The sequence below is a fragment of the Psammomys obesus genome, unplaced genomic scaffold, assembly GCF_907164565.1.
Source record: "Psammomys obesus unplaced genomic scaffold, mPsaObe1.curated_primary_1811, whole genome shotgun sequence".
Classification (NCBI taxonomy): domain Eukaryota; kingdom Metazoa; phylum Chordata; class Mammalia; order Rodentia; family Muridae; genus Psammomys; species Psammomys obesus.
The window spans coordinates 3,016,122-3,087,039 of record NW_026590062.1 but is presented as its reverse complement, the minus strand read 5'-3'; the positions used below and the strand labels follow the sequence as shown (position 1 = coordinate 3,087,039).

General features: G+C 51.9%; 1 protein-coding gene across 1 annotated transcript; it reads right to left on the bottom strand.

The window, feature by feature from the left end:
• Nucleotides 1-14,118: 14,118 nt before the first annotated feature.
• Wscd2 (WSC domain containing 2) lies at nt 14,119-52,222 on the bottom strand. The gene is made up of 8 exons (XM_055606067.1): nt 51,645-52,222; nt 44,778-44,892; nt 42,584-42,768; nt 33,779-33,900; nt 32,404-32,578; nt 28,244-28,408; nt 24,821-25,021; nt 14,119-15,994 (listed from the first exon to the last, which is right to left on the bottom strand). Exons 1-8 carry the CDS (start codon nt 52,039-52,041, stop codon nt 15,642-15,644), a joined length of 1,713 nt encoding a protein of 570 aa, XP_055462042.1. The 5' UTR covers nt 52,042-52,222; the 3' UTR covers nt 14,119-15,641.
• Between the last annotated feature and the right edge of the window lie 18,696 nt (nt 52,223-70,918).

Genomic DNA, 70,918 nt, shown 5'->3' with positions numbered 1-70,918 from the left:
TTCTAGGCACCATGACTTCCCCACCACGATGGACTGTGCACCCTCAAACTGTGGGCCAGAAAAATCCTTCCTTTTCTCTTTCTTCCTTCCTTCCTTCCTTCCTTCCTTCCTTCCTTCCTTCCTTCCTTCCTTCCTTTCTTTCTTTCTTTCTTTCTTTCTTTCTTTCTTTCTTTCTTCACAAGGTTTCTCTGTGTAGCCTTGGCTACCCTACTCACTTTGTAGACCAGGCTGGCCTTGAACTCACAGAGATCCGCCTGCCTCTGCCTGTAATGCTGACATTACAGGCTTGCACCACCACACCCAGCCTGAAACCCTTCCTTTCTTAAGGTGCTTTCGTTGGTTATGTTGTCATAGCAACAACAACAACAAAAACCAACACCCATCTAATACACCCCAACTAGCCTAGAGAGGCAGAGCGAAGCAGGTGTCCCTCGTCTGGAAGAATCCAGGGGTGGACTTTTCCAGGCAGCTCAGTGGTAGAGCACTTGCATAAACAGCCACGAGGCGCTGGTTTCCAAGCTCAGCACCATGAAACAGGTGAATAAAAACAGAAGTTGGGAAATTCTCCTTCAAGACAGGAGAGTGTGTCAGACTTCAGATGTGTCATGCTGGCCACACGTGTGAGCACCTGGCTTACAGCTGCCTGTGGTGTTGGATGGGTGGGGGGTACAGGGGAGGGTATCTGGATGGACTCTTGAGGGTTATTGCTTCTGGTGCCTGTCATGCCTTCTCTGCTCCCTGGCCCACTTCGATTAGAAGAACCCCTGCCATATAGCCAGTAACGGTCTCACCTCTCCTTCCCCATTTTGATGAACCGTGAGCCTGAATCTGTCTTTTTTAGTCTTCGTTGTCAGGTTAGGGGGGGTGGTCACAGGGACGCCAAAGTGACAAGTATGCCCACTACAGGGGTCCCACGTCTTCACTGTCACACTGGGGTGAAGAGTGAGCGTGAACTATGTGAGGGACTTAACCATTTCCACCGCAGCCCTAGAGGTCCTAAAAGTCAGAATGAAAAAGCCCTAATGGTGATTAGGGCTTCATCTGTCACCGTTCACACATTTCCCAGAGGACAGAACCAGCCAGAGAAAGAGACGGGTGACATCCAATTTCACTTTCTGCCAGCAACGGGTGGCAACCACAAAGAGCTGCTCCCTGGGGGGCCTCTGCGCCGCTACTCTCCTGCGATGCGGCCGCACTCAATTTTCTGCTTTTTACATGGAATGCTTCAGATTTCTAGGAACCCGGGGATGGGCCAGTGGCTGGCAGAGGTCCATGGAAAGGGTGGAGCTGTGTGGCCGCCCTGGTTCTTAATGCACGTGTAATGGGATTAGTGCTGCCTGGAATCTGGGCTCCTCATCTCCTGGATGAGGGTTGCCAGGAATTAAGAACCCATCCCCTGGGCCTTTGGCTGACATCTGCTGCAGGTGTTCTGGGCAGGGGATGGGGGCCGGTGGGGGTTGGAGTGGGCACTGGCCAGTGCCTCTCTCTCTCTCTTTCTTTGCTGCTTCTTGGATCACACCGGGGGGCCTCACCTGTCCACCTTCAGCCCACTCCAGACTTGAGTGATAAACGGAAGCAATGAGACCCAGCTTTAAGGAGAGGGCCGGCCTTGTGCGCCAGCAATGCAGAGAACGGTCCCTGCAACCTCTGTGAGGTCACTGGACCCACTCTGGCCTTGGCCTCCTGGGGTGGGAAACAGAGCAGAGGGAGGGAAGATGGTGGCTTTGACAGCCGTGAGGGTATCTGGGTGTAGCAGGAATACAGACCTACTATGTGTAGAGCACTCTTGTTGAGGCTTAAGCTGCATGTCCTCAGACCCTGGGAGGCAGGGCTTGACTGGCCCGCAGATGGGAGCCTTGCTCTTGGCCTCATATCTTTCCTACGTCCTTTTTTCCATTCCTACACTCCAAGGCTTTAGGCAGAGGGTCAAATTCACCCTCGAGGCCCAGCCCGAGCAGGCTGCTGCTCCTCAGAGCCCCAGTGCTTCCATCTGTAGAACAGGCCTTTGTCACACTGCCTGGCAGAGCCACGGACATAAAAAAAAAAAAAAAAACAAAAACCCTGTGGGGCTGGGGCTGAGAGGACCGAGTGCTGGTATGCACATGGTTCCATGTCGAGAGCACACGGATCGTTATGGCCATGCATGCCTGCGATCATAGAGCTTGGGAAATGGCTGCAGGAGGATCAGGAGTTCATCCTTGGTCATGTATCAGGCCAGGCCAGCCTGGGCTACATACATTTGTGAGCCCATATCACAAATACAAAACCAAACAGAACAAAATCCTACTCCGCCAGAGGCTGCTTGGTCAGCACATGGCAGGGTCGTTCTCTTTGGGGTCCTCTTCATATTCCTCCTGTCCTTGGAGCCCGGCCCTCCCCTCCCTCGATCTGTTCCTCTCCACCAGAGTCAGCTTCAGCAGTTGCCTTTAATTAGATTTTACAGAACGGAATTACTGTTGCCTTTTGGTTGGGGGAGGAGGGGGACATAGACCTCTGGGTAGTTTGCATGTTTTTAACAAACCAAAATAAAGAGCCGATAAGCACAAACAAGTCCATTTTAATTGGATTAAGGGGAGGCTTGGCTTGTGGACTTTAAACCACAGAGGAGCTGTAGAAGAAAGGGCCCTTGAAGGGTTCAGCCTTTCTGCATGCACCACCCGACCCTCACAGGCTCCTGCAGCACCAGCTTCCTGCAGAGTACGTTGCCTGCTGTGTTCCTTCAGGGTTGGAAGGGTGTGAGCCGCTGGATTCCCCACATCTCCTATCCCAGTTGCTCCTTCTGGTGCCACTTGATAAATGGCTCAATGAGTTGCATGGGCTTTGGTCTGTGTCCTGGTCCCACCTCCTTCGGGCTCTCAAGAATCTTGATCCAGCCCCTGCACCAAAGCGTCCTTTGTGGTGACAGGAGGTGACCGTGGCTTCGCCCTCCGTATTATAGGTTCACCAAGGTGGCCGTGGCCTTAGGACAGTGGAGGAAGGGAAGATGACAGGTGCCAGCTGGGGACCCAGTGATGTGAAGAGGCTGACCCCAGCAGACTCTCAGACATGGGGGTCACCCAGCCCAACCTCCAGCCTGGGGGACCAGAGACAAATTTTCAGAGTTGATGGTGTTAATCCCACAGATGGGAGGAGAAAGACCACTGACCCACATCATCATGGCCAAATTAATTAAAGCAAGCTTTAATGTTCACATACGAGGGCTGCCTTCGCCCAGGACAGGGTTCGAGAGGTCAGCCTTGGATGTGAGGAGGACAAGGCTTCTATAGCTCAGGAGTAGGGGGTTTCCAAATGAGAGAAAAGAGAAGAGTTCCAGGAGTGCAATATAACAGGGGGTCCAAACAAAGTACAGCAAGCAGTCATAAGGAGGCGGTTATAAGTAGGTTATAAGCAGTCATAAGTAGGTGGTCATAGTGTTGCAAGATGGTTATGAACAACTTTTGAAACAAAGACACCATTGCCATTCCAGGCAGTCCAGAACCATTTGTAGTTAAGGTGACAGGTGGGGCACAGCCCAATCCTTGAGAAACAGAGGTTTAATCAGAAACAGGAAGGAAAATAGTTTGTCTTTACTATAAAATTGCTTTTCAGCCCAAGATGGAGGCAGGCTGGTTCTTCAGTGGGCCTTGGAATCTGACTAGTTGGGGGCCACAGCTGTCCCTCCTGAAGTATAATCCAAAGGTCCTTCCCTCTCTTCCTCTTTCTCTCCCTCCTTCCCTCCCTCCCTGCCTTCCTCATCCCTTAGCCCCTCCTGTAGAGGAATTTTAATGCAGAACACTGCTGAAGAGATCACATCCAAAGACCTTTTAGATCTGGCCAGCAGATCCCTGAGTTCAAGGCCAGCCTAGTTTAGAGCAAGCATCAGGTAAAGAAAATCTTCGGTCAAGATGTGGTGGCACACACCTTTAATCCCAAACAATGAAGGTAAAGTTAGTTGGTAGAAGAAATCACCCATGTTTGAAAGTGATGTCTAATTGAGTGGCAGGAACAGTGATGAATCAGAGAAAGACCTGACAGAATAAGATATGCCCAACTCTCATGAGAAGAGAGAGGAAAGGGAAGCTACTTAAGGGGGGAATGCAGAGAGAGAGGGAAAAAGACAGAGAGAGAGGCAGAGACAGTAACTGAGAGACAGTAATAAAGAGGGAGTAAATAGAGAGACAATAATAGAAAGACAAGTTGCAGAGAGAGAACTCAGGTGAAGACTGAGTGAGCCAGAGAATGAGAATGAGCCAGGAGATTAGAGCAGGTTGCTAGAGTTAGTTTGAGGCCAAGCAGAGCAATTCAGGAGATGAGATAGAAGCCAGATTGAATAAGTTAGCTGGAAGAGGAGTTTGAGGCAGAACAGCTGAGTTGAACCGGCCAGCCCAGAGCTCAGTAAGAACAAGAAAGGGTGAGCTTATTCAGCAGTAAGTCGCAGAGGCTGAAAACATTCTAGGCCTAGGGTAGACTGTACGGAGGCTAGAAGCTTCCAGGACTAGGCCTAGGCTAGCAGACGGAGGCAGTAACACAGCAATTGAAACAAGTGAATAAAAGTCCCTTTTACACCTTTCCTTCCTTCCCTCTCTCCCTCCCTCTTTTTTTTCAACGAGACTGAGGGTTTTTATTTTAATTAATTACATTTATTTATTTGAGCATGCGGTAGACACGTACCATGGTACGTATGTGTAACTGAGCTTGAATTTATCCTTTATGTGTGTATTTATTTGAGTGTGTGGAGGGCATGTGCTAGGGTGCATACATGTGAGTGGGCTTTAATCCATCACCCTTCTTTCTCTGAGCATGTGATAGGCGTGTTGCATGGCGCACGTGTGTAAATGAGAGGATGGACAACTTGCAGGAGTCAGTTGGCTCCTCCTGCCGCGTGGTTCCTGAGACCAATCTGAGCTCAGGCTGTCAGGCTTGGTGGCAGGCACCTTTACCTGCTGAGCCATGTTGCTGGTGTGGGGCAGACTTGAGGCCAGGCTTCCGCCCTCTTCTCTGTGCTCTGTTCCCGGAAGATCCCTGCGGGAGCAGGAGCAGGCTGTCACCATGGCTGTGGAGACTGGACACCTGACAGAAACAGCATGAAGGAGGCAGCCTTTGCTCTGCCTCATGGTTTCTGAGGGTTCAGCCGAACAACAGGGCGATGACCCAAACTAGGCTGCAAGGTCAGAAGTGGGCATGCCATCCCCAAAACTGGAATTACAGATGGCCGTGAGCCACCATGGGGATGCTGGGAACTGAACCTGGGTCCTCTGCAAGCGTGGCCAGTGCTCTTAACTGAGCCGTCTCTCCAGCCTGTAACCAACTAGTCTTAAAAGAGCAGGCACAAAGGAAGAGAAAAAGGAGAGTGCCCAGGTCCTCTGGGCCACTAGATCCTGGGGATGCAGGGAGGAGGGACTTTGCTTGGAGAAAAGTTTTATTAGGAAGGGGATATTGAAAGAAATGTATAGACGTTTTACCAGGTGAGGAGAGGCATGGAATATTAGCCCTTGGCTGCTAGTGACCTCTGAAAGAAAGAAGCCGTTTCTCACACATGGGAACGTTACTGTTCAACAGTGAAGAGGAATGGAGAACACAGGCTCCTCAAACGGTTCTGTTGATGTGAACGTCCAGAAAAGGCTCTTCTAGAAAATCATGTTAGCAGGTTTCTCTTGTGCCCTCCTGCAGTGATGCCACCAGGACCTGGAGACTGGAATCCAGAGCCAAGGAAACCTTTTAACTTTATAAATTAACCAGCTCAGGTGTTTATTGTAGCAACACGAATCTGGCTGATACAATACCTTTCAAAACAGCTGGCAAAAACCCAGGGTAGAGGCGGCAGCCCCATACAGACTGCACCTGACACCACTTCAGACGGTAAGGCTCTCCGATTATGTGGGGACACATTCCTGAGACTGAACCTTGGGGAACTGACAGCTGGGCCCTGAAGATCGCAAGCAGGGTAACCGCAGAGTCCACTCTCTTCCCCCAGGACCCCGGTTCACTCCCTTTCATGCTTGCTGCCATCCTAGGACGTGAGAATCAGGTCAAAGGCTGAGGCAAAGGCTGATTACAAAGTTGTAATACCTGGGGGCCTGGCTTCTCTTTGGGAATTGGCTAATAATTACAGAATCCATGCATTTAATTAGGCAGAAAACAGCCCCTGATAACAATAATTAGCATTTAAATGTCACTCTTTAACATCAACTCGAATTAAAAGCGTGTTTATTAATTAGACACTTTCCACAGCCTAGGGGGAAGGCAAGGGGTGGGCGGGTCATTGTTCCAGGGCAGCTTAGGGAGGCCAGCAAGTGGGTGTGGCTTTCCCCTAGTCAGGCTTCACCCTCCTCAGGTCATTCTCTGCATCCTTAGGCTTGCAGAGAAAGGGGGATGATGAACGATGGTGGTTTAGGGGAACTTGGTATGGCAGGGTCCTTCCCCTCTCCGAGCCTTGGGTCCTTCCTTGCCTGGTTGGTTGGCTTGTGACTCCAGGCATACACGGGGCGCGGGGGTGGTGGTGGTGGTGGTGGTGGTGGCGGCACTCTTCTTTGTTTATAAATACACCGAATCCATAGGGGGCTCTCATCGATCAACACCCTGGATTTACAGAGACAGCAGTGCCTTGCTTAGCTGCGATGTTTCTGAAGCACAGTGCCCCCGAGTAGAGAGTGGGCAGAATGAACTAAGGCTGAAGAACAGCTGGGAAGACACAGGCTCAGCTCTCACGGGGCAGCTTGATCCGAGTAGGGGGTGTCTGGAGGTCTGAATGAGAGCTGTTCCCCGTAATTTCAGGCATTTGGGGCTCAGGTTCCCAGTTGGTGGTGCAGTCTTGCTAGAGGAAATAGTCACTGGGGGCGGGTGTGCTGGTTAGGTTTGTTGGGTTTTTTGTTTTTGTTTGTTCTTTTGTCAACTGGATACAAACCTAGGCAATCGTGGGAAGAAGGAATCTTAACTGAAAAGATGCTTATAAGACACAGCTGTATTTTTTCAGTTAAGATTCCTTCTTCCCACAATTGCCTAGATTTGTGTCCAGTTGAAAAAAAAAAAAAGCAAACAAAAAGACCCAGCTGTACAGCATTTTCATAATTAGTGATTGAGGAGGGAGGGCCCAGCCCATTGTGGGTGGAGCCATCCTTGAGCACCTGTGTTCTGTGAGAAAGCAGGCTGAGCAAGCCAGTGAGCAGCACCCCTCCATGGTCTCTGCATCAGCTCCTGCCTCCAAGTTCCTGCCTGCTTGACTGAGTTCCTGCCTTGATTTCCTTCTATGATGAACAGCGACACAGAAGTGTAAGGTGAATAAACCCTTTCCTTACCTAGTTGCTTTTGGTCATGCTGTTTCGTAACAGAAATAAGACCCCGGGCTTTGAAAGTAACAGTCTTGTGCCTTTTCCAGTTTGCTTTCTCTGCTTCATGCTTTGTGGTTGAGGAATTGTAAATTTGTAAGGTGGAGTTTTATATAAATCCACTGTAGGGTCCACATTAGGTGTCTGGCTTCTCGCTGTTCCTATCACCCATACCCATGGGGAGAAGCTCAGGCGTTGTGTGGAGAAGAGTCTCATTTCCTTTCTGGGAGTTCAGCTTGCTTGGCGCCATCATGTCTTCCATGCCTCCAGGTTGCCAGTGGCAGACATAGGCCTTTTGAGATGAATTCTCTCTCTCTCTTGTGTGTGTGTACCTGCTGTATACCATGAATACCAACTGCTCCCCCGGCCCGCCCTGCTCCTCTGCAGAGCTCACCAGCACAACAATCCCACGGCTTAAATTCCATGTTGAGGACATGGAGGCTCTGAGGTTGCTAAGCTTCTAGTCCAGGTCGCCCAGCTGAGCCCAGACACAAATGAGATTTGTGTTAGATGTGTTCTGACCAGTTTCTGACTGAGATCTGAGCTGCTCCCTTCCTCAGGTCACACCAAGACTCAACAACTTGACACCTCTACCATATTGGGTGAGGCCACCCTCTGCTTTGGGCCACCCCTAGGAACCTTGCCTTGGCCTCAACCAACTGGATGTCAGGCACACCTCCCCTCCCTCTGCTGAAACATCTCCTGGATTCACCCCAGGGTGGGGAGCTCTGCAATAGGAGTCATGGTCAACACAGAAAACAGTTTTTCAGTATTTTTTTTTTTTAACATGGAGAGTCTAATTTTTTAATTGAGGCCCAAAGGGATGGATTTATTCAGTTTTTGGTTTATTGAGACAGGGTCTCGTGGAGCTCAGGCTAGCCTTGAAGTCACACCAGCCTGGAGTGGCCTTGAACAGCTGATCCTCCTGCCCCTACTTCCTGAATGCAGGGATTACAGGTGTACCCAGCCCACACTGGTTTATGTGGTGCTGGGGGTGGAAACAGGCAGTCTGCCCTCTCAGCCACAACCTCAGCCCCTTGGATTGGAGGATGTCACAGACAGTTGTTTCCAAATTGGCTTTGGCTCAACACTTCCCTTCCCAGTCTCCTACAGAAACTAGTCTGGCATCTGTGGTTTTACAAACACACACTTTCCTTCTTTCCTTCCTTCTTTCTTTCTTTCTTTCTTTCTTTCTTTCTCTCTCCCTTTCTTTCTTTCTTTCTTTCTCTCTCTCTCCCTTTCTTTCTCTCTTTCTGTCTTTCTCTCGTCTTTCTTTCTTTCTCTCTTTCTTTTTTTCTTTCTCTCTCTTCTTTCTTTCTCTTCTTTCTTTCTTTCTTTCTTTCTTTCTTTCTTTCTTTCTTTCTTTCTTTCTTTCTTTCTTTCTTTCTTTCTTTCTTTCTTTCTTTCTTTCTTTCTTCTTTCCTTCCCACACCCCAAATTAGTTCTCTGCCTATTTATCACCAGGAAAAGGTCTCAGACCATGCCTTCCTCTCTGGTACAGTCTTCTCTATGGACTGTGGGGAGGGCTGTGGGTAGTTCCAGCAGAGGAAAGTATCACAGGAAACCAGTGAGCCACACAGAATCCAAGGTCCTTCCTTGCCTGGCCGTTGTCATGGGAACCTGTAAGCTATCCTTACAGGCGTGCATGGCCACCCCTGCCCACTGCACTCAGAAGGGCTTGTCTCCCTGTCACTTTACCCGAATGTTCTGTGCTCTGTGGGGGGGAGGAGAAGCGACATTCCTTGTGTCTATCCATTCAAATGCCAGCAACACCCCCAGCTGTGGAAAAACCCAGCCACGCCTCTGGACCCTTGCTAAACACCCCTGTTTGGGAAGTTGGGGTTCCATTGTGTGAAACTGGAAACCACAGCTTTGCGTGGTTGGTTTCTTGTTTCCCAATTTAAATCCCAGAGGCCCTGACAAACCCACAAAGCCCAACCGGGGGCTTCACGTCTCTTTCCCACCTCTTTCGTTCTGCAGCAGTCTGCTACTCGGTAGACCATCATCCACAACATCCCTCCCCGCTGTCAGGTCCACAGCTCCCTTCTCCTGGCCTCATGTCTGCCCCACACCTACCAGCCAGTGCATGACTGCAAAAGTAGGTTCTCAAACCGGATGTCTTAGTCACTGTTCTATTGCTGTGACGAGACGCCACGACCAAGGCAACTCTTATAAAAGGAAGCAATTAATCAGGGGCTTACTTATAGTTTCAGAGCCTTAGTCTGTGACCAGCATGGCAGGCACAGTGCTGGAGCAGTTGCTGAGAGCTACGTCCTGGTCCACAAGTAGAGAGAGACACTGGGACCGGCTTGGGATTTTGAAACCTCAAAGCCCACCCCCAGCGACACGCTCCCTCCGGCAAGGCCACACCTCCTACTCCTTCTAACCCTTTTAAACAGTGCCATTTCCTGGGGACTAAGCATTCAAATGCATTAGCCTGTCTTAGTTATTGCTGTGAAGAGACACTATGACCGTGACAACTCTTATAAAGAGAGAACATTTAATTGGGGCTGCTCACAGCCCAGAGGGTTAGTCATGGCGGGAAGCATGGCAGCCTGCAGGCAGACATGGTGCTGGAGAAAAAGCTGAGCGTTCTACATCTTGATCCGCAGGCGGCAGAAGTGTGTCACACTGTGTGTAGCTTGAGCATAGGAGAGTCAAAGCCCGCCCCACACTGACACACTTCCTCCAACAAGGCCACACCTACTTCAGCAAGGCCACACGTCCTGATAGTCACTCTCTATGGGCCAAGCATTCAAATTCGTGAGTCTGTGGGGGCCGCTCTTGTTCAAATCACCACAGAACTTATGGAGCATTCTCATTCCAACCACTACACCAGGTTTCCTGGGTTCAAAGTCCACTCCCATCTTCAAGCTGTGCTACGTTAGCCGGACTGTACTGGTGGAGTCGTGGGAGCAGCTGGCGACAGTGAGGTAGAGGAACCTTAGCTGTAGGTCTCCAGTGCTCTCTGATGACACTCTCAGCTTCTGGGTTCGTGGAAGCTGGGGTTCTGCTAAGTTAAAACATTCCAGGGGATTTCACCTGTGAGTCACAGGGTGTTAGGCTCCTTGGGAGCCTCATCGGTAAGGAGTGGGAGGCTGGTGGTCCCCCTCCCCATATCCATCGGCTCTGTAGTACTGACTAGTTCCCATGTGACATCACTGCTTGTGACCTTGGGAGACATCACAGCTGACTCCCGGGGACCAGGATGAGGGGCTGCACTACATTGTTAGCTTTGCGCTCAGGTGGGGCTGAGAGTGGGAGCCATCTCTGGGGCACAGAGCCTAGGCTGCCAAGGGCTAGCTCCGGCCAGCCCTGGCTGCCGACTGTGCCTCCTCTCAGGCACATGAACACGACTGCTTCAGGAGCTCCTGGGCACCTATTATGTGCTGGATGCCTAGTGAGTTTGAGAGATGTAGTTACAGGTCTGGGTGGTGGCCATAGTCCTCAGCACCACTCCTCGGATGGTGCCTGAGTGATGTATCAACATACTTCTTTATCCGTGACACTGGCAAGCTCACAGGATCACGACCCCAGCCCCCCTCCCCCATTGCTGTGGTCCTTACACCAGGAGGATTTGAGACCTGGGCCCAGTGTTTTGGACAGTTGGCTTCAGAAGATGTGAGATTAGTAGTCATGCCTGGTGGCCATAATAACGGGCAGAGTGCCCACCTCAATCCTCACCACAGATTCCTCCCGCCATCCCTTGACTTTTGGACTCATGAAGGTCCTCAGCGAGTGGTTCCTCTGCCTTTGAGCTGACTGTTTGTCTCCTGTAGTCTAGTAGCCAACAGCAAGGACCACCCCAAAGCTATTTGAGTCAACAATGTTGCCTCCCTCAGGACCCTCACATTTCAGTTACAGATAGGTCTTGGGGGCCTGATGGGATGTGGCTACTCCTGAGATGAGAGGCAAGTCAGGGGTGGGGCAGAGACACCCCCCATCATTGACTCTCCTCCATGTTCTGAGGTGTGTCCTCCTTTTCAGGCATCTCCCCCGAATGCTGGCAGATTGCAGGCTGTGAATCTAAAGAAAACAGTAAGCTGGCAAAGATGATGAAAAAAAAAAAGCATTGCTGTGGGCACCTCCCTCCATGCGTCAGTGCTTTTAGAAAAGAGATGGGACATGTGTCTGTGTCACCATGAACAGCTCTCTGCCCTTCGTCCCCCATCCCCCACCGGTGCCTCCTACATCCCTCTGAATCTTGAACAGCAGCCTAGAAGGGGGACCCAATCCCACTCTCTGGAAGGGAATGAATATGCCTGGACAGATGTGCTCTTTGAAGATGGTCATTCGCAATCCCATGAGGTCCGGCATAAGACAATGCCAAAGCAATTATTTAAGGCTGTCTGTCTGTCAGTCAGTCAGTCTGTCAGTGTCTCCCCCTCTTCTCTCCCCATGCACCCTCTGCCTCTTCCACCTTCCAAATGGGCTCTGATGATCTCTGGTTCCAAGCCAAGCACTGTGCCCCTAAGTGAATTACTTAACTTCTTTGAGCCTCTCCGGCCTTGGCCATGTCCTGGGTGGTTCCCTTCTCCATGTTTTCCCTTGGCCAGTCAGAAGGGAGGGTGAGATAGGAGAGCCCTGCATCCTGCTTTATACCCTTCGCCCTCCATCCATGCCTAGGTGAACTCCTGAGGGACAGAAACTAGAGTCTACTTTGCCACCCTCATCCCACCCCCCACTGTGCTCTCATTCAGTCCCAGGATCCTCCTGGGGTGGCACACTGCTGAGGCTGGGAGCTCCAGGTCCTGCTAGCGGTCTCTCCTAACTGTGGCCTAGTCCTGTGCTCCAACACCCTCCACTTTGCCTCTCTCTGCCCTCACTCCCTCCACGCCTCTAATTAGGAGTGTTCCCAAAGCATCAGGCAGTGAGCTGGTGCTGGAGTACTGTCCCTTCCTGTCAGGGGGACCATTAGCAGCCATAAGTGAGGTACTGCTCGTGACATCCATTCCGTTTCTTTCCCTCTCTTTCATTTCCTGCCTCCCTTTCTCTTCCTCTATCCTATTACTGTAATAGCAGTGCTAAGGACAGGGCAGTGCAGCCCCTGTTCTACAGATTCTGTTGCTAAGGAAACCACTTCCTTGGTTACCAGCCTGGGTACATTTGTCTCACTATGCCTGGATCCCACAGAGCCACCCCCACTCTGCAGGATGGAGAGATGGGGGTGGGAGAGAGGGAGGAAGGGAAGGACAGAGGAGTTGAGAACTCTGAGATAAAGGGGTAGGGATAGAGAGACACCTGTAACAGCAGTGCAGAGACCAAGATGAGCTGATGGTGAGGGAGACAGAGCAAAACGGAGAGACAGGAAGAGGAAAGAGGCACCTGGGGCAGCTGAGGGAAATCGGACCTCAAAGAGGGAAACCATGGCTCTAAGGAAAAGTGAGGAGGAGGAGGGATGAGGAGAAAGAAAACAAAGGAGCGATAGGAGGGAAGAGGGGCTGGGTCTCTGCCAGGGGGGATAGTCCTTGGAGGACCTGCCTGCATCTCTCTTCCCTCCCACACCGATCCAGCAGCCGCCTCCAGGGCTCCTGGGAAAATCTGGAATTGTTTCCAATGATCAGCCTTGTTCTACTTGAGTCTGGGAGTCACTGTGGGAAGAACAGCAGGATCCAGACTGGATGCTCCCTCCACTTCCCCACAAGCTGGTTTTCATGTTACTTTCCACAGTGAGAGCCTTAGCTCTGAAACAAATCTCCATGTTGGTTCATATGGGTCGCCAGGGGCCTCCCTGTCCTCTTCCCCAAATGCTTTCTGATTCTGATGGTACTTGGTAAGATGTGAACTCTTCAGGAATGGGGACTTCCTAATCCTTTTTTAGTCTCGAAAACAAGGGGGCTCAGGGTCCTTGTTGCACTGAAAATGCATGCTCAGGACTTTTGTGTGAGTTAGTGAACAAAAAAAAAAAAAAAAAAAAAAAATGCTACTTTAGTTCCTAAGTCCAAAATTTAGAGATTTGATTCCAGATGGCCCCAGGAAGAGCAGGCATTGGCTTCAGCCCAGCTTCACCCTGGTGTCGAACTGGGTCCTCAGGGAGGAGGGGGAGCTGGATGTAACGGCTCCTTGTGATCCTGAGACAAGAATCCCAGCCAGTTAAATGCCACAAGGCTTCCTTTACTAGGACTGGGTGGGTGAAGGTAGCCTTGGGGATACAGATGGGACTCAGGTTCAAAGCAAGACAGTCCATTAGTTCAGGACTAGGCCACCAGGACCAGTCAAGCCTTGATGTGAGATCACATTAGGCCACATGTGACCGAGGTTAAGACTCATCCCACGCCAGACTGTGGCTTAGCACCTACAGTCAGTTAGGTGACAGAGATTAAGGTCGAGTCAAGAGACATCAATGGCACTTGTTTTGGGGCCAGTTAGGGATCAGCCTGTGAACACAGTGGTCAGATAGCTAGGAGCGGGGCTCAGTATGCATAGGAGCAGCGTTGGGACTCAGTCAACGTGGAGTTGCAATAAGGATTAGGATGAGTCTAAGACTGATCATGGTTCAGTATACATCTCTGGTGTGTAAGAGAAGCCAGGGTGGAGGTTTAGACATTGAGGGCGGCAGCCACAGGGTCCCTGGGCATCTTTGTGTTCTCGTTGGCTTGCTTAATGAAGAGACAGGGTACAGCGGCCACTCAGGGTCTCTGTCACTCACATGCACAGAAGAGACGCCTCCCAATGGACACCCCCACGTGTATGCACACACCCAGAGAATCCCTCACCCCAGCCGTCCCCTGGACCTTCTCCTCTTGTACACACACACCCAGGAAGACACTTCACCTGTGAGCTCCCCACATATAACAGGGCCATGTGGTGGAATTAGCAACAAAACTCTTTTAATGATACTGTTGACCTGAGGAATCTTTGAACAGAAAGTTCGTGACCAGAGGTGGCCACTAGCAAGGAACTACAGCCCAGGGTCTGGAACCAGAGAATCTCAGGAAGAGCCAACCTCTAAGCAGGAGGGGGAACAGGCCCCTCTACCAGCCAGTGAAAGAAAACTAGAAATTAGTCTGGGGTGGGGAAACACCGTACAAAATACATTCAGAGCCCCCTGGCTGAGCCCCGGGGTGGCCCAAACCCTCCAGGTGAGGGCATCTGAGAAGGGGAGCAGGTCCAGTGTTTTTTTGGCCCTTCTTTTTGGTGTGGCCAGTGTCCAAGGGGCAGAATGTCTTGGTCATATTCCTTTTAAAAAAATATAGATCTCTTTTCGAGAACCTTTTCCAAGGTTCCTTGGCTAGGCGGGAACGAGGGTTCGACTGTCTTCCCCCCCCCCCCCAAGACTTAAGTGGCTGCTCCGGACAGAAGAGCGAGGGGGCCGTGACTATGGCTTTTACGTTTATGCAATGGGAGTGGCGAAGGTGCGGGCTGGAGGGGGAAGCCACAGGGATCCTGGGGAGACGGGATCCTGGATGCATGCTTTTAAAAACATGATCAGTGACTCAAGTCACAAATCCTTTGGTGTCTCAGCATTGAGAGAGCAGCGGTACAATGGAGATCGAGAGCCATCCATTACCCCATTTCTAAGGAGTCCCGAGTGGGGACTGGGCCTGTTGGGCTACCAGCAAGGAAAGGGGGGGCTGATGGCTTGGAGGGTAGGCAGACTGTTTTGGGCGTGGCTCCGAGTTGGAGCTCTTTTGTTCTCTGCCCTGGCTGAGGGATCAGGAGGGCAGTGTTAAGATAGCCGTGTTGGTCCACACCCTGCAAAAGTTGGGTCGCTGGGCTTTGTATGTGGCACAGAGCCAACCTGTTGGGTTGGTTTTTTGGTACCTAAGGGCCTTTAGGAGAAGGATCAAGAACCCCAGTGTCATCCCCACCCCCAAGACACAGCACGGGCAGGCAGGACAGGGTTCTGGCGCCCAGGACAGGTGGAACGGCACCCAGGTTGGGTCTCTTATGTGCTTTAGCCTGGGGGCGGCTGCCACGGTGGTGCCAAAGCACCAGTCTCTGTACCTCAGAAGTCAGACACCCAAGGCAACGGAAACAGGTCCCAGCCGTCTGCCTGTCACACAGAGGTGGCCTGAGAGAGATCAGAGAGCCAGTGCTTGCTCAGGGAAAAGGCAGGGGCCCACATAGTCAGCTTGGGAGGGTCATCAGCTGCCTCATTCAGAACCTCCTAACCACTGTCGTCTCCATGACTACCATCTCCCTTCTCCCATCAATGGCAGGGACAGGGACACCCCACACTTCTCCAGGGGGAAGGCGTCTGGATGTCTCCTCCCCAGACCTAGGACGGGCCTCTCTGAAGGCAGGCAGAAGCCTGGAGCTGTCTTCATGCCAGAGGGAAGCCAGCTCTTTGAAGCCGTGGGGTGTGGGGGTACTGGGCCCCTCCCTGGCTGCCCATCATCTTGGGCCATAGGCATCGGGCACCCCGGTGAGGTTGCGGCTGCGCAGCGCGGCGTCCACCATCCTGATGTAGGCGGCGATGGTTCTGCGCATGTCAGCCGTGTAAGGGTCATACTCCAGTTTGCGCAGCCCGGAGCGCTTGAAGTTGCCATCCTTCTGGCTCTCCACGCACAGCAGGCGGTCCTCCCTGACCGACACGCCCAGCAGGCTGACCATGCGGCCCAGCTGCGCAAACAGGTCCTGTTTCAGGTCCTCGAAGTGCACCACCAGGACCGTCTTGCCAAACTTGAGCCAGTCCAGCGTGTGCGTGGCCCACCACGGGGCATAGTTCCTCACGAACTCGGGCCACTCTGAGGGAAGAGCAGTGTGTCAGCATGCCACCAGGTGGGCAGATGATAGACCTTCAAGATCCCTGAACCCGCCTGTGCTCTCTGGGGTAACTATACCCACCTGACTGGCGCCTGGTTCGTTCCAGGTACAGCCCAAGACACAAATAGACCACACCATATAAATATATGTTTGCCCAGCAGGCTGGAAGCTCTGGGTTTGATCCTGGGAACAAGAACTCTTGGAAGGAAGCTGTGTCTGCAGAGGCTGATAGGTTGATTAGAACCCCAGTTCTGTGCAACGGTGGGAATGTTGTCAGTCCAGCCACTAACTGTCTTACCTTGGGCTAGTTCTAGGCTCTGGTACAGCTACTCCTTGCCCTCTGCCACGCCAGAATTAACATCCCCTGACTAACAGGTATCTTTTGGAATCTATTAACAGACAGCTAGCTTCCTCTTAACCCCAAAGCAAGAACGCCATCAGATAGCATCTTGGGCCTATAAAAGTCCTGCCCACCTTGCTGTGCCCACCTCTCTGAGGTGCCTACCAATATATTTTAAACTTGTCTTGATTTATGACTATCATCTTTGTTCTAGGAAACTACAAAAACTTGGTGAAACTGCTTCCATATTGCAATATAGAGTTTGGGGTGTCCTAAATCTGTTTTTTTTTTTTTTTTTTTTTCTGGGCCACAGTCACTCAAAATTCCTCCAGAATAAACTAGCTCGTATTCCCTATAAGAGGAGAGCTATGGTTTTTATGCCATCAGATATGGCAACATGTGGAGTTTTCAATGGAGGAAACACTTGAACGGAAGCCAGGCACCTGTATGGATCCACTGGGCCCTGGCCATAGGGTGCTCTCTCCTCAAGTGAGTTCTGTCTGGGGTTCTGACCTCCTTTGCTTTTGTGGACAGTCTGTCTATTCTGAGCTGCTTAACAGGTCATTCTTTGAGAGGTATCTTCTTTTTGTCTGTTTCAAAGTTACTTGTTTTAAGGTGTGTGGTTTGTGTGCTTGTTTGAAAGCATTTCGGTCTAACGTTTGCTTGGTTTGGTCTGCTTGCACTCAGAACTCTAGAGGCATTTTAGATTCTGCTCTTTAACTCGTGTTCAGTATTTTGTTTGCTTCTGGCTTGTTTTGTCTTGGTTTTCCTTGTCTCTGAAATGCTTTATTTATTGCCATGTGGCCTGTGTTTCCTGACACTCCTCCTCAAATGCTATTCTGCATTTTTTCTGCTGCGGCTCCTGTGACCTCGTCAGACCCCTAGTTTAGGAAGTTTACGATCATCCGATGATGAAGCTGCTGAAGACAAGACACACTTGTTCCCTCACACCCCAACCCACCCCAACGTGTGGTGGTGTCAGCGGCAATGCCTCAGTATGTGCAAAGGCCTCAGTGAAACTCAACAGATACGCCCCATTCTTTTGTTTTGTTTATCGAGACAGGGTTTCTCTCTGTAGCCCAGGCTGTTCTGAAACTCGATCTGTACACCAGGCTTGGAATATTGGCTCATTGGGAAAGACACACATGAAGGTTTGTTCCCCCCACTGTCCTGAGCTCCTTCGTGTTTGTGTAAACATATAGGATAACCAGAGACCCAGTGGGAGAAGGTGCAAAAAAAAACCAGCACATACAGCTGACCCAAACCACATATTTCCTAGCTAGCACAGACAGGTGACTTTTCAGGACAAAAGAAAAAGGAGAAATAAAAAACTGAGGAAACAAGGTTTCCAAAAAGGAGGAAGTGCCTGGAGAAAAAAAAAAAAAATGGCCATCTGGTACTCTGACCTGCTCTGTGAGCGATAATTGCTGACTAACTTCCAAGTGTTTAGGAAAAAAACAAAAGAGACTAAAGACAACCCAAGCAGTTACAGCCTCCAAGCTTAACAAAGTCCTGAGCGATGAAAGTCTTAAAACTCACACATAGGCTTTAACTAAAATGTAAACTGATCTCCAAATACTGCTCATATTGGTAATTCATAATAATAAAAGAGTAGTAAAGCCACACCTGAGTTACATTTCATGTGATTAAATTAATTTAGATGCTAAAATTTAAAAAAAGGGCTCTTCTTCCTTTCTGGCCTGCTTCTTTGTCACATCCTATCTTACAGTTTCTTTGAGCAGCTTGTTTTCCTTTAACTCCCATGCTTATGTTAAAGCTAGTCTTAAAAATTCCTGCCAGTCTTAAAGCCCAGAATCCCAGCTTGGACTGAGCTAGGGGCACTCCTTAGACTATTTAAGAAAATCAAATGAAACTGTCTGTGCCCCCTCCATCCTTTTCAGCACAGGTTCTGCGTTCCTTTGCTTCCAATTGCCTAACAAGAAACTCTAGACGTTTGAGTGGCTCTGACACCAAGTAATAGCTGTTTCTCAGACCCAGCCAGCTCTGCTCCTGGGTATGTAGCAACAAGTGGCTTTTCTTGGGAACATCATCATAAAACCTGATCCCCTGAGTAAACAGCGTAGCAAAAATATATTCTCAAAAGACACGTGTGTGTCTCAGTCCGACTGTCAGACTGGTGAAGCAATGGACCCCAGGGATATGAGCCCCCCCCCCCCAGGAATTTCACACTGGGAGAGGGAAGGGTGCCAGCTGGAAGGTAACTTGTCTTCCTGAAAGAGATTTCAAATAGTTCTAGTAACTGTCAAACACCTTCAGGACACCCGAAGCCCAGACAATGACGAAGGACCAGGACTGTTTAGATTTTACTTCAGGTCCCTAAAGCCAGATCTCGCTGTCCCCCTTCCCATGTGACCACACCAACTAAATCTCCTCTGCCCGCTTTTAATGATTCTAGATCTTTCTTTGGGACAGCTGACATGTTTTTAAATTTAAAAAATGTAAGTCTGCTTTAAGAACAAGATGCAATTCTGAAGATGTCACCTTGTCCTCCTTATATCACCTTATACTCCTTATCCAGTTGAGGGTATAAAGTAACTATGAGATGATTGCTCTTACACCAGCGTACGATTTTCCTAGTGACAGCTGAGATACCCCAGACACTGAGCTCATTATCTCAGAGATTAAAAGGCCAGATCACATCTGTGCTTCAGATATGGCTTGTTTACATGTGAGTGTTTATCTGCATACCAACATTTCAAAGACAGTTCTGAGCACACTGTCTCTTTAAAAACAAATGAACGAACAAGCAGGGTTTCAAGATCTGCACCTTGGTAAGGCCAATGTAAGAGAAAGCCCTAAATGTCTGTTTTTTTGTTTTGTTTCGAGATAAGGTTTCCCTGTAGACCAGGCTGGCCTCGAACTCAGAGATCCTCCTGCCTCTGCCTCCCTAACTGCTGGGATTACAGGCCTGTGCCACGGCTCCCGACTGTATCTATTTTTAATTGTCATTTTAAAAACCGACTTCCAGGTTTGCATAGACATCTTAGAGTTTACAGATCCACTTAATGTATTACCATAATTATATATTTAAAGAATTATTCAACTCTTAATTTAAAAGAACACTAAAGTCATAATTGCTAAGCACTGTCTTACTCTGGATGCCTTATGTTCTTGATGTCTGGGGAAGACAACTATAAGAGGAAATGCTTTTTCCAACCATGACAACAAAAACCACACACCCAAAAGCAAAACACTTCACGGGACCTGTTATAGTAGCTTAAATCTTTAACAAACATTTAGTTTAAGTTTGGTTAAGAAAACAAAACTATAAATGTGCTTTACCTGTGTTTATAAGTATTGGATATTTAAGATACCATGTTTTCTGTCTTACATTATGGCCTCCTGAACTTTCTTTTAAAATTACCTCATTAAAATTGTTTTCTAAATTTTGTAATAATAATAAGATCAAAGTATGTTGCAAAAGGATTGTTTAAAAATGGATATGGTTATCCATTTTAAAAATAACATTTTAATTTTAATTTTTATTTAATTTTTAACAGGTTAAAAATAACATTTAAATTATAAAACTTAAGGTCAGTTCAATACCCTGAGATAAAATTAATGCTTAATTCTCTATAATACTTTCTTAAGTATTGATTTGTTCTTAGTAATGTTTTAAAAAATCACTTAAGACAACAGTAACAAAACGTTTTGTTTATCCTTTGACTAAATGGACATTTAATACCTGTTAAATGTTTCCCCATTGAACAAAGCCTTTGCTTTTTGAGTAGTCAGTCATTGCGTTAATCACTTAAAAGTTGTTTAGAGAGCTATCCCTATCTGGAATATTCCTACTAAATTCAATAACAGTTGTAAAAACTTTGTGATGAACAAATATTTAAATCTGTTTATACAATTTGGTGTAATTAATGAATAACTCATAGCATTGTAAAAGACTTTTAAGTGTGACAACTAAATTCAAAGGTAGTCCCTGAGTCTTCAAAGGATAAAGACCGCCGATGATTTCAGGGACTGAGAGACGTCACATCAAAGACTCCATTCTGATGAGACAATCAGGCCTGCATCCAAGTGCTTCCGACTCACCCCACACTATGCTATGCAATTCATATGAGATTTACATAAAACAGGCTTTTCCCTTTGGTTTCTCTGTGTAGTTCTGGCCTGGAGTTCACTATGTAGACCAGGCTGGCCCCAAACTCAGAGATCCACCTGCCTCTGCCTCCTGAGCGCTAGGATTAAAGGTGTGCGCCACCATGCTGGCTTTATAAAATAGTTATGTTTATGTAAATATGTTCCTATCAGAGGTCTATAATTTCCATTAGCATATTAATTATAAAGGTGTGCTGCTGGATTGTAAATGTGTTTTCGCTGTGCAGATGCATTCAGGAGTTAACTCTGCTCAGTCCTCACAGGTACCCCTCATTAGCGTGGTCATCATTTAACAGAAGAGGAAACTGAGGCAGAGTGGATGAAGGACTGTTGAAGGCAGTCTGGGATCTGGGAGGCCTGGCCAGCAGCTGGTGGGCCTTTTACTACCAAGGTATTATGAGCAATGTCAGGGTGCTAACAGGGAACTGTGTACTGTGTGGCCAGAGGACGGGGACTGTCGCCACACTGGCCCGGGCCCTGCAGTTGTTCAATAAGCATGGCTACCGTCCTTACTGCTGTCCATCTTTCTCAAACAAGAAGTCACCATCACAGGCCCCGGGGACCCACACAGGCCTCTTCTGGGCTCTGCAGGCTCCATTCTTTCTCCTGACCACACAGTGAGTCCTTCCTGTTTGGTCACTCTGCTTACACATCTGTCTCCACTGCAGAGTGAGCCCCTTGGGGTGGGGTTAAACAGGCTTGGTAAGCTTGTTCTTGGGGGTCTCCCTGCTCTATTCAAACTCTCCTCTTGAGGGCTCATTGTTAGCCCTGACACAGAAAGTCACCTGACTAGGAGGGTGCCTTTAGGGTTGCCTGAGACAGGTTACACAGAGCAGAACACTCCTTGGGGGTAGTTGTAGAGCGGATCGCCAAGGATAGCCGCTGAGGCTCAGGCTGGAGAGAAGCTGGGAGAGACTGCCGATGGTGGGCGCTGGGCTGCTGGGAACAGCATCAGCACCTACTTGCACTAAGGGCCCAACTGCTGACGCTGCAGCACTCCTCAGGCCCCTCCAGAGGGAGCACGGAGAGCATGAGTCTCTCAAGCTGGGTTGGGGACCTTAAAATTCCAGAAGCAGAAAGACACACAAGGTATATACGCACTTAAAAGTGGATATTAGACATATAATATAGGGTAATCATGCTAAAATCTGTACACCTAAAGAAGCTAATCAAGAAGGAGGACCCTGGGTAAGATGTTCAATCTTCATTCAGAAAGGCAAACGAGATGGACATAAGAAGAGGGAGAAAACAGGGAACAGGACAGGAGCCTACCACAGGGGCCTCTGAAAGACTCTACCCAGCAGGTTATCAAAACATATGCTGAGACTCATAGCCACACTTTGGGCAGAGTGCAGGGAATCTTATGAAAGAAGGGGGAGATAGAAAGACCTGGAGGGGACAGGAACTCCACAAGGAGAACAACAGAACCAAAAAATCTGGGTACAGGGGTCTTTTCTGAGACTGATTCTCCAACCAAGGACCATGCATGGAGGTAACTTAGAACCCCTGCACAGAAGTAGCCCATGGCAGCTCAGTGTCCAAGAGGGCTCCCCAGTAATAGGAACAGGGACCATCTGTGACAGGAACTCAGTGGCTGGCTCTTTGATCACCTCCACCTGAGGGGGAGCATCCTTACCAGTCCACGAAGGAAGACAATGAAGCCAGTCCTGATGAGACCTGATAGACTAGGGTCAGATGGAAGACCTCCCCTATCAGTGGACTGGGGGAGGAGCATAGGAGAAGAAGAGGAAGGGAGGGTAGGGTTAGAAGGGGGTGTTGAGAGGGGGTGGGGGAGGGGGCTACAGCTGGGATACAAAGTAAATAAACTACAATTAATATAAAAAAATAAAAAATTCTCCTGAATGGTGACCCCCTGATGGGTGACGAATCCTCACTGTCTCACTTAGTCCTCCCACCTACCCTAAGGGAAAAAGATCCTCACTGTCTCACTTAGTCCTCCCACCTACCCTAAGGGAAAAAGACTATCGGATATCATCCCCAGGAAGGACTGAGGCTCAGACAGGGAAAGTGACTTGGTCAAAATCACACCCTTCCATCCAGCCTGTCTCACTCTGGCCTAGTTCTTCTCCAGCCACTGACAGCCTCATCCCACAGCCTGGTACCCAGCAGGAACCAAATTGAAATATCCAACAGCTAAATTGCACCGTGATAAAGGACTGCTTTTTCTCGACAGAACTCATCAAAGCTGTCCTCAGATGGCCGTGTCCCGCCCCCTCCCGGAACCCCACGGCTACTTGAGAAATATTTATGCTGGTGACGGGTTATTTCTTATTCTTAAAACAGATTATGCGCAAGACAGCTGACTAATTGGGCCCGCACTGTTATAATGGGTTAGGACCAGATGTATCTGGGAGGGTAGGAAACCTACGCATACAGAGCGGCTCCTTCCCTTTCGCAGCCTCTCCCTACTTCCTGGTCACCTCCCGGCACCCTTGGTGGCTCAGGACAGCTACTACCATCCCAGGAGAAACCCAGGTGAGGCTAGCCCTTGTCACCCAGCACCCCACAGGTCTAGACCTCTGGGGTGGTCACGTGGGACCATCCTGAAGACATCTTCTTGGTGTGTCAAGCTGAGCCTGTCTTCTGAGACCATCACCTGAAGCTCTGGTTCTGGGGAAGCTGCCTCTGTCTCCCCGGTGCGTCCTTTACCTCTGGGTACTGGCTGAGACTCAGGGTTGGCCATGGATGACCCTGCATCCAGGTGGCTGGGGCCGGAACCTCTGCTCCTCTCTACCTGCACTGGGCGACCTGGCTGGCGCTATTTGCTCGCCTTGAGTTGCAGATGGGCAGCCTTGCTCTCTTAGGATAACGAGCTTTGCAAAGCTCCTGCTGAAGCACCAGGTGCAGAAGAGTACATGCTGCTCAGGAGAAGCCTGCTGGTGTTGGCCCCCAGCTTTTCCTAAGGCTCCCCACATGTCCCATCCTGCTGGCCTGAGTCTCCCCACCCTCAAAGCATAACAGCTCCCATGTTCTTCTGGCCTCCTCCATATCAGAGGTTCGCCCGCACCAACCCCCACCTCTCAAAGCTCCTGAATGACTTCATTGCAAAGAAGAATAGAAATGAAAGCAAAAATCATCCCTCTCCCCCACAGCCTCCGCTAGCTCCGGGCTCCTGGTAATTGATCAGCACCTACAAATCCAGAAATCAAGGCACCCTGACGACCCACAGGACACCTGTGTGCCTGGCTGCCCGCCACCTGGCGGTCTCTGCTCCAACTCCTTGTCGTCAGGGAGAACCAGGCCCTGATTAATGGTTTTGAGGCACCAGCTCCCCACGGAATCATTAAACACAGGATCTGTTTCATTAAACAGATCCAGGACAATTCACCTTGTGTAATCATATCACATAAAATTTCGCCTTCGTCCCGCTCCAGAGGGGTTGTAAAATTAACGTTATGGAACCGAAGCTGGGGGGGTGGGGAGGCTTATCTTGGCTCTAATCGGGAGGGAACAGGGCTCCCGTGGCTGGACACACACAGCAGCTATGTGGCCTCTGCTTCTCGCAGGTCACCCTCCCTTCTGTACGTCTAGGGTGTCCCAAGGCAGTTTTCAAACCTTGGTAGGGCATCGGAGTACCTGGGAAATCTGGTTTGGACATAGACTCTCAAATTTCCCGGCTCACACCACCACATAGGCAATGACCTGGGACTGGACACAGGCTGTGTGAAACTCAGGAGAGGACCCCAAAACACGTGGCAATCAATGCCATGTGGATTTTACCAATAGTGTCTCTGTCACCAAAACCAGAGAACCATAGCTGCTGAGGATGTACCTTCCAGCCTCTGCACCCCACAATTTTATCACACCACTAAGTCCAAAAAGCTAAGAGTTGTTCAAGAAAGTGCAATGAAGGCTGGAGAGATGGCTCAGAGGTTAAGAGCACTGTCTGCTCTTCCAGAGGTCCTGAGTTCAATTCCCAGCTCCTACAGGGTGGCTCACAACCACCTATAACCATCTATGCCCTCTTCTGGTGTGAAAGCACACATAAAGGCAGAACACTGTAGACTAAATAAATAAATAAATAGATAGATAGACATATAAATAAATAAATAAATTGGAATGATTGGGAGTCATGTTATCAAGTTTCACTGTAAATTCCAAATCCTTAGCTCCTGGTGCTTTGGGTGTGGCCTGTGAGGCCTCAGCTGCAGCCTCTTAAGAGCGCCCTGCTGGCCACCCCACACTGGCCCAGATCCTCCCTCCTGTCACCCCATGCTGGCCACCCCACACCGCTCCAGCTCTTCCCTTCTGTCACCCCATGCTGTCTGCCCCATACCCCAAACTGCCCCAGCCCCTCACCCCCCGCCTTCTGTACCTTTGCCTTTCCAGTGAGCATGGGCAGCAAATCCTATGTGGCCTCCATACTTGCGGTTGAACTCCGCCATGAGGGCCTTGTACGGGTTGCGGATGAGCAGAATGGCTGCGTCAAAGGCTTCGATCTCCTTCTGGCCGCTCTCATGGGTCTTGATGCAGATGGTCCGCCCACTACGCCAGTGGTCCCGCTCACCTTTGAACCCTGTCCACAACCCCAGCCGAGAAGTTAGAAGCTGGGGATATGGGGAGGCAGGAGGCACACCCAACCCCTCCTCAGGACTCTCTTCTTCACTCACTCACTCACTCACTCCTGGGTGTGTTCTGAGCACCCGGGCCCAGGTCTTTTAGAGACAGATCTTGATGTTCACAGTGGCACAGCACCCTAAGGGCACTGAGGATGAGGGCATAGGGCTGTAGCCCCATGCCACACATCCCTTTTCTGGGACTCTGTACAACCCGGGCAAAGACTTTGCACCCATGGCCTCCATTTTGTCTATACTGAAACCCACTTTCTTCCAGGCCCAGCAATGGGGAGATACAGGTGGCATACGAGAACCCACGCGCTCCTCAGAGACACGGCTCCAGGTTCACTGGCCCATGCCTGCGGTCCCCATGCTTGAGATGCCCTGAGTTTGAAGACATCCTGGCTATTGGGTGGGACTCCATCTCCAGAAGCCAAAGCCAACAAAACGGTCAAGAAAACTTCCCAACCCCCCACACAAGACATGGTGTCAGCGGCAGCGACCGTACGGAGGTCATTTCCCTGTCCTGGGAGACCTGCAATGCCCCAATGGCATCAACCTATCGCAGTATTTGTGGAGATTGAAAAGAAACAAAGAAAACACAGCATGGTCGTCTGGAAATACCCACTCCAGAGTCTAAGTTTTCAATTTCATGACTAGGAGGACGCTGTGGGAGGACAGTTGGATGGGCTGTCTTGAGTCACTACAGTTGTGGTTCTGAGGGGCCACCAGACAATTGTTTCAAGACATTGTCTCAGAGCTGCAAAAAAATATGTTTCCCCTTGTCTCTCTCCTCATACCTCCATACCATAGCCTGGTGTGCCTCGCGTCACAGTGTCCCCAGGTGCCCTCCTGCCACGGTCTGGTGTGTCTGGAAAACCTCTGTGTTTGGTTCCAGATAAAGAGGCCGAGGCTCAGGATGGGGAGAACCTGAGCCCAGGTCCCATTCGCAAAGCACCATGGACTTTCAGACTGATGGCTCCACTGCTTTCTGAAGCCGCGAGGGAGCTGATGGGGGCCCAGTCCCGGATGTCTAGGCAGCTGCCTCCCTTTGCCTCTTTCAAGCCACCGAGGAAAAACAGAACCTCAGAACCCTTCTCAACATGTCTCTGCAGAGCGGAGTTCACCGAACTTGACACAGGAGATGAAACCACTTTACATCCCTGACCTCAATGATCCCAGGCAACCCTTTTCTGAGGCTGAGCAGTTAGGGCAGTTAGGACAATATGTGACGTGATCCCAGCCACCACCTCATAAAGACAGCACAGCTCCAGTTCTGCTGATGGTCTGGGTTCAAATCCTGACAGGAGTCTCAAACACAGTGAGTGCTACTTCCCACATAGTAAGTGCTAAGGACATGAGTACAGAAACCCAAACCAAATGCAGAGAACTGGGCTCCAATGTGCTGGTTACTTTAGTGACACCCACGGAAAGGGAACCTCAGTTCAGGGATTTCCTCCATCAGATCGGTCTGTGAGGCATTGTCTTGATTAGTAATTGGTGTGGGAGAGTCCAGCCCACTGTGGGTGGGGCCATCTCTGGGCTGCTGGTCCTGGGTTATATAAGCAAGCAGGCTGAGCAAGCCATGAGGAGCAAGTGAGTAAGCAGCACCCTCCATGGCCTCTGTTGAGTTTTGCCCCTTTCCTATCTGAGTAGGCTTTGTTCAGAGTTTATCACAGCAACTGAAGGCACTAGGATGGCCTGCTCCTACACCCCTGCTAGCTCCATCTTCAGCCCCGCCCACCTCACCTCCTGCCACTTTCAGTCTCTCCCACCCTCCTGCTTTCTATGTTGGGAGCTGTTGCTGCCCGGCTTTTCCTTAGCTGTGCCGTAATGGCAGTGTCTGTTTCCCTCGTGCTGGACTTGTTAATGAGTCAATCCATGCATGTTTACATCAGCCTCACGAGGTCCAAACTGTTAGCTTTAGCAGGTGCGTGACCACAGGATCAGAGAGGGACAGCAGCATGCCAGCGACCACAGAGCCAGGAAGTGCACCTCCACCAAAACACAGACACAGAGCCACAGCCAAGGGCTCCCTACACACACATGTAAAACCCATGCCAAGGAGATCGCTTCCTGTCCAGTGCTACCCTGGATTTCTAACTCCCAGTAGGAAGCCCAAGGGTGATAAGGACGTGAACCTGACATCAGGACACAGCTGGGCACAGTCTCTAATCAGACACTTGAAGAAACTGTGACGGGGGGGGGGGTTGGTTACGTCCTCTTATTCAGCCTCAGTTTTCATGTCTGGGGTCACAGACAACTCGACAGGATGCCTGTGAGTGCCTCTTGAAAACCACACGAAGGAAGCACGTTTCTGATGTAACAGTGCGGGGTAAATGACAGTGTACAGCATCAAAATAAAGAACAGGGCACACAGCAAATACTACAGGCAAGATGCCTAGTAAACAGTTGATACTCAATAAATGCCCCAAAGTAAACAGTTATCATACCTCTACTGGTAGCACAGAGCTGTTGGTCAGTCTGTATCTGTGGTGAGGTGCCCAGCACACAGTAGGTGCTTAAGAAATGTTTATGGCGAGGGCCTCTGAAAGCCTCTGCCGTGCAGACTGTCAAAGCAGATGCTGAGCCTGAAGGCCAACTGACGGGCAGAGTGAATGGAATTTTATGTAAGAAGTGGGAAATAGTAAGAGCTGGAGAGGACAGGAACTCCACAAGGAGAGCAACAGAACAAGAAAATTTGAACACAGGGAACTTCCCAGAGACTCATACTCCAACCAAGGACTATCCATGGAGATAACCTAGAACCCTGACAATGCAGCCACTTCTGATGAGAACTGATAGACTAAGATCAGAAAGAAGGAGAGGAGGACCTCCCCTATCAGTGGACTTGGGGAGGGGCATGCATGCAGAAAGGGGGGGTGGGACCAGGAGGGGGATGGGCTTATGGGGGGATACAAAATGAATAAAGTGTAACTAATAAAAGTTAAAAAAAAAAAAAAGGAAAAAAATGTTTGTGGCAATCTAAGTGGAGGAAAGTGACTAAGCACATAATAGGTGTCAATTAGTCGGCAGGCTCAGGGCAGGTGCCAAGTCTGAGACAAACGAAGTGTGGGTCAGCCATGAGAAGGTGGATAGCACCACACATATGACAGGCCTTGACTGGGGAGCCCAGGCGTGCTGAGTGGTGCACCGAATTTCCCTCACCCTCCACCCCTCACCTTTGTTGTACAGAGAGCCATCGAAGTAGTAGCTGCCAGTGTAGAAGCCGGTGGCCAGCTCGATGAGGTGTCGGGCCCATGTGTTGCCGGCGCCCGGGAAGCTGGCTAGAGCAATGAGCTTCTTAGACTTGGCTGGGAGGAACCTTCTGTCCATGCAGCGATTGTCTGCGGGAGGACAAACAGGGGTGAGCACAGTGTGCCCTGGAGACAAGGTCATATCCGGAAGAAGAGAGGCTCTATGATGGGCTGAGCGCACAGGAGGGGGGACAGCATTCGTCCACAGGAGGACGAACCTCCTGTCCAGTCTCAGGCGACCCCCAGAAAGTCTCTCACAGGTGGTTGCAGTGGTTCAAACTGTCAGTTTGATGGGACTGAGAGCCCGACCTCACGGAGACCCCGCCTCATCCCACTGCAGCTCCTATCTGAGCCAGAAGGTTCTCTGCTTTCTTTTGGTGCCAGAGGAGCAGGGGCTGCCCTGTGGTCATGGACCACACTTAAAAGGTGCCTCTCCCTCTATGCAAACGCGACTAAAAAAAAAAAACAAAAAAAAAAAACCCTAGGCAAATGTTGCACTGTAATTAATGTTTCACATGGTGGATTGCACTTCTTTCAGAATGGCAGGGTACAAGAGGGCCCAGGGTACAAGGGGCCCTGTAAACACAGCAAAAGGGATGAAGGAAGCCTCTGGGTGTGTCCTGCACAACATCTCGATTTTCTGAGGTTTAACAGGTTTTGTTTTGTTTTTCATAATAAAAGCTTGGCTCTGGGTTTGGGGCACCCTTCATCTCTTCATCCCTCCCAAAGAATTCTTAACTCACACCTTCCTGGGAGGCCATGAGTCAGCTCTCTGATAACATCTATTGTTCTCAGGGTTGAGATCCACTTTGTCAGCCAGGCACGGTGGCCAGTGCTGTGATCCCAGCACTCGGGGAGGCAGAGGCAGGCAGATCTCTGAGTTTGAGGTGAGCCTGGTCTACAAAGTGAGTCCCGGACAGCCAAGGCTACACAGAGAAACCCTGTCTCGAAAAGCCAACCAATCAACCAACCAAACAACAACAGAAAACTATTTTGTCTATGGTAATGGTCAGCTGCCTCCATTATTTACCTTTTTTTTTTTTTTTAAGTTAAACAATGTTAGACTTTGATTTATTTCTATGTTGCTCCTTATGGTCCTAAAGGTCAGCTTGCTATTTCTATTTGTTCTTTCTCCATAATCGTGTGACATATAAATCGTAAATAGTTTTCACGGTTTCATGGTAAGTTCTGAGAGCTGACTGACCATAAAATGTTTCATCATATGTTTTGGTAACTGTCTGACCATAAATCCGTAACATGTACCTTTTTCCATGATCATAAAAATAACTGCAAAATTCCGCTTTTGTAATCACTTGCTATAAAGAGGTTTCCTTGCCTTTGGTCTGAGTTGTTTCCTTCTGCTACTTTGGAGGAGACTGTAGGTTTGGCCCAGCCATAAAAACAAATCTTTTACCTTGCAACCTCTCAGTGTTAGCTCCTGTGTGGTTCCGAAGCCCTGTACACCAAGGGAGAAGCTACAGGCTGCATGTTCTAGGCCATGGAACCAGCAGACCCAAGTCTCCACCCTGCCTTTCCACTGGGCATCTTTACCTCCTTGAACTGAAGTCTCCTCGCTTTGCGAACAGAAGTGAACAGGCCACTCAGAGTGAGTCTGAAGTAACACCGAGAAGTTGCACTTTGATCACCTGGCTTGGAATCCCAACTCTGCCCTGTTTAGCTGTATGGCCATACTGCTCAGCCTCCCTGTTTAGTCATCCATGTGTAAACTGGTCACACATCGTGACTAGAGGGTTAGGTGGGCAAAGCCTGGTAAGGCACATTGACAGCGCTGGGCACACAGCCTGCTAACTGTTTAGTTCCCGTCAGGAATATCAGGGCGTATTGTGTAGCTGATGTTTAATAAAGGACAGACACAGTAGACCAAGATTTGGGCAGTTTGCAGAATCTATGGCATGCAACTCTTCCCAGGGGGTAGGATCTGCTAGAGCGGCTTGGGCAGGCTTGGGATGGGCACAGAGATGCTATCGACTGTTGGGAAGACATCAGCTTCTGGCATGGCCTCAGCAACGCCACACACGAGTACAGTGCTATTAGTTTGGCAAGACTCTCTCCTCCAGGCCAGGGCCACATAGCTCGGCCCAGATGCCCGATGCATCCCAGAAAACCAGCACACACGTGTCCCTCCTCACTGCACTGTCAATGAGTAGTGTTTTTCCTACCAGGCTTCTGTACTCAATATCAGATCAAGCGGGACCACTGGTCACAGGATTTTTACGAAAATCACAACTAGGCATCTGTTGCTTCCCTCTAAGAGGGCACCGGTGTGCGAGGATGCAGACTGCCTTGCAGGTAATACTGCTGTTGACACACCCATGCCGTGTCCATCTGCCCATCTATGCACTGTTGCTAGAAGGCAGTCTGCCCAAAGACGTGCTGTTGCTCTTCAGACTCCAGATGGGCTGGGAAAGCTCTTCCTATTGAGCCAAGGATTCTAGCATGGTCTTTGCAGTCAGCTCTGAAGGCACGTTGCTCTCTTATGTAGGTAGGACTGTGGCCAGTTCCTTGTCCCTCCACCATCTGTAAAATGGGCGTAGTTCTGCCCTGTTCACAGGCTGACTGTGGCTTCACATCATGGAATGAGATGAGGCTGGTGCAATGAATGGCCAGTGTTTCCATGCTGAGATAAGGCCTGGGGTCCCCTTAGGCTCTGGTCCAGTGTGAGTGCCCAACCCCATACCAACTACTGTTTGAGAAGCCCCTCCCAGGAATAAAAGTTGATGGTTTGTCTGTAGGCAAGCCCCTCAGCTACTCTGAGTTTCACTTTCCCAGGGAAGTGGGAACAATCACCACCCCCACCTCATAGGACAGCTGAGGAGAAGGAAGTATATATGAAGGCCTCAGTACTGAGCCCAATGTGGAGTAAGACTTAAGAAACCCATTGCTGCTGTCATACCACCATTTTCATCATCATCACCACCATTACCACCACCACTGTCACCATCACCATAATCATTAACACCTCATCATCACCATCATCACAACTGTCACTACCACCATCACTGCCACCATTGCCACCACCACCTTCATTCCACCATCATGGCCACCACCATCACGGCCACCACTGTCACTGCTACCATCACCACCACCATCATCATCACCATCATCATGACCACTGTCACTACCATCACCTCCCTTCATAGTTTTAGTTTGCCCCTCTGTTGCTGTGATAAACACTGGCCAAAGGAAGGGTTTCTTTGGCTTTCATGTCCCAGGTGCAGTCAAGCACTGAGGGAAGTTAAGGCAGGCACTCAAGCAGGAGCAGAGGACCATGGAGGAACCATGGCAGGAACCATGGAGGAAGCTATTTACTGGCTTGCTTTCCATGGCTTGCCCACTCTCCTTTCCTAAACAACCCAAGGCCACCTGCCCAGGGGTGGGACCACCCACAGCGGGCGAGACCTCTCACCTCAATCATATACCTCACAGACTGGCCTATGTGCAATCTGATGGGGACAGCCCTCAGCGGAGATTCCCTCGTCCCTGCTATGCCTAGGGTTGTGTCAAGTTGACAAAAGCTAACAAGCACGACTGCAGTCATCACCATCGCTATCATGGCCACCCTCCTAGCCACTGTCATCATCTCTACCCTTGGCCTTCCCTGTAGGCGGTACAGAGATAAACAGTCAGCGTGGGCTCTATTGGCAAAGGAGGAAAGGGATGGAAAGGACGATTGACAGGGAGGGGAAGAAGTCGTAGACAGGTTGACAGAATTCCAGAACAAAAAGGACATTGGAGGCTAACCATCTACAGCTTCATTTTCCATATGGAGAAACTGAGGCCAGGACAGGGGGTATGGGCTGTCCAGGATCACACTCTGGCTCTGTGTTGGAGGAGACCGAGGGCTCTCTTTCCCCTATCAGCAAAGCATCACCTCAGGTAGACATCATCAGAACCTCCCCCCAGGTGCTTTCCTTGTCTCATACCCAGGGTGCCTAGGTCTCAGCAAATCGGCCAGCCCTCAGCCTTCTCATCAATTCACTTCCTGCCTCACACTGCAGGCTTTAGGAAACCGACTGGCCAGGACACATCTGGGAAGGAGGGTCTGTCGAGGCAGCCTGGCTTACCTTGGACCTGCGTCTGGTACACGATGAAGTAGCTGGGCGTCCCGCAGCTCTCAAACTCCTCGGCACTGCACTTCTGTGCACACAGCTGCTCATCCTCCCGGTCGTGAAGAGGGAACCGTGTGGTGGGGAACCCACAGTGGCAGGCAGTGCCGGCAAGAGCTGCCAGGGGATACTCCTGGGCATGAGAACAGAGGAGGGTCACCCAGTCCCTGTACAGCCCAACCATACCCCTCCCCGGACATCACAGCCACCCAGCCCATTCTTGTGTTGGTTAATCGTTTATCTGAAACAAGACTTCAGGAGAAACAGGCACCCACATTCCCAGGCAGCAAAGGGAGACCCACAGAATGCACCGGCCCTCTCCATCTGCTGGCTCCACGGTGAGGTCAAAAATATTCCAGAAAAGTACTATCTGGTCACTGAACAACTGGACCCTTTCGTTTCCCTTGGTGATCTCCATGGCAACGTCTTACATGGCATCAGTACCAAATTAGGGTTTAGAAGACACCTAGAGCTGGCGTACATGTACACGGCCTCGGGTGAGCTGGAGCCATGGAACACTGAGTGGCCAGTGTTGGTAAATTCTCCCTGGGCCCTTTCCCCTGCCGAGAATGAACCTGGGGTCAGCGCCATATATATATATATATATATATATATTTTTTTTTTTTTCTGGCAAAAGGGATTCATTGAGGGTTACGGCAGACAGTGTCAGCACTGTACCGAGAGAAGCACATGAGAGAACCAAGAGGGAAATGCTTGGCCCTGTCTTCCCTGTGACTGGGAAACTCTGGCCAAATCTGTGCTGTAAACTACCAATGGATTGTCCACATGCATGCGGTAGAGCACACGTGGAGATCAGAGAACAACCTGCAGAAACCAGTTCTTTCTTTTCACCGCATGGGCCTTGGGAATCAAACTCAGGTCTTCAGGCTTGGCCGCCGCAAGCCTTTCTACCTGCTGTGCCATCTTGCTGGCCCAAATCTGTGCCTTTAGACCAACTTGGGTTGTTTCCTTTGTCGCCTGGGTAGCCAGGTTATCTTTGGCCAGTTGGCTCCTAAGCCAGATACAGCTCAGAAAGATGGCGTGCAGCAGGGCCCCACTGGCCACCGCTGACATCACCCAACCATGAGTGTTTAGTATGCCTCCTCAGCACCCTCAGTCTCACACTCCTTCACCATCAGACACAAGCAGGCGGCTCCTGCCACTTAGTGCAGCTCCGTGAAGTGACGCTCACGCTGACTCATCATAGGTCACGATCTGGTGACCCCTGAAGCTCTTCTGAGTGACGGCTACTTCTCCAGCCCCACATCCTGCTCCTCAGGCTTCATGCCACCCTGTCCTTGAACCCTGAGGGCTGCGAACGGCCCCAGCTCACCTTCTCTGTGCAGAGGTCCACACACTTGTCCACAGACATGTTTGGCATGGCGACTGTCACGGGCAAGGCCAGGGAGAGGTTGTTGGGTCGACGGAAGCAGCCCCTGAACACCGCGCTCCCATCTGAAGGGCCAGATGAAACAGAGCTGTTAGACCTAGCTGAGGCTAATCTTCGTCATCAACCTGTCTGTATCAGGAACCCATTAAAGCCCAAGTAGCGGGGCAGGCTTTCCAGGGGTTTTCTTGATTGGACTCCTTGACGTGGGAAGACCCACCCTAAATCTTGGCCACGCCTTTGGTGTCAACCCCCATAAAAGGACATGGAAGAAAGCTTTTGCTTTTTGCCTACTTGCCCTTACACTCACAGCCAAGTTCATCTATCCTGCTGCTGAGGGCTTCCCTCACTGTTGTTAGATACCTACATCAGGACCCCAACGTAGAATGAAGACCAGCAGCTCCCTAAGAATTCCCTGGGACTCCAGAGCCAGACTGAGACAGTTGACATCTAGCCTCACGAACTGAAACAACTCCCATCGCCTTGGCTTTTCTGTCAGGAAACAGCCATTGTTGGACCACAGCTTGTAAGTCCCTCTAACAAATCCCCTTGTGGAAAGAAGATGTAGAACATTAAAGCCCAGAGAAGACAGAATTTGCCCGAGCAAGCCAAAGCAGGAAGGAAAAGAATGGTCCAGTTCCCAGGGAATAAGCTCAGTATTTCAGGGACACTCCTCTGCTCCAACATCCGTGTCAACTGGCATGAGAGACTGGTTCTCCGTGGGCCACCTTACCCCCTTTTCTTTTTTAGCATCCCTGTGCCTCATGTCTCAGTCTCAATGGTGGGACTGCCCCATCCATGAACTAGACACACGGTGGGCAGAGTTTCCGCATTCTCATCAGATGGACTGGTACTACAGGATAGCAGAAGGCAAAGTCCCCGGCAGCATCCAAGGGGACCGTCTTTCCTGTACCAGAGCCTGCCCCTGTGCTGGGCTTTAGGGGAAAGTTCCTGGCCCTCAGAAATTGCTGCTGACCCCAGATGGATACCTATGGGCTGAAAGAATTGACACTGTGTTAGGGTTGGGGAGGGGGCTTTCGTTAAGATCCTTAACATGAAAATAGCAAACCTGGATCCCAATGACGTTGCCGCCAAAGAAGTTGCCCCTGAAGAAAACGTTTGGAACCATGGTCTTAGGCTGGCTTTGGGGAAGCAGAGCCTGAAGCAAGTGTGTAGTTGAAAGCTCCAGATGGGAAATGTAGAACACTGGCTGGTCCAGGAAGGTGGTGAGTATACCTCTCTTTCGCTACCCCCCCCTTTTTAATCTATTTTATTTTTTAGTTTCTTGGGTTTTTGTTTGTTTGTTTTTGTTCTTTGAGACATGGTTTCTCTGTGTAGTCTTGGCTGTCATGGACTCACTTCATAGTCCAGGCTGGCCTCTAACTCAAAGAGATCCTCCTGTCTCTGCCTCCCCAAGTGTGGGGATCACAAGCGTGCACAACCACTCCTGGCTTCTTTTTCTCTCTTCTAATAAAACTTTTTCTTTAATCCTTTCCACAATGAATATGCACTTTATGTAACTAGGAAAAGTAGAAAGTGGACTCTGCGGGGGGTTTTGTTTTGTTTTGTTTTTGGCAAAGTTGATCAGATCTTTCGCTGCAGTGCTGGGAACCAAACCCAAGACCTAGCACAGCCCAGGCTTGCTGGGAACAAGGCAAGCAATCTGCCACTGAGCTACTATCCTAGCTTTTTACTGCTCAGATCTTGAGCTGAATGTTCCTTCCCAGAAGTACAGTTACAACTAAGAACCTAGGTCTGGAGCACAGGAGCAGGGACAGGTGGCACTTGCACAGCCCCGACTGTGCCAGCACTCTGCTGGACACTGTGTAAGTACCAGCAGGTTCCCTTCTCTTAAACACTCCACAAAGGGTCTAGGGATGTGGCTTGTAGGGAGCTTGCCTAGCATGCATGAAATCCTGGTTCCATCTCCAGCTCCAAATAAACCAGGCATGGGGACCAAAGACTGCAATCCAGCCCTTGGAAGGCGGAGGCAGGAAGATCAGGCATTTAGTCATCCTTGGCTACACAGTCAATTTGAGGCCAGCCTGGGCTACAGAGCAAAGCAAACCCCCAAAAGCCCACAAGAGGCAAACTCATTGAGAGAGTTAACGATGAACTAAGATGTCTTGGTAGAAAAGTCCCATTCTCTCCCAGCTGCTCTGAGACCGTCTGACCTCAGAAGAGCAATGAGAACCGCAGAGGGGACGGGCCTCCAGCTTGGCAGACCTGAGTGTAGAAGTGCGGATCCATGTTCCCTTGCACACACAGACACACGTGTTTAGATTCATGGGCTGGCAGAGAATGGAGAGTTACTTCCACGCAGCAGGTGGAGTGTTCATGAATAGCATGTGTACATCTTAGGTCTCCGAGCTGGTCACAGTGGCACTGGCCCACAGCACAGACACGCATATGGCTTCCAGGACGATTCATATCTCATGCTGGGTATATGCTGTCCTGTGCTGTCTCAGCTTTCCCTGGGGGAGGGGATGGAGGCCCCAATGTTCTCATGTCTAGACTGGGAGTAACGTGAAGGAGCTGTGGTGGCCTGCCTCCTTGCCTGCTGCCCTGAGACTGAGAACAAGGAGACAGAGGTGGGGGGTCCCGGCCTAGACACGAGGAGTCTAGACTGAAAAGGGCAGGGAGAGGATGAGGACTTTGTTGTCCAGTGCTGTGGAGGAGTCTTCTTTGATGTTTAAGCTGCTCATGAGAGGAGCCCAGGGAGGAGGGCTGGACAGGAAGCCTTGATTTCAGACAAGGCGAGGTCTGCGTGCGGAGTCTCACGGGGCCAGGGATAGCAGCTGGGGGAGCAGTGCAGCAGGCAGAGTCAGCTCTAGGAGCTGCCCGTCTTCAGGACATAGGATCTTCCTGTTCTGAGGTGCTGGGTAAGACTGCATAGCCTCAGAGCTCTTGACAGCAGGGGGAAGATATGTGAGCCTTCTAAGTGAGCCAGGAGAGAGTCCAGCCAACTCTCAGGAGTCTGGGGAGCCCGGCTCTTTCTGTCCACTACAGATTCGTCAGCTGGACACCCAGCATGCCAATGGTGGCCGAGATCCTGAGTCTTCCCACTTCCCTCCTTCCCCCATCTTTGGTATGGGTCACAAGACTGTCTGCCTAGTGTCGCTTGCATTTGAAAATGAAAGTGAAGTGGCCGGTGGCTCCCCGGCCTCCCTGTGGCATAAAAAAGATTTGGATTCCCACAGCATTAGGCTGACATTTTCTTGTTGGAAAAATTTCTGGAGCCCAGTGAAAAGGGGATCAGCCTTAAGCCAGATAGACTGGGTGACGATTGACTTATTCTCTCCCTCACTTGTGCATATAGGCTCAGTACTAGGCAGTGTTATTTGTCAGTGCCTCTTTAATGTGCACCCATCCTGCACAGAATGAGGGTGACCAGACACTATGTCTTACTGTCTAGAATGTTACTTTCCCAGGAACCACCCTCAGGCAAACATAGGTGAGAGCTGGGGAATCAATACTCCTGTGTTCTTTTCCTTGAGTAGGCCACCTCTGAAGCCTGGGTAGTATGTGCCAGAGAGTTCCAGAGGACTTCGGGGGAGTCCTCATGAGTGGCTGGGTCCACGAGGGACTCTTTACTGGCTGCTTTTAGCCTTGCCACTCCATTCCCCAGCAGAGACACAGCGGCAGCAGCCCCCAGTCACCTTGTACGCGGGGCAACAGTGTAAGCACTCATAGTGAAGAATGTCTCATGGAGGTCAGGGCTGCAGCCTCTCATGGCCACTTCCTAGTCACGCTCTACCACAGCCCTTGCCAAAGAGCAGTAACGGTGACTGTGACAGAGGCTTGCTGTGTGCATCGTGGAGCGGAACATATTTCATAGAGTATCTCACAACAGCCTGTGAGGCCAGCAGTACTGTTACCCTGTTTTACAGGGAGACAGCCCGAGACTTAGAAGGACCCTGTGTCCAGGTCCCACGGCCAGCGGGAAGCAGAGCTGGCTTTTGTCCCCAGTCTTCTTGCACATCAGAAGTGCTTTCCCACCTCTGCCTCTCCACATGAGCTGTACCCGGCTCTAACGAGGGGCTCTGGGGATCCCCCTGCTAGCAATCCCATGATTGCTCTCAGGCTCCGCAGCAGGGTCCTACAATGGCCGCAGAAGCCTGTGCCCCACATTTTGACAATGTCAGCTCTTATTGGCAGTCTAGCAGGGACATGCGTGACCCCGACAGCTTGAGCTATTTTACTAGAAAGACTTGAGCAGAGCAATGGCGCACTGACCCTCTTATTTAAGAGACCCGGAAGTCCTGTCACTTCATTGTTCTGGTGGTTCACAAAAAGATGAGGTAAGTGTCAGTGAGTGTCAGCTCAGAGGCAGACATGGAGGAGTCCTCCTTAGTCTGAAAGAGGCCATGGCCCCTGGATAATTAGGGCAAGTTCTACTGCACTAAAAATGCTGGCTAGGGGATGCTACTTGCTGGCCTCAGCCAATGAGATACCTACAGTCAGAGAGGCATTGATTACAGAAGGGGTCTCCCTGTCCAAGGGGAGGTTCAAGGCCGCTGTTTGTAGACATCACCAGAAGGTCCCCAGGATGTTGGAAATCCAAGAAGCTTGAACTGGGTAGTTCTCAGAGCAAAGTCGGGGACTCCGTCAGGAGCAGCATGCGCCATGCAGATCTGTCTGGACCCTCACTTGCTTGGTGGTCCCAGAGATGGTTCAAGTTGTCCCCAATTTACAGACCATGATCAGAGACTCAGAATGGATCTGCAGCTCGGCCAGAGTCAGTGTAGCAAAGAAACAGAAATCGGAGTGGAAAAATCCACACATCTCGCCTTGCCTGCCTGCTTTCGGGAATTGTGTGGAGAGGTGCAGGCTGAGTCCACCTGTTACGACTGGCCCTGCCTCCCAATACTGTGGCATCCACCAGTGCCATATGTTAGAGTCTGGCAGAGAAGGAGCTGGCAAGATCCATCCAAAGAGACACGAGATTCCTGGACAAGCTGGAGGTAGGGGTGGTAGGAAGAAAGTACCAATGGACAGAGAGTGCATACACCCATCCCAGAATTCTTCCAACTCTCAGAGATGGGAATCTCCAGGGTTATCAATCCCAGGCAAAATCTACTATCCAGCTGGGAGGTATTCGCTGGGTATTGGGTTCTTCAGTGTTATTGTGAATTTCATAATACCTCATCAGAGCAGGAGAGAGCGCAAGGTCAGAGTAGGAACCAGAGGCAGGGCGAAGAGATGGTAAGAAGGAGAAGGGGAGAGAGGAAGAAAAGGGCTGAGCCCAGCAACAGCGCTGGGTGGCAGTCACAGGGTTTGAAATGCACCCGATGGCTGTCAGCACCACGGACAGCGCTCTGGATCCTCTCCACCTAAATCCTGCAAGCATCCTCAGGCATACAGACTCTCTCGCAACCTCCTATAAAATCACAATGTTCTCCAATTACCAGCTGGTCTCTCCCTCAGGGGAGAAAGCTGAACTCAACGGCACATTTAGCAAACCGTTGTGACAAATGCAATCTCACCAAGAAGGTAGTCCATTTCTTGGTTCTTTTGGACCAAGAGTGAATCTGTGTGCCCTGGGGCCTTCGTCAAGGCAGAACGGCAGGGCACCAGCAGAGACTGGTCCAGCCCACCAGGAACAGCCCTATTGCAGGAACAAGCAATCCCTCCCAGCCCACCAGGGTGGCACTCAGAAAAAAAAAGCCCCTGGAGGATCTTCTGATTGGAAGTGTTCTGTGTGAGTTCTCAAGAGACTCTGCAAATGGAGTCCTGTTTCTACCTTCTCCATTTCCCAGAAAGGCTCTCTCACTTCTTCACCTGTGTCACCCACACTGAGTTGGCTGTGAGCCAGTGACCTGGACGACACACCTTTCTGAGTTGTTTATGGCGGAAGCAGATCCCAGCAATGGGAGTCAAGGGCACTCTGGAGTCAGAGCAAAGGAAGCAGAGATGTCGTAAGTCTTAGAGGCAGGAGACAGGAAAGGGGGTCAGGGGTCAGCAAAGGAGTTGGGCTGAAGCTGAGTCTTTGCAGAACTGGCAATGTTCCAATCGGGAGTCAGAAACCTGTTTCCAGCCACCCTTTAGATCCCCCAGAAGGCACCTGGGCATCAGAAAGAAGTGCCCATCGCCATTCCTGATGCGCAACCAGGCTTTTCCAGGTCCAGGTCCAGGCCATTTGCTTAGATTTCCCTGGGGTTCCTTGTCATGTGTCTCAAGTCTGGGTGTCCTTTCCTTCTCTACCAGGTGAACGAAGCTTTATCCACCGTGAGAACCCCACCAAATGTGTTCTCTTCTATGGCATCACCCAGGGTGTTCCACAGGGCTACTTCTGCTCTCTATGCCTCAGTTTCCACAAGTGTACATATAATGGAGACAGACGAGGAAGGTGCTTCCAACAAGGCATTCACTGAATATGGACCGTTGACTCAACCCAACTAGCAGCCAACTGTTACCCCAGGATTGCGGCCTCCTTGGAAGAGAGCCTGCACCTCCCACACTGAGTCTACAAGAAAATGCACAGCTCCCTGTTTCAGTTTCTCCATACACCACACTGCTGAGTGAGAGCCTAGCAGGCATCTCGGCTGGATATCTGTCAACTGCAACCGCCTGTCTTCTTACCCACACCGCCTCCATTCTAGTCTCAGGAGAAGCAGCCTTGAGGTTCATAACTAGGCTTGGGCTTTCCTTCAGTTTCCCCGTGAAAGGCTTCAGACTGTGCAGACCACACTGGAAACATCTTCTCAACCTGTGGGTCGTGACCCCTTTGGGGGTTGAATAACCCTTTCACAGGGGTCACATATCAGATAGACTGCACATCAGATATTTACACTAGGATTCATAACAATAGTAAAAGTGCAGTTATGAAGTAGCAATGAAAATAATCTTACAGTTGGGGGGGGGTCACCACAACACGAGGAACTGTATTAAAGGGTCGCAGCGTTAGGAAGGCTGGGAACCGCTGCCGAGCTCTGCTCTCAGTAGAAATGGCCCCATCTCCTTCTGGACAGGATACAACACAAGGATGCTTTTCCCAGGCAGTATGGTGCTCCGCCCAGGGGTCTTTTGCCACCACAGCATGGGCAGGCTGGGCGGGGGGGAAGGAGGGAGACGCCACCCTGGCCTCCCCTGTCCTCTCTGTATGAGTGAAGATCACCTCACACAAGAGAGCTCACCAGCTCACTCACCGTGTGTTTGTTACACCCCTCATCTAGCTGATATGCCTTTAAGTGTCACACCACAGAACCAGAGCGGGGTTGGGGCCGAGGAGGTTCCCAGGTTATCTAGTTAGCGAGACACACCACTGAAATGTTTCCCACCATCCCAGCCGCATCTGCAGTCAGCGGTAGCATCATCCCAGTGGCTGCAATACTCTGAGGTCATCTCTTCAGATGGCCAAAGTGTCACCACTATAGCCTCTTGAATATCAGTACAAATGTGGCCAGTTGTGAGGACGTGCAAGCTGCCATTGATTTAGAACCCCGCTGCACCAATGGTCAGAGACCCAAGCCCGCCCACTGCACTGGCTCTCTCCAGCTGAGGTTTCCCACCTCTGCGCTTTGCCGGCAGGGCCTTCAGACCTGAGCCAAGGTGACTAGGCACATTTGAAAAACGACGGCACACTCAACGCTGCTCGCTGAGGCGCACAGCTTGCACGAGGCTACCGAGGTCCAGGCTCTCAAGCCCTGAACATACTGCCATGTGCCAGACTATGACAGAGACGCCCTCTGAGAAGATGCCCTATCCCTACAGCCGGCCACATGTGAGGCCGCAGCCAACACACCCGTGAAAGAACTCACGTACAGAGGACAGGAGCTATGGACCAACAGCCTAGAACGGCTTGTGGGCACCGTCCGGGTATGGAACCCAACTGGGTCTGTATCTCAGGCCTGTCACCCCACCTGCTCTGGAGGCTCAGGCTTCAGGAAGGAGCTGCAGGACAATGACCACAGAAAGGATGTCCCCGCCTCTCCTACCACGTCCTCTCCTTGGTTTGCGAACTGCAGAGTTTTCCCAGCAAGACTCTGGCTGGGGACGCTAGCGAGCCTTGCAGAAGCTTTTGGAGGAGCAGAGAAGTGTGCTGAGCTGGAGAAGGTCCCCACTGCTCACTGTGGCTGTGGCACTGAGGCAGGTTTCTCACCACAAGTGGGAGTGGGTCAAAGCAGTGTCTCATGCTTTCCAACCTCCCTTTTCAAGTCCCTCCCTCCTTCTCCCTCCCTCTCCCTCTCATTCCCTGCCTCCCTCCCTCTTCCTCTCCTTCCCTGCCTCCCTCCTTCCCTCTTCCTCTTCTTCTCTTCCCTTTCCCTCCCTCCCTCTTCCTCTCCTTCCCTGCATCCCTCCCTCCCTCTTCCTCTCTTTTTATTTGCAGTCCTGAAGACTGACCCAGGGCCTTGCATATGACAGACAAGTGCTCTGTCCTAAGATACACACCCAGCACCTTCCCATCCCTTAAATGTTTTGGAGACTGGTTCTCCCTATGTTGCCCAGGCTGGCCTCAAACTTCCTCTTGTCGCCTAGGCTGTCCTCGACTTAGAATCATTCCCCCTAGCCTCCCCAGTAGCAGGGATGTCAGGCCTGCGCCGCCACCAGGTCTGGCTTTCCTCCCGCCTATTTCAAGGGTCACCGTGAGGATGACATGAGCTACTCTGTATAAAGTGCTCAGGAAAGAACAAGGGCTTTGAACTCTGCAGTCTTGGTTACACTGCTCTAGCACATTGAAGCTGAGCCCATCAGGACCCGCAGAGCGGGCAGTGGGGGACCGGCCGACACTGGTGTCCCGAACTCACGTACACCTTCGGGCAGACTCCTGGGCCAGCTGCAGCCGGTAGACGGACAGGCGGTTGACGCCGCCACACACGCTGCCGCGCTCTCCCTTGCAGTCCATGTCACACTCCGCTTCGCTCACGTTGGCAGCCTGGATCTTGTGGCCGCAGTAGCACTCGGCTCCGAACTCCAGCCCAGCATACAGGTAACCCCTGTGGGAGGCTGCTGTCAGGAGGGGCGATGCCACCAGGGGGACCCCCAGGGGACAGGGGACTGCACAGTGTCTCCAGGAGGCATGGACACCAAGGAAGGAGAGCATGGGGGGGGGGACTTCAGCAAGGGGCAGGGAGCTTGGAGGAGGAAATGGGGTCACACCCACTCCAAAGGGCAGGACAACCTTCTGGAAGTCACAGAGCGTGGGGAGTCAGCGACCCCTGGGGACACTCATCAGCCCTCATCACTGCCTGATGTGTTCTGACCCTTATACTACCCTCTCCATGCCCACATTAGTACACTCATGCATAACACACACACACACACACACACACACACACACACACACACACACACACCCCCTCACTCTGTACACACACATATTTATACCTCCACAGGTACTCACTCATATCCACACACTAACTCGTGCATACACATAAACACATCCACACACACATTCACTCATGTGCACAGAAACATTCACACATCCACACACTCACTCTTACACATTTATACATTCACAGATATACACACACAGTTACCAACACACACTCGGGACACACACACTCACAATATTCAAATATATTCACACACACACACATTACTGCCACCCTGTCCCTCCCCCACTCCTTTCACCTCTGAAGGACCCAACCTCTCCCTTCCAGGAAACAGCCCCCCAGGGTGACACCTCACTAAGCAGCAATGGGGAAGGGGAGGAGGGAGGGTGCTTGTATCCCTTTGGCAGGCTACAAAACCAAGCTTACATACCCAGCCAAGAAAAAAAAAAAAAAAATTCTTCCCTGAAAACAAAGCCAAACAAAATTCCAGGAGCTGTGAGGGTATGCTATTTTTTTCCTAGCCGTGGAATCCTTTCCTAAAAAGGCCGCTCAGTGGACACCAGTCTAAACACATGGAAGGAGGCTGCTGGCTCCGGCTGAGAATTTGGGGAGGGGGAAGCCTTGTCAGCCAGCCCCCTGGCCACCATGCTCCCAGAGTCACGGGGGCTCCTTAGACAGCAGCCTGCAAGAAACATCCCTGGAGGAGATGCCGATGACAAGGCCTATCTCCCGGATCCCCACGCAGTGCTGGGGAGACAGGCAGAGCCACCCAGACCGGGGCCCGCACATGCCCTGGAGAGCCCTGGTGACCTGGTGGCATTACTCTTGTCCCATCTACCTGCTCTTCCTGGAAGAGAAGGCAAGGGCGGCTGACATGGGCATCTTGGAACCTCATTGCAGGAACTGCCTCCATGTCCCTTCCCTCTGAGCCTGCTTCTTATGCATCCCTTGAACCCCCTCTCCTGCAAAGGAACCTGTTGGCAGCAGCAAAATTCCCCAAGGACGTATGTTATCAGGTCTGAAACAAGGGACAGCCTGGAACTCAGAGCCAGAAGGGATGAAGGCTGAGGAGGAGGGACGCTGTTCTAGAGAGGGCTCACCAGCATCCAGGAAGGGGCTTGTATGGTGGCTGGCCTCCTGGCTGGGGAGAGCTGGGAGTCCGCAACGAGTTAGCAAACTGCCTTTTTATAAGAGGTGGAGTTTAAAAGCAGGCATGATGGCACAGGCCTGCAATCCGAGTGACTCGGGGGCCCAAGGCAGGAGGGCTGCAAAGACTCTCGATGACACGACCAGCATTTCTCAGAGACAGTCGGGTGCCAGGACTAACCTCACCCACATAACCAGCTGACCACAAACACCATACCTTACAGCCTGCTCCTCGGTCCGGCCCACACAGCCGCACAGTCACGCTCCCACAGACCATGTTTGCTTGCCACGCATGTATGTGCATACCCATGCAGACACATGTGCCCAGACACATATGAATCCATGCATACATGGGTGTGCACACACACAAATCAACCACTCTTGCAGTCCTCTTTTTTTTCACACCCCCTTGTTCACCCTCTGACAAGGCAAGGCAAAGGGCACCAAGAAGGAACACCGGGTGGAAAGGGTTGGAAGGGATATGTCTGGGGGTGGGGTGGCAGCGGTGGGGCGGGGCGCACTACCGTTCAGCACAGTTGTCCTGGCAACGGAAGACTGTCATCTTTTTGTAGTCGAAAAAGGACACACCTCGCAGAGCCCGGCTCTGAGTGTCGTCCAGGTAGCAGCCGATGTACTTGGCTGTGGGGAAAGAGGAAGAGTGTGTAAGTACAGCTGAGGATGAAGCTGGAGGGATGCAGGAGGAGGGCCCCGTGCGCCCCTTGCTGTGTGGCTTTGCCAAGTGTGTGGTACCTAGGTCCATCCTCAGGGCACACACAGGAGATGGGAAATCCCGGGCCTTGGCCAATCAGGGCAATGGGGACCAACGTAAGGTTGCAGGTCCTGAAGACACAGGGCACCAGAGGGACCCCCTTCCCTGGGCACAGCCAAGGGCAGGGGTTTTCTGGTGACAGTGGGCACTGGGGCATTCCCCTAGCTCAGGAGGAGCCCCACACTACCCAGGACAAGGCCTGTCTTAGTGTCTGTGGACGGTCCGCAGGCTGCCTCAAGGGTCTCACCGCACTTGGATGACTCAAGGTTCGACCTCACTTCACTGTTACTCCCCATCTGGTCTAGATGGGGTTGGATGGCCTTGTTCCCCCTGCAGTGGGGATGAAGCCACCCACCGGTCTGCTGGAGTGGGATGAGTCACGAACACCCCCGCCCCGGTTATACTGTCCTGTGTGTGCTAGGTTCAGAGTTCTGGTTAGCAGGGTAAGAAAGTGCCCATTCAATGGGCTGGCTAAAACACTTCACAGTTTGTCTCTCTGGGGGACATGGGCAGATGCTTCTGTGCCAAGAATCACTTCAAATGGTATCTAAGAACCACACAGGCATCAACACTGACTCAGACACAAAGACAGCGCCTTACAGTTTGTGCAAAATCTTTTTTTTTCTTAACATTTCCCCAATGCTATGGTAAGTGCCTCATACACATGACTCACTGAATTTTCACTGAGACTCTGTGAGGATATTATCTGTGCTCTGTGGTTCAGAGAGGGTGCTATCTGCTCAGGGTAACACAGCTTGTGTAAACGAGGCCAGAGTTAGACACACACAGCGTGGTTCCAGCTCTCTCTTCTGTATGTTTGGGATATTCCTGTATGCTGGACAGACCTGGCGTTCTCCCGCCCTACAGAGGAGAGACCCAGCTCAAAGCTGGATGAAGACTCGAACGTAGGTCTACAGGACCCACACTGGCTCTTTCTGCCCCTTCTCTTTAAAGAGTTGGATCCAGCTAGATCCTGGGATTAAATGGCCTTCCCAGGGAGTGATCAGGAAAACCTGAATACCATCTGACACTTCCTCTGCCTAGGAGGCCCCCCAGGTTAAATGGGAGGAGGCCCTTTTCCTGTCCTTGTACTGGGGAGCAGGGCTCTGTCCACCACTTGTAGTTGTCAACTCTGCTGGACGCTGGTCTCCGTCCTGGTGACCTGGACTTCCTTCGTACAGCAGAGGTGATGGGCTCTGCTGAGAACAGTCTGGCTTCAAAGGGAGCATCGCTGCCCCCCCGTGAGCCCACCCATCACTTGTGATAGCCTTTCAGGGTCCTGGTGGTTGTTGTTCTTGCTAGACATCCCAAATGCCTCGTGCCTCAGAGAGAATCTCAGCGGAGAGGGCGCTGCAGGGCGCAGCGCAGGGCCATGCACACGTGTTTCGTTCTGGGCCTCTGCTAAAGGACTGGGCACCTAAGGATGGTGGGTCTTTGTTTATTTCTGTCTCAGGGAAAACCCAGGGCTCGACACATACTCAGACATCCCTCTACCACAGAGCCACGCTTTCGGCCTTCTCAAACTTTACAAACCTTTTCTTTTTTTTTAAGGAAGCCATTTTTAAAGTATGTCTACATGCATGTGTGTGTGTGCATTCGTGTGTGTTTGTGTGTGTGTGAGAATGTTATGTGTGTCCAGGTGCCTGCAAAGCCAGTGTGTGTGTGTGTGTGTGTGTGTGTGTGTGTGTGTGTGTGTGAATGGCATGTGTACACTGAGGTGCCAGCAAAGCCAGAAGAGGGTTTGAATCCCCTGGAGTTACAGGAGGTTGTGAGCTGCCTGATGTGGGTGCTAGGAATGTCACTCATGCCCTCCTCAAGGGCTGCCCATGCTCCTAACCACTAAGCCACTAAGTGGATCTCCAGCCCCATGGAGATCCACTTCACTGGCAGAAAGCCAATCATCAGGACACTGACATCCTTTGCCGTCCCCTCCTGAGGGCCAGTTTACACACAGATCTTACCTGCCCTCCCCACAGGGGTACCCAGCCAAGCTGGGGTCAGTAGCAATGCCCACCCACGAGCCTGCTGGACTCAAGATAGGGCATGAGGTCCATGCTCTGAACCCTTAAATATTAAAGCTGGCCATGCTGGCACCTGCCTTCCCTGCCTCATGACAATGGCATTCCATAATACCAAAGATGCCAATGGTTATAGTCCCTTGTACCAAGTTCAGTGTGTGCAGGAGAGAGAGAGAAAGACAGAGACAGAGAGACAGACAGAGACACAGATATAGAGAGGGGTGAGAGAGGAGAGAGCATTAAGAAATGTGGTTTGTTTTGTTTTGTTTTGTTTTTTTGAGGCAGGGTTTCACTGTGCAGCCTTGGCTGTCCTGGACTCATTTTGTAGACCAGGCTGTCCTTGAACTCACAGTAATCCACCTGCCTCTGCCTCCCTGAGTGCTGGGATTAAAGGTGTGTGATTAAGAAATGTTGAAGCCCAGGTTCAGAGCCTTTCTGCAGGCTGGTGGCATGGCAGGACAGACGGACATTCTCCAGGACTCTGATGCTAAAGCTCATTGACCTGGTGAATCCATCCACAAGGAGGTCCTGGAGCAAACCTGGAGGTCTGTCACCTCCAACGCGCTGTTTTAGAGGCAGGACAGTGGAGGCTTCTCCACTCTGCTCATACGCCAGGGTGGAGGACCAGAGAGGAAGGGCTCCTGCAGTGACAGTCAGTACTGGCTCATATGTCCTTCTCCCCCAAACCTGCACTTTTAGTTTGAAATGACATGCTCACTATGGCAGAGAGTGCTTTTTCAGTTTGTGTGGTGTGACACGGGGGATGGAACCCAGGGCTCTGGAAACCCAGGGGTCTATCTGGAGTACTGAAAGCTGCATGACTCCTCCCCGGGCCAGCATTAAGCTGAGATGTCCCACACAGCAGGTACACACATCTACTGAAGGAACACTTGAGTGTCTGTTTCCTTATCTGTCAACAGGAGGAGATACAAGGTCCTCTGGATGTTTTGAACATGGGCATTTCACACACCATTGCCCAATGAAGTCAACGTCAAGGGCCTGGTGGTTCCTCCCTGCCAGCTTCTCTGGTCCCTATAACCGGAACCTCATGGCACTGCCAAGCTTGAGCTCAGCCATGTGATTGCCAAACACCGGACCTTTCCCAGGGCCTGTGCTCAAATCCCACTGCAGTGGCAGAAGCTCTCAGAGGTGAGGTGTGTAAAACAGTGCCTAGTCACAGGCCACACCAAGGGGGATTAATGGCTGAGTTTACACAATCCATCAGCATCTCCAGGGCCCTAGAGACCAATGAAATAGCTACGGGATGCAGACTGGTGATTTATCTCCAGCTCAGAGTCCAGAATGTAACAACCTCCTCTTCTCACACTTTTTCTTATGCTCTTAATAATCTTTTTATGGAAGGCCCTCCTCTCTGATGGAGGCCATTTGCTAAGAGGGCGGCTGAGCCCAGGCAGGGGTACATTTTTCTTCTGTTGTGAACGGGACTCGAACACTGTGCACCTATCATTACCTCCACCCATTCATCCGTCCCATCCACAGGTGCCACACGCTCTGACCAGCGTCCTCAGTTCATCTCATTTGGTCACGTGGTCATCCTCTGACCAGGCCATCAACCTTGTTGGTTTGGGGCCGCCCTCCAACTAAAGATGCTGGCTGCACCCAGGGATCTGACTTCTTGCCGGGTGCCAGCTCCACCGGCTGCAGTTCTTTCCCTCCCCTTTACAGTCCCAGGGCTCTGAGGATCAAGTCTTGCATGCCCACGACCTGCAGGTCTCCAGTGGCTTGGAAGAGAGCCAGGCTTCAGGCTCCAGCGTCAGGCCAGAGCAGCATTCTGAGAGCTGACCTAAGATGCTGAACTCCAAGTAAGTCCCTCAACAAGGAGGACACTGCCTGTCTCCGAGGCTGCCTGCCGAGGGCCCAGAGCTTGGGGCCGCTTTTCTACATGCTCTTCCTTCTCTCTCTGCGTTTCACAAAATATGTACAAGCTCAGTGTGCTGGGCCGCGCGCAGCATCGAGAAGAAGGTTCGCATGCTCTGGAAACCAGTGGCTCTTGTTTCGGACTCCAGCTCTTCTGCAAACAACCAGTGTAGCCATCACGAGCCACGTGCAAAATGGCCTCTAACTCATGGAGCGGTGCTAGTGAGGTAAAGCAATGAGTTGCTCCAACATGGTCCAGCCCGCAGCGACCACTGAGAACACATACCAGTACCAGCCACGGGGCAGCTGTTAAGTGACATCACAAACCAGAGGGTGTGCCAGGCGTGTCGCGCATGGAGCAGGTGCTCAGCAAATGGCATCACTCCCGTCAACAGCCATAGTGGCCACATAGTGGTCTCCCAGTATCTATCCCACAGCGGTGGGGTCCAGCATCCCCCACATTTATGAAGTGCAGTATCTGCACAGGACTCAGACCCTTCCTCCCTCACATGCTCAGCAGTTCTCTCTAAATGGCTTTAGTCCCTAACGTGGTGTGAACACTGAAAATACAAGGGGGATAGCCAGGGTGTGATCCATACAAATACATTTTTTCCTTAGGTCTTTTTTTGGTCTGTGGTTGGCTGAATCTCAGGGTATGAACCCTCAGCTATGGAGCGCTGACTGCATTTGATTCTCACAAACCCACGGGGACACTGTCACGCAGATCCACTGTCACAAGGGCTACCACATGGCACAGGGCAGAAAAAGAGCCTTTGATCAGACTTGGATGGGGCGGTGTTCTGGGTGTGGACAAAGCTGAAATGGAGGTCTCCTGGCAGAGGGAGAGTCGCCCGTTCATTTACTCATCCATCCATACCGGGTAAGCTACAGAGGCGCACCTGCGCTGTCCCGGGTGCTGACGGGCTGAGCTGGCCAAGACTGGAACACCTCTGCCCTCCTGGATCAGAGGCCCAGCTGTTCAAGCAACAGGCCTCTGCCCGGTGCTGTGTGGCAACAGAGTAAATCTGGGGGGATGGGTGTGTGTGTGTGTGACTGTGACGAGGCATGAGGTGAAGATGGTTGGGACATTCCGGGACGTAGCTATGGGAGGAGGAAGGGACATGGGGAGCTATGCAGATGTAGGCTGAATGGGCTGAGATCCTGAGCAAAGACAGCAGGGCACTCAGTGGACAGCAAGAAGGGCAGTGGGCTACAGTGGAGGAGGGAATCTGAGACGTAAATGGATGGTTAAGCTGGGACTGGTACCCTAGGCCAAGCCTGTTCTGTCTCCTCCCTTCTGTGAGCTCCAGGTCTCTCACAGGGCTGGAAAGTAGGAGTCTCCTACACAGCTTCTGAGCCAGGTTCAAGGCCACCTGTCCCTGTTCCTAGGATGGGTCCCTTTGTGAATCCTGTACCTTCAGGGGGCAGAGGAGGGTGGAGAAGGGCTTCCTACAATGGCACTCTAAGGCTTGTGGAACCAATCCATCCTCTCACCCCATCCTCACAGGGTTCCCTGAACATCCTCCCATATTAATACCATGAGCTGTGGCTATGGAAGGTCTCCCAGCCTGCTGGTCACTGGTAGCTGCCAGTGCAATGGTGACGCCTTCAGAGGAAGCCAAACATCTGGGCAGATGGGGCTTAAACTCCAGGTTCCATACCTGGTGCCTGCTTGCTTTTAGTTTAACTTATTTTTGGTGGTGTGTGTGGTGGTGTGTGTGGTGGTGGCTATGTGCCAGAGACCATAAGATCCCCCTGGAGCTGGGATTACAGGTAGCCATGAACCACCTGACATGGGTGCTGGGACTGGAACTCTGGGTCTTCTACAGGTGATTTTGCTCTTAGCTGCTCATCCCTCCTGTGGCATCTGTTTGTGAGACAGGGTCTCCTAGCCTAGGCTGGCCTCCACTTTCCTATGTGGCTAAGAATGGCCCTGAACTTCTGATCCTCCTGCTTCTACCTTAGCGCTGGGATTACAGACGTGCCCTGCCCTCCCTGGGAACCCTGCTCTATCCACTGAGCAACCCGCCCCCAGCCCTGCACACCTGCTAAACATGCATGAGCTCATCTGCACCCTGTTCAAGCCTGTGACATGTACCGATAATCAGAATCCTTTTGGGTGTAAAAGGCTGAGAGACTGTGACAAGGCAACGGAATTTACCCAGGGCTGTGTTAGCGCCTGGAGCGTCTTTGCCAGGCCGGAGTGCAGCAGATGCAGAGCTGTTTGGTACAGACTTCGCTTTGCTAAGCAGCTGCCACTGATCCTGAGCTCCTGGTGCCTTTTTTTTTTTTTTTTTCCCTTTGAGACAGAGTCTCATATAGCCCAGGCTAGCCTCCAGCTCCTCCTAGCTCAGCCTCTCAACCTCAGGAATGGCAATAGGCATCACCTGGCCCAGCCACCTCCCTAACGACAGGAAGCACAGCAACTCTGTTGAGCACGTGTTCACTGCTGACCCCAGGACACTCAAGAGTTCTAGAAACACTGATGCTGGCATTTCTGTGTGTTTAACCAGCTGTGGTAAAGGGCACAGGGACTGTAAACCGAGGCCAGTGTAAAGGTTCAAATGGACCCTGCCAACTGAGGAGCTGTGTAACCTGCTCACTGTGGATGACAGTGCAAATTTCCCACATCCACGAGGGTCTGGAGCTCCGTGACCAGTTGCTGGCTGTTATTCTTTGTGTTCTGTGTTTTCTTCCCTCCTCCCTCAGTCCCTCCAGACTCTTACCTCTCTCCTCCTCCTTTTCCTTCTCCTTCTCCCGGACAACCCTCCCCTTGAGGGCTCTGCTCCAGGTTCCTCCGTAGTCGCCCAGCTTGGCTCTCTCGCTGGTGTCCTTGCTCTTGAGCGAGGGTCCGTACCTGCGCGTGATGCTGGAGGCCTCCCCGGCGTCCCGGAAACCTCTGCCCAAGTGCAGGTCACCCAGGAAGGGCAGCTCCGCTTCTACCGGGCTCCCCGCCGCGGGGCTGGCCTGGCTTTGGGGCACAGCAGGCTGGCCCACGAAGCCCGAATGCAGGAAGACGAGGCTCCCGGCGGTCAGGTATATAGCCAGCAGGGTAAAGAAGCGCACGGGCTTCCGGCGGAAATATCGGAAACACCGCTGGAACTTGAACCAGAGCTTGGCCATAGCCGGATCATTCCGGACTGGCTCAGGGCTGGCTGGGCTGATGGCTGGGAAGGGGCGTGGAGGGCGTGGCTTCCCGGAACTCCACAGGGATGAAACTCTGTGGTATTCTGATCCCTCCACCAGAGGAGACAGTGTAGCAGGTCAGCACCTGGCTGAGTCCGGAGGAGATGAGGACAGAGGTTGCCGGTGTCCCAAGGTTAAGGAGAGCTGCCCGGGGCCAAGAAAGACGAAGTACAGGACACGGTCCCCTTTCCCCACATCTTGTTCCTCAACCCAGAGTGTGGCTAAAGAACTCTGGTGACAGGGACTGGGGAACGGAGCCCCACCGCTTCTGCTCACTCAGGCCCCTTCTCAGCCCCTTGGGCTGTTGTGCCGGATTAGTTCACCGAGGGCTTTAATGCTGCCCTCTCCTCTAGCTCCAGCGGGCGACCGAGCTGTGTGCCACCTTCTGGGGACACGTGCTGGGAGGCCTCCATCTGGTCAGGCTTCAGGGCACCGGGCTACCACCTGCAACACAGTAGTGGACACAGGCATGAGGCCCCTACCAAAGCAGGGACTGTAAAGAGATCCCGAGAGGCCTCAGGAGGGGGCGCAAAGGCCCAGAGAAGACTGGAGGCCAGCAGCAGCAGCAGAAGCACCCTGAGAGCAGGGCTGCATGGGCTCCAGGGCTCCGGAACCCCGCCTGCACTCTTTGCCACACTGGAATTCGGTGCTTCAATCCTACTGGGTTGGGGGCTGGGGTTTGTTTAGGATCTGCACACACCTTCCTGCGGGTTTCCAAACACCTCACGTATCCTAGACCACCTAACACAATGTCTGCGTTCAAGTTCTTTTTACAAGGCACTAAAGACAATACTGGCAAAGGAGGACTTTTCTAGGCATTCAGTATAAACGGGTGTGTGTGCGTGTTGAGTGTGTGTGCATCTGTAAGGGTGTGTTTGAGTGGGTAGTAGCTGTGTGTCTGGAGAGCAGAGGTCGATGCTGAATAACTTCTGCAGTTACTCTCCCCCTATTGTGTTTTGAGATACCATCTTTTCCACAAAACTGGAAGTTAACTCAGCAACACTGCCTGGCCAGGGAGCTCCAGCTAGCCTCCTGCCTCTGCCCTCCCAGCAATGAGGCTCTGAATTCAGATTACCATGTTTAGGTGGCCAATTTTTTTTTATCAACTGAGCCATCTCCCCAGCCCCAGGCATTTTTCCCCTCACTGGCTTTTTTCCCCACGGTTGGTTGAATCTGTGCGTAGAAGCTGCCAGGTGGGCAGGCCGGAGCTGCTTGCTCTTCCCTCTCTACACAAGCTTTGTCTCTATTTGTCAAATATGCATGCGCGGGTTTGTGGGTTCCCACAAGTCCAGAGGAAACCTCAGAGACGTGGCTGCCCAAACCCCTTCATCTCACTCTCCCCAAGGAATATTAAAGGAGACCAGCTGTGTTCCAGCTCAAGCTGAGATGCAGAGATAAAACACACCTCCCAGGGCTCCTGTTCTAATGCAGAAATCAAATCTCCAGGCAGCCATCACTGCCTGAGGGGAAATGGGAAGTGAGGGAAGCAGGCTGAGGAAGCAACCCATCCACTGATCAGTATTTGCTGACGGGCCCCAGGTGGCCAGCTCAGTGCCTCCTTTGTCCATCTTCTCTTCTCTCCTGTCTCAAGGGGCCATTTAAAACCACTGGGTTGCTTGTTTTTTTCTTGCTATTTGTTTTTTGTTTTAGATAGGGTCTTGTGTAGCCCAGGCTAGACTCAAACTTGCTCTAAGCCACGAACTCCTGTTCTTCCTGCTTCTACCTCGCATGTGCTGGGATTACAGGTAAGTGCCATTATCTTGGTTGGCCAAACCACAGCTCTTAACCCTTCTGACTCGGCCTCTTCCCACACACTCTGGACACTTTCTGACAATTCAGAGATAGCCCCAAGGCAAGACTGCATCTCTTTCCAGCTACTGCAGCAACTTCCCCTGGTCAGGGCCTCTCCGAGGAGGGTCTGATTGTTGGGAATTCAAATTGTCCTGGCAGCTGCTGAGAAGTTCTGACTTTCCAGCTAGCATCTCTGGTGTCACAGATGGGTGGCCTCGGAGAATGCTCATGGGCACAAGAAGCTGAGAACTCCATTCTGGACTATTTGCCAGAAGGAAAACAAGGATGGAGATTAAGTGTTGGGCAATGCTGTTTCACGTTGCCAGCAGCAGGGGGCGAAAGGACGCTCTCAGCCAATGCAAGGAGGACCCAATAGTCCATGGCCGGCGAAAGGGCCCCCGAGTGGCCCCTCAGGCCACACAAAAGCACAGGAGCTTCACTGAGGTGTTGGGTAGTGTCTGCCCCCCCACTCCTTCAGAAGCACTACTGCACCAGCCACCTTTTAGGCACGTGGAATTGGTAACTAAGCACAGCACAAAAATCCACACACTTGTAGTGCCAAATGTCCGTTTGTCCATCCATCACCTTCAGCCTCTACATACCAATCAATTATCCACCCATCTATCTTTGTATTCATCTGTCAGCCTGTCTACCCATCCATCCAGTTCTCCACTTAGCCAGCTACCGTCTATCCTTCCAGTTACATGGAACAGGCTGCTCCCGCCTAACCTGACGCTTCAAGGTAGCTTTCCTATATCTGCGGGGTCAAAGGCTGCTCTCTGGGGGAAGCCGTCCTCTGCTCCATGTTCCCGTGCTCCAGGGATTCCTCAGGATCCTCAAACCTGACACTGTAAACCCAAAGCTGCAGAGCAGGGATATTCTCTAGGAAGGGCCTGGCCAGGAGGCAGAAAGCAGTGGGCGGAGCCAGACCACAAGAGTCCTGAGTGCCAAGGCCCTGCTACTGGCACAGAACTCACCGGGGTTCCACGGACACTGCATTTCAGCCCCCACCCCACCTCCTGCTTTTGGAGGCAGTGCCTCCTGTAGCCCAGGCTGCCTCAGATTCACCATGAAGCCAGAGACGACCTTGAACTTTCAAGCTCTTCCCACCTCTGCCTCACAAGAACTGGGGATATGGGAATGCACCTCAGCTGGCTTAAGGGGTCTGGTACTTTGGGAGGACACCCACCCCTTCCCCACCTTGAGCACTGAAGATTACAGATCTTTAGGTCAAAGTGTGAGCCCTGGCGAGAAGCCCACCTGGCTTCATCTAACTTGGAGAGAGACGCGTTTTCACCAGCCTCCATCTCCCTGCCTCTCCCCTCCATTGTTGGAGGATTGAACGAAACTGTAGGAAGACAATGGAAACACTCAAGGCTGCCCCGCTGCTCACCTGCCTCCCCAGGCTCCTGTGAGCGCCTGGGAAGCTATCTGCCACATAGCGAGGAACACGGTGTCGGCCCCTTCAGCAGTTCCCTTGCTGGCGATGTTTCTATGTCTGCCTCTTTGGTTGTTCCCCCTCTGTTCTCTATATTACCTTAAGTGGCTGCCAGGTGGGCGTTTGGGGGACACCGAACTCATTAGCAGCCAGGCAGAAGACAGAAATAGACGGGTGTGGGGTGGGCTGAAGACTCAAGGAAGAGGGACAGAGAGCAGGGGCCACGCCACCTCCCCTTCAGGAGAATGTTGCAAATTCGAGTTTCCTACCCACACCTTCCTGCTGGGGCTGGGAGGGAAAGCCCCCCCCCCCCGGGGAGTCTGAGCCCCACACACCATGCCTTAGCCCCAGCACCTGGTGTTCAGTCCGTCCCCAGGCTGTTTGCAGTGGAGAAGGTGAGGACAGAAGGGGCTGCCCCTCACCCCAGGCCTTAATGTGAAATCAAGACCGAGGGCTGATGGGCTCAGGTAGTAGACAGGGGTGGAATCTGGGGCTCAGGGGGAGGGAGCATGTTGTATCACTTAGGGTGGGTCTCCGAGTCACAGTGCCCTGTCCTCAGAGAAAGCTAACTGTTTCTCTACCTCCCGGAGCTGGCAGCCCTCCCCCACTCAGCAGCTCTCCCTAAGACCGCATCTCTCCCTCCTTCCTCCCTCTCACAGACAGAAATCCCCCTCCAGAGAGAACAGGATGGGATAATTAGTTAGCCACCATTCGCTGAGCACCTACTTTATTCCGGGTGCCCTGTTTAAAGGGCTTTCAAGCCCGCCCGCCCTACCTCTCCCTCTCTCCTCACTGTGTGTGAGGCAGCTCCCCGGAGTCCTCCCAAGTCCATAAACCTTGCACCCATCCACAGCGTTGCATTGACTCCGGCGAGCTCTTTCCTCCTTCTGTCTCTATCACCTGGGGACTCTGTGGTATTGACGCCCTCCCTTGGCAGTCACAGTATCTGGACCTCCCTGGGCTGCACTTGTCTCTCTGTAAGGCGAATCAGTCACAGAGAGATGCTGGGTAGGGTCTGGGGTTGTCACTTGTTGAGGATGCTCTCACGGCCCCCTGCTCTTTACTGCAGGAGACCCCGAGTCTCAGTGTCTTCATCTGTGAAATCTGTCCCTGCCTCAGTGGGCATGGGCAGGGTCTTCAACAGAAGCCCTGAATGCAGATTATTTTTTAACACCAGAAACAACCAATGTAGGGGCTGAGCCACCAAATAAGAGATTCTTGAGGGAGACCGGAAGGAAACTTTTAGGAAGGAAACTTTTAGGCTGGGGAGAGGTTGGGCCTTTCTTCCTTACACCAGAGCCTGACCAAGGTGGTCAGAGGCAGTTGGGGACTAAACAGGTCTAGGGACTAACTAAACCTATGACCAAAGTTTTCCTCAGAAATATCTGCAGAGAAACACAGCTGGTGAGAGCTGATGGCTTCCTGGTGCTGGAGAGGAGCCTGTCTGGGTCATCTCTGTCTTCACCTCCTACCTCTTGACAGCACGGACCACCGGGGAGATGAGAGGCCCTGTTGCTGAAGGAGGTGTGTGTCTCCCAGGAAGAGTTTCTGTCCAGCCTGGGCGGCTTGTCGCACACACCCAGCCCATACACATCTCCTGGCTTCATCTCATTTTGCTTTCAGAGTTTAGCTTAATCTGTTATCATAGTGTATGTGTGTGCACACACAGGCACACATTGCATGTGGAGGTCAGAGGTCAACTTCCTTAGTTCTCGCCTTATGCTCTGGGTTCCGGGGGCTAAAGTTGGGTTCTGCAGCAAGTGCTGAGCCAGCTGGTTTGCCCCATCTTTTGTTTTGAGATAAAGGTCTCATATAACCTGAGGTACCCTCAAATGCCGTATGTGCCTGAGGATGGCCTTGGACTGCTGATCCTCCTGTTCCCACCTCTTGGCACACCCTATAAAGCTCAACATTGTCCCATCTTCCCTATAATACTGTGCAGTCCTGAGGCAGAGGAGTGGAGAAACTGAGACTCTTAGTTCTCATCATTGTTTACCCAAAACTCCAAATGAATCCATTTCCCTCTGCCAGTTTCTGTTTCACGACTTCTTTAAAATCCAGGGAAACTGAGGCAGGGAGTTCCAGAGCCTCCTAAGTGCCTGGCTGTCCAAAGACAGAGCAAATGTAATTCCCCAGTGAGAAGAAGGAGAAAACAGATGAGCAGGAAGGGGACACTGAGTCAGGAGCCAAACCTTGGACCTTGACGCCTCTAGGGGCTTGGACACTGTCATCAGCACACAGTACAAGGTACAACGTATGGGCTCAGAGAGTCTTTGCCACACCCAGTCTCCACAGAGCAGCAGCCTAGGCCTAACATTCTCCTCCATCCAACGCAGCCAAGGCTACTGAGGAAATCGGGGGAGTCCTTATTCAAGGGCCATATGTTGCCAGGGAAACCGGGTCCCTTTTGGATTCTTAGTCTTCTTAATAAAAGGATTTTAAAACAGACTCAAAAGGGAACTTGGGGACAATTAGTGTCTGAGAGAAAAGCAGCAGGGTAGGCAAGCTGTGAATCCTGGCAGCTGCCTGGAGGAAGGAGATGGGGAAGAGGAAGAGAGAGCAAGCCATGTCCTTTTAAGATAGGGTCCAGAAAAGCCGGCAGGTCCAGTAATGGAATCCAAGCATCACAGGGCAGATGAGGGGTGGGGACAGCTTCAGAGAAAGCGTGAGAAAGCCCAACCTGCCTGGGAATGAAGGCACAGGCTTTGACCAGGATCTGAAAGGATAGGAAGAGGGAAAAGAAAAAGTTCTTCTTTTCAGAATGAGAGTACTGAGTGTAAGATGCCTTGCAAGTGTCTGCAGCATCCCTGCTACAGGAGGGGCTTCCGGGACAGAAACGTGCTTTTGGAGTGATGACCCAGCTCTGCTCATACTGTAACAGCATATACATGTCACATTTTGTCCAGGACCACGGAACACGCGACACTGAACACAGCCGTGAGGCCTGGGACACGAAGAGTAGCCTCCAACCCCAAGAAGGAAGCGTATGCAAATGACCACAGGCCCGACCTTCAGAGCTGAACCCCACCAGTGTTGACAGCGTGGGCAAGGACTACTGTGCTTTCTGACTAACTGCCGCATCGACAAATACGACCGTTTGCACATTAAGGTGACCATGGTTGGCTGCAATTCGTCACCCATTTCACACAGCTAGGAGAGTGGATTTCGATGTTCTAACACAAGGAAATGAGGACTGTCCCAGGCAATAGACGAGCTGGTCCCTCTGATCTTCTCATCACACATCTCACATGGACGAAAGCATCGCCCTGGGCTCTACGACACACACTATTATTTTAAGCTGCCATTAAAAGGGTTTGTAATCGTTGGTTTGGCTATTTTCCAGGAAAGGATGGTCACATCCTTGCCCGCTCTGGGCTGGGAAGGTAAGAGAAGCTGTAGAAAGGGAGGCCTGGAGAGAACAAGGTAGGCAGCTATGTTCTGTCCAGCGGTTCTGATGACCCGGCTGAGACACAGTCCCCATCTGTGGTCCTCTCTACCAGGCAGCTGGCTGCCTTCTGCAGCCCGGATCATTCCCTTCCCCAAGAGAGAGCCTCGTAAAGCAGGGCCCTGGGCCCCTATCATTAAGCCATCTGGAGTCATCGCTCTCCTGCAGGCGCTGCTGTGTCGTGGGTCAATTAGTGTTCATTTGCATAGGCATCCTTAATAGGCTGCTAATTGTCAGGGGGATAATGGATGGTTCTGTTCATGGGCAGAATGTTTATCCAGGGGCCAGACCCATGGGGGTGGCAGAGCTAGGAGAAAGGGAAAGAAGACCTGGAGGCCGGAGGAGGGCATGGGAGGAAGGAGGGGACCGGTTCTGCTGTGTGGAGCCTGCAGCATGGTCTGGCGGTTGGGCTTCCCCATGCTCCAGCTTGCTTCTCCAGTCTGCTCGGTTAGCATAACTGGAAAGCACAAGTACCAAGGGGGAAACTCTATGGGTCCAGAAGGACCCTCTGGGAGCTGTCTGGGAGCTGAGAACTCCAGAGAAGGTCCCCAGCAGGGGGACACCGGGCAGCATGTACTGACTGGATACTGGGACAAGAGTGGGTTCATCACACACAGGCTGCACCTCAAGCTGTCCCCGAACTTGTGGTCAACTGTGTCCCTGCTTCCCAAGGGAGCCCACACAGGGTGGAAGAGGGAGGTCCAAAGGTTCCTTCTGGGGCGTGTGATGCCGTCCCTGCTCAGAACCAGGAGGCACAATCCCTTCTTGGTGGGCCTCAGGCCTGTGGCCACAAACCTGCGGTGTTCTGTGTGGCCTCTTGACGAACACATCTCCTGACCTGTGTCTGAAAAGGGACTTGAGGACCATCACTCTCGCTCCAGAGCTCACACTACCCTCCAGTCAGCTTCATCTTCCTTAGAGTGAGGAGCATGGAGCAGGATAGGAGGCTGAGATGTACCACCCGGCAAAGTGGCGTTCTCTAACTAAAGGGGAAACTGAGGCTTAGAGACTCGTGTCCCTGCGAGACGCCTGATACGGACAGGCCAGAAGGAGGTGTCCAGTGACATCAGAAAGCAAGGTTCCCCAAACCAGCCAGGACAGGCCCGATGGCTTATACATGAAGGACTCAGAGAGCCTAACAGAGGGACCAGGGCCACACAGCCAGGCCAGAACTGAGTAGCTCCAGACACTCCGGTCCTGTGTCCACACTGCTCTGGTTCAGCTCCTTCTAGCCACAATCGCCAGCATACTGCCACTTGTTGACACACCCAGTGAGACTCTAATTTGGGAACAGTGACTACTTCCATTAGAAACTCTTCCCCAGAGAGGAATTTTCCACCCAGGATCAGCCAGAGAGTACACATTGGCTGGGGGAGGAAGTTCTGCCCACCCCTCCCCTGACCCAGTAGCTCCCTCAAGGCCATGAGAGACCCACTGCAGTTTGGACCTTCGTGTCCCCCATCATGACCTCTCCAGGGGACTGCACAGTGGTTTTAATGCTCCCTCGACAGACAAGAGAGTCAATCTGCTTAACAGAAGTTCAGCCGATAAGCAGCCAGACACCACTCAGACCCAGGCTTGTGTGAATCTAGAACCTTCTGCCCACTGCCGATCTGCGGCCTCCAGTCTGATGAGAAAGCTGGGAATGAGGACTTCCCAGAAGGTGCAGAGGTCACTGGCCCTCAGGAATGAATCTTCATCGTGGCCTTCAGTGGCTAGAAGGGTTCTACGCCACCAATATCTCCTCCAATGCCTCCCCCCCTCCCCAGAGGACAACCACAGGCAGAAAGAGAATATTCCCCAGCTCCTCAGTCAACCATCTAAACATCAGCAGAGGAGACGGTGTCACAGCCCCCTCTTGGCACACCCTGCGCCTGCCCTTCTCCCACCCAGCAGTCATGTACCATTATATCCCATGCTGTCCCTCCTCATGCCCAGCACAGACTCCAGTCCCAGACCCCACTCACACACAAGGATCAGCAGCTGCTGCCATTCGCTCCAGAAACCTGGTTAGTGCTAGAAGCTGCAAACTAGATTGTTCAGCCCTTGGGAGTTTAAAGTGAGCGCTGGCTGGAGCCTGAAGGCCCCCAGGCCAGGTTCATGTTTCTCCCCAGCTGATTGTCAACCTGAGCTGTTTTCAGCACCACAGGCTGGTCACACCCAGCCCACACCAAACAGCACTGTTTGCCTACCTCGATGGAGGCCCAGTTTCTGACCTGCCCTGGAGAACAAGCTTAGGCAGAGCCGGTGCCCTTGGGCCCATCACTCAATTCACACAGCTTTTACCCAGCTCTCCATCACTGACTCTATTTGGGGGTTCAGTGCTAGGGTTCTCATTTATAGGACCTTGTGCTGGGGTGGCCAGGGTCTACTGACTGGCAGTAGGCTCTCTGACTGGGATGTCTAGATTCTGGTTCCTTCGGTATGGAGGTCAAAGCTCCCCAGTCATGCTTCAGTGCCTTCCAGGGACTGGGGAGAAAGACACACCCATGAATTATATATTTCCAGTCATCTCCAAATCGCTCAGCAATTACAGAACACCACAGGAGCCACAGAGGGCAAGAGCCTCCCCGTGGGCTGAGACATAGCTGGACAGAAAGGACCTAACCAGCCAGGGGCTGGGTTAGAAGTGAGTTTATATTTTTGTTTTGTTTTGTTTTTTTCCACACCAAGCTATGCTTTGAAAAATACAGGGAAGCCATGTGCTGGTTCTTAAAATGATTTGATATCATTCATTCATCCATCCATTCATCCACTCGTGTGTATGCTTTGTAGCACACACATGGAGGTGGAGGTCACAACACACCTTGAGGGAGTTGGCTCTCTCCTTCCATCATGTGGTTTCTAGGGATCAAAGTCAGGCCGTCAGGTTTGGCATCAAACTAATCCATCTCGCTAACCCACCTTGCCAGCCATTTCATGAACTGTGTTGCCAGTTCACCGCAGTTTGACTCTTGGCCCTGACACAGGCGGCACAAAGAACGTGGGAGCCACTGAAGGCATCAGGGCTGCAAGTTCTTATGTATAACACGGGATGAGAGCACTACTTCCATCCTGTCTCCCTGGCCGTTGAGCTGGGTGACATAGCGTGTGTGAAATACTCCTCAGGGGCCAGGCACATCACGGTGGTGCTGGTGCAGGGATCACCTGGATGCCTTGCCTGGAGAGCAGGAAGTAGCCCAGACAGCCATGACAGGAAGGCTGGACAGAGTTAGGATAGAGACAGTGGCCCTTGTCTCCCTGAGCTTTCATTTTCCCAGCTTGATAGCCCATGGCTACCCCGTTGCCATGGGCACGGGGAAAGGTAGGGCTGGGTCAGAAGTGAGAGGGGGCTGCTACTTATCACTCTGCTTATTTGGGGGGGAAAAGCCATCCATTTCCAGCCCCAGCATTAATAGGCTGCTGTTGAACGTTTTAAATTTAAATTTAGACGAACGTCCCCCCCACACGAACACTCATCGCCCACACACCCCCAAGAATAAATCCACCCGGTGAAGGGGAGACGTCTGTGTGGTTACATCCTGGGGGTGAGGGAGCAGGGAAGGCTGGAGTGTGCAGGAGGCACCTGGGGACAGGGAAGCCCCTCTCTGTTGGTGGCTTCAGGCCCTCCTGCCAGGAGCACTGGATCGGAAGTCTGCCATGCAGGGCTGGGCCAGTGGGCCTTGGCTAGCAAGTGAAACTGACTCCCTGTCTCAGAAGCTGCATGCCTCTCGGAGCTGTTTCCTGTCTACAAAGGAAGTGGTCCCAGACCTGCTTCTGTAGGCTTGCCCATGTCCCACAGTCGGCATGGCTCACACCCAGGAAAGCTCTGCCTGCGTTCAGCGCCCTGCTGTGGCGTCTTGTGAGCCTTATTACAAGAAGGTGTGGGTATTTGCCACCTCACACTGTCTTCTGAGAAACAGCAGCTGCCCACAACAGTTCCGTGCTAGGCAAGAAGGAGCTCAAGCCCTGTCCTCTATCTTTTTTTTCTTCCCATTTCACCTTCAAGGTCATTCTACGGCTGTGTGGCCTTGGCCAGGTAGATTGGCCTGCTTTGCTCATCTAGATAAAATATGTGTGTGTGTGTGTGCACGCTTCCCCCTAGTTTTTACCTACTGTCCTACTCCAATACTCAATACTCACTTGTTCAGTCAATAGACATCCCTTATTACTAGCCTCATTAGCAGAGTAAAGTTTGCCATAGGGGACCAGCCTGAACTGGAGGCTTTACCAGCTGGGAGGGTTCATCATATATCACCCTGGGGACCGAACACTTACTTCACATCTGGGGAGCGTTTGTTCTCCACTTAGAGACCCCCCTCATCCTCCCAGGCCCGCTCTGGGTCAGGGGCACCACACTCTGGCTTGTTCTCTCAGCACAGACAGTTTGTGAACCCAGTGCTCAAGAAGGCTTGACCTCTGGCTCCAGGAAGCTGGTGGCTTTGTAGTTTTGGACTTGGGCTGGGTGTTGGTTTAGTCTCCCCTTACCTCAACTTTCAGGGCCTCAAAAAAAAAACCCCACATACACTTCCAAACACATGGGTGAGAAACTGAGGATCCCAAAGGTCAAGAGACTTGTTCAAGGTCATGCGCTCGTCGGTGCAGAGCCAAGACTTCAGCCTGGCCTGCGGGGCTGTGTGCAGGAGCGAGGCTGTGTGTGTGTGTGTGTGTGTGTGTGTGTGTGTGTAGTTATGTGTGTGAGAGTGCATGTGCAGCTGTGTGTGTGCACATACATGTGGCAGTGTGTGTGTGTGCGCGCGTGTGCACGCGCGCACACGGGTACGAATGAGTCCCTCCTCCCGGCACCCAATCTTCTGTTCCCGTAGGAACGGGTACTTTGGAGTTAAGTTTCCCCCTGGCTACGCGGGGCACTCTACTCAGGAAGGCACTCCAGAAAACGCTGGTGGGCTGCGTGAGCACACCATTCCTAAAGGAAGCTCTAGTCCCTGAGACCGAGCGGAAGCCTGACACCGCGAGGTGGTCTCCAAAGCCTCCCGAGTCAGAGGGCGACAGCTCGGCCACGTGCTGGGTTCTGCTTGTGAGCTTACTCATTGATATTTTTAACCCAGTCTGGCCTTGAACTCTCTATCCTGTTCCCCCAGCCTTCTAAGTGCTCGGGTCATAGAGCACGTCACCATACCTGGCTAACTTAGTCTTCTGAACCAACCCAGTGACATTTCCCTAGAATCCCCAGGAAGGCTGCAAAATGGGGGTTCTCAAACTATAGCAAGCCTAGGAACCTGTTGGGATCCTGCTGTGTGGCTGGGAGCACATCCCTATGGGAGACAGGAGATGCACACTTGTGTGCGACCATCCAGGGCCAGGGCTGAGATGGGGCCTGGCCGCTCCAGGGCACATGGCCCCGACACTGTCCTCAGCCAGCGTCTGTGGACAGAGATCAGGGTGGCAGGATGTGGCAGCCAGCTCTTTAATTAAAGCCTCTGCGAGAAAACATTAAGGCAGCTGAAACACACAAAGCAAACTCAGTGAGGAGAGGCTGGGGAGAGCCCCCAGTCACAAAGGCGGAAATGAAGAAGGGAACAGGAGCCCTCTGGAGAGAAGCAAGGTCGCTCCTTGTGTTGGTAGAAATGTCCGCTTACTGCGATTTCTAATCATCTCCCTCCTCAGTTGCTAACCTTCGAGAAATGGTCGCCATGCTTACAGCAGAACCTGAATCCAGATGCGGAGGGAAATTCTGCCTGTTTCTGCCACCCTCCCACCCCAGGCAAGTGGACCCAAGCTGCTGACTTCATGCCCCAGGGGAGTACTACTCAGCCTCGAAGAAACTGGCTACTTAGACCAGCCAACCCTAGTGAGTCATACAAGCCGACATGACCCAGAAAGAAGCTGGAGTCTGAGGGCTGTTGGTGTCTAAAGGGGGAATGGACTCTCGTGTTTCTTGATTTGGGCGCTGGGTGCTGAGTTACATGCTTTTGTCAGAGCTCCCAGAACGGCAAGCTAAAACGGGTGGATGTCACTACAGGCGAATTACACTTAATAAAAAACCTGAGCACAACAACAAGCCCCAGTGTTGTGTTTTCCACTTGGCCAGCTGCCTCCCCAAGGAGGCAGGGTTGACACCTGCCTGCTTGCTTATCCCGCCCCTGAGATGCTCAGCTGGGCTGGGGTGCTCCAGGGAGCACCTAGATTCCCACGTGCCCCCCGCCCCCCCCCCCGTCCCCTCCCTCTTTTCTCCAGGAGCTGCAGGGCTCAGGGTTATTTTGCCCTGAGCAGCACCAGCCGCTGAGCTGTTTCTCGGCAGGCAGCCGCCACCCCCTGCCGTGTTTACACGAAAACACATTTGCGCAAGGTTTTGTTTTTACCTCTGCCTCAGCAGCCTGGATCCTATGAAAGCCCGGGGCAGCCTGGTTATCCAGCTGGAAGCAGCTGATGGAAGAAGGCTAGAGTGGGGCAGCCCAGGTAAGGTCTTATTAGAAGGTCTTGCTGGTGGTGCTCAGGTGGTGTGGGCTGATAAGCCCCTGAGAACTCGAAGCCCTTTTGCTAGGGAGGAGATGCCCTTATCTCGTTTGCAGGAGCCTCTCCCACCCCCAGTTGGGAGGACTCGGAGCCTCAATAGATAGAATCAAGTGTCTTCTCCATGGTGGTCTCCCGTTATAAATCACTGGCTCCCACCAGCCACTCCGGTGAGCTCAGCTCGGCTTCAATTCCCCCTTTCCCCCCAACATCAGCTGTACTGAGTGCTTAACTCCTCATCTGAGAGACCATCGTGCTTAATCTTGATCGTTAACGAACAGGGCCTGAATCCCTTGGGTGGAACCAACTGGGCACGATTGTGAGGGAGTTTCTAGATGGTTGTTCAGTGGGGTGGGAAGACCTGTCCCACAGTGGGGTCCTGGGTCACATGAAAAGAAATCCCGCTGAGCGCCAGCATTGATCTCTCTCTCTGCTTCCTGAGAGATGGGTGCTGTTTATGGAGTGTTGGGCTCGGGACATCTGCGCTCTTCTGTGGATACAGACTAACTAGCACAGGCCCCGGGTGATACCCGCATACACACACACCGCCCACCCCCCACCCCCCACCCCTTATCTGGGAGGAATTGGCTGGGCTGACTGAGCCCCGTTTGCTTTGGAGCCTCCTGCATGAAGCTATGAGCCCACCCTGGGTTCAGAGAGCCTTGTGGGTCAGAAACAGTCCTGTAGAGATGCTGTGGTGGTGAGGTCCAGCTCAGCCATGCCCAGCTCAGGGCTGCCCTCCTATGTGTGAAATCATCAAGATTCCCTTTTCGTGGGGTGGACAGGACTATCAAAGCAGGGTCCGTAAGAGCCAGTGCGGCTCCTGAACGCCTACACAGTCAGACGCTAAGTGTGTGGCCTAAAGCTGCTGCTTTATGTCCATTCCACAGACTGGAACACTGCGGAAAGACAACTTGTTCAGTGCCTTGCAAGTAGCAATGATGAATTTGGCGACCGCAGACCTTGTTCACAAGTTCTTGTGGAGATGAAGTGTCAGCAGAAATCAAAACATGTAGAGAAATGCACGGAAGTACATGTCACAGCCAACATCATTGTTGCTGCCACCACTGTCAACCAACACCATCATCATCGTTGACATCATCACTACCACCACCATTGGTACTTTTATCATCACCAACATCACTCTTGACGTCACCATCATCACCACTGTCAACATCATTATCACCATCATTTCCATCACTTCACCATTGTCACCATCCATATCATCATCACTGTAACCATCACTGTCACCATCTTTATTGACATCATCATCAGTGTCATTGTTAACATCACCAGTATAAAATCACCATCGCCATTGTCTATGTCATCATCACTGTCATTGTCGTCATTGGCGACATCATCACCATCATTGGCTATACGATCATAGTTATTGCCAACCGTCACTATGATTGTCACCACCACCACCCCTGTCATCATTGACACTGACGCCCCCCTCAGCCTGAGTATTGTGCTTGTCATCTTCATCACCGCCATCATGCCCTGCCTCCCTGCGGTGAGAACATGGAGCTGCTTATTGGCACTGAGCAGTACATTGTGTCTGACCCAACCACTGACGTGCATGGAATAAAAGCCGGATAGATGGCTCCTGTGTGGAAGTCACGAAGACACCCACACACCTCCACCTAGGACATTCATTGTCTTTCGAGGGAGAACAAACAGCACAGAGGGCGCCCTGGAGACAAGTCCACACACTGCCTTTCTGGCTACTCGGAGTTTACTGCTCCCTTCCCGCACGGGGAGGCTGTGCCTCCAGCTTCTTGCCCTCCCTTTGGAGAAGTTTCCAACCAGAATCACCTCTCTTGGAGCTGACACGTGCACCCGTACCACTCTAGCCATTTTTGTGGCACTCTAGCCATTTCCACAGGGTCTGAATAGTCTCCATGAAGCAAGTTCTGAGCAGGGCCACGGGTGTGCCATCTGGCTGGCTCCAGGTCAAGCTCCGTAAGCCAGCAATAGGACATTCGAAACAGGGACACATGCACAGATGTGTGTGTGTGTCATCCTGTACAGCAAGGCTTGGGGCTGGGAGAACTGACGAGGACAGAGAAGGGGATTTCAAATGGGGGGAATGCCTTGGAATCAACTGGAATCAAGCGCTCAGGAAGCTGCTTCCTCCCAGTTCACACTGCCCTATCACATTAGACCTTTCTGATGAGGCCCGTGGACAACTAAGTCTCACCGGTCTGGTCTGTGTTCTGCAGTGTTAGGGACACCAGAACGTGGAGCTGCAGCCTTACCCAGCCGGTTGTGCTGAGCTGCAGGAGCAGGCGAGTCAGACTCTAGCTCCAGTCTCTGCCGCTGTTATTTGTTTTGATACTGGGTTTTGCTCTGTAATCCACCAATCCTCTTGCCTGGTCCTCCCAAGCTTGGGGATTACTGGCATTCACCACCATCTTGGCAGCCCATCTTCCCCGCACAGTGAGAGGGCAAGCCTGGCTTCCCCGATGGCCGCTCTGCCTGGATTTCATTCAAGCTAGCCTTTGCTGAGCCTTGCCCCGTGTCAGTCAATTCTGTGATTATCTAACACAGATCTCCCAAGAAGGATTCCAGTTATCCCACTGAAAGATGGGCTCAGGAAAGATAGGCTCAGGAAGGGGCTAACTGCCTTGAGCTGTTAGGAGCACAAGAGGTGTGAGGATGTGAATTACAGAGGGAGTTCTCTGGGGATAGGAAGTCAGGCTGAGACCTCAGAGGCATACACAGTCACCTGGCAGGGTGTGGCAGGACAGCACTGAGCAGGGGCAGATGCACAGGAGGACTGTGCCTCGGACTTTCCTGTCGCAGCCAGGGCTCCGGCTCAGCAGTATGGAGCCAGGTCTCAGCCATGGCTGCTGCCTCTGGGTCCGTGTCTCCCCATCTCTCTGCTCCTCCCTCATCCCCTTTACCTCAGGAGCCCAGCGCTGTGACCAGCTAAGCTAAACCAGTGCTCCGCCAGAATCCAAAATAGCTACTGCTTCCAGGTGAAATTAGCGAGGAGGAGCACTGCCCCATTCATCAGGCTGACAGGCAACATGGCCCCGGGATGAGGAGAGAAGGAAAGAGAGAAAGAGAGAGCAAGCACGTGTGAGAGAGTCTGTGTGAGTGTTTATACGTGTGTGTATGCATGCATGAGTGTGTGTGTGTATGTATGTGAGTGCCTGTGTGTCTATGTGTGTATTCATGTGCGTGTGTGTGAGTGAGTGTGTGTGAGAGATCATGCATGTGTGTGTGAGTGTGTGTGTCGCTGGGTTTCAGCCATCAGTCATTTCTTTGGGAAGATGTGGGGACCTCAGAGTGGTCCCCACCCCTTTTCCTTCGCCTCCCTTCACTCCCCAGCATCCCCAGCCAGTAAAGCTTCCTCAGAGTTGACTTCACACTCAGCTCAAAGAAAATGTCCCTGCCTGGCCTGAGCCACGTAGCCCAGCTCATCTCCCCATCACGGCCCAACACAGAGGTCAGAGCCTTGATCGGGGACATGGGGGTTTCTCACATGTAGATTTGGGCTCCTGGGAGAGGTGACGCTGCGGTCCATGCAGGCATCTGGGGCCCTGGGGACGTGATGTGAGGAACTGACATCTGATGGGCGTTATTTGAGTCTGAACCAAGCCACAGCTGAGGCAAGATCCTGGTGGATCATGTGTCAAAACAAATGATTCTCTTTCCAGAAGGCAACACACACCACGTTAAGCCCATGGAATCCTGCCCAAGTGAGGGGTTCTGCAGACGGCCCCCCAGGCCTCTGAACACTCTGGGTCTGGGCTGTGTGTGGGCGAGAATGGAATCTGAAGCTAGGTGCTGGGCATCTGAGACAAAGATTTAGGATGGTTGCATACCTAACCCAAGAGGTAACATCAGATCCACAGGGCGTTACGTCCCCTCACAGTTTCCTCAAAAGACAGCGGTCATAAGGACTATTTTGGCTGTCGCCTACCTGGCCAGCATGTTTTGCGAGTCACCTCAGGTTTAACAGTCCTGTCTGCAGCCCTGTGACAAGGTGCGTGCGTGAGTCTCACCGGGACTGGTCTTGAGTTTAACCTTGGCAGAATCCCAAGGGCCATAAACACTCTGGGGAATGGGAATGGCTTCTGTGGAGGCTCTCCAGGGAGGAGGCTTGACTGACAGCCACAGCTATGCGGCCGCCTCAGGAGTTCAGCCCGCCTCCCTCATCCACCCCTGGACACCCGCTTCAGGGGCCTGCACCTCACAACACCTTAAGGCAGAGCCACCCCTTGGGTGTCTTTGAGGCATGCACGATGACCCTGTTGTATAAACATGGGGTCAAGGTTCAGAGAGGTAAATCTGCCTGTCCAACGTGATGAAGCGAGGCGAGCCGGCATTCAGGTATAGGCCCTACGCAGAACCGAGAAGATTTCAATAGGACAATAGAAAGTACCGAAGTCACCTTGTCAGCGATGCCAGCATGAATAAACCGCGGGTCACAAAGCCAGGAAAATATTCACTTTGAGTCACCTCAATTAATGAGGAGGAGGGCCCTCAGCTATTGCCCACAGATCTTTAACACCCTCAGCCTCAGGCTCAGAGCCCATCCCACACAGGCTGCTGGCCTGGCCCCCTGTTGCCTTTGAATAGAAATGGTGATTAGCCTCTTTAGGGGAAAGCATATTGGTTTCATATTTTCAGGTAAGTTAACTTCCAAACAGTGTTTTGGTAAAAAATGGAAATGAATGGGAAGAGAAATGAGCAACTGTGGGAGAAAGCATGAAGCTGGCGTGCTCCTTGGCTTTCATCTGGGAAGAGCCACCCCATGCCCGGGGGAACCCAAACTATTGTCAGCTCAGCAATGGAGGGCCTAACTCAGAGATAATGGAGCCTGCATGCCCCCTTCTCCCTCACTCTCCCAGGCTCCGGGTTAAGGCCCGAACCACGCTTGTTTGCTAAGGCTAGCAACCAAACACCACAAACCAAGCTTATAGCTGTACCTCACGACTGGCAGCTGCCCCACTCCCTTCACTCCTGCAGGCTGCTCTCCCGTGTCTGTTTGCCCCCATCTTAAATGTGTTTTTAACTGTTTGACAGTTTCAAAGATTTACACAATAAACTTCAGCGGCTCTCACAGCCCACTCCCTTCTCCCACCCTTCCCTTCTCCCACCCTTCCCTCTCCCACTGGAGCCTTCCTTCCTGACACGTCCACCCCACTTATACCTTCTCTTTGGGTGAGACCCACTGACTTTGACCAGGGATGCTTGCACGAGTCTGGGTAGAGGCTGTTTTACTGCACACCTTCCCCAGCTCTGGCTCTTGCGTCTCCCTTCCAGGGTGGTCCCTTAGTCTTGGAGGGAGGGATGTAGCCATCCCATTTAAGGCTGAGCACTCACTCCGCCATCACTTGTTCTCTGCATGTTGGCCAGATTTGGGTTTTCATAGAAACCTCCACCAGTCGGGTTTTCTTTGGCTCACAGTTCAGAAGTTTTAGTCCATGACTACCTGGTCCCATCGTTTCTGGGCCGTGGTGAGCAGGAGAACATCATGGAAACCCATGGTGGAGCAAAGCTGGTCACCTCCTGGTGACGAGAAAAAAGAGGGAGAAGGGGAGGACAGGAAGGGAGGGAGGGAGGAGCTGAGGACAAGATACTCCTTTGAGGGCACACCTCAGTGACTTCCTTCTCCCTCTAGGCCATTCTGCCAGTCCCCACTACCTCCCAACCATCAGCTACGAGTCCATCTG

Coding starts and splice junctions, on each gene's coding strand:
- Wscd2 (XM_055606067.1), bottom strand. CDS start 52,041: ATGGCCAAGCTCTGGTTCAAGTTCCAGCGGTGTTTCCGATATTTCCGC. Junction 42,769..44,777: donor CAGGACAACTGTGCTGAACG/GTAGTGCGCCCC, acceptor AGCCTCCCACAG/GGGTTACCTGTATGCTGGGC. Junction 15,995..24,820: donor TGCTCACTGGAAAGGCAAAG/GTACAGAAGGCG, acceptor CTCTTCCCTCAG/AGTGGCCCGAGTTCGTGAGG.